Here is a 72,089-nt window from a genome sequence, read left to right as displayed (position 1 = left end):
TCCCTCAAACACCTTTTAACAAGCTATTGCAGCTTATTATCCAGTTTGCCTGCACCAAACCCTCATATCATATTACGAGCACTGCAGGACCTGCGAGGATGTCCTTTTCATCCGCATGTCCTGAAATTCAAGCGCTGCAAAACTTTCATCCTGTACTTACATTTCAAAACAAGACTAATGGCTTTGCAAAATAACTAAGACCGGGCAGGTGTGCCAAAAAAAAAAAAGGATGAAAAGCAGCCTTGTATTTGTCCAGGAGGTCAAAGCAGAAATTATGCTAAATATATTCACAGGTAGTTATAAAGATAGTTAAAGTGCCTACATTCTGACATTTTTCTAAAACAGAGGTAAGGGCTGCACCTTAAACAGAGCCTGGTTGCAATGAAATGAAAAGTTGTAATAAAAAGGATAACTATGACGAGCAATTTTATATAGATACACCGTACAGTGATTTTATATAGAACTTAATGATCCTATATCCTGTAGAGTGTCATTGCAGAAACTTTCTGTCCTAATTATCCATTTCAGCCTGCCTGTTTCACATCTCCGCAGTCCCTCATTATCCCCACATCCACCTCACAGTCTGCTCAGTGTTACATTAGTAAAATAGAGCCTTTGATTTGTCCTCAACAGCGCAGACGTTTGAAAAACAGAAGAGCGAATGAGAGCGAGAAAGTAAAACAAAGAAGGAGAAGAGTAAAGTCCTCTATATTAGCCTGGAAGTGGCCTTGAGTGTTGAATATATTGACCGTGTCACCCTCCAGTTTTGGGGGGAGAAACTAAATTCAAGGCCACACCAGGGATTTGATGCATCACAGACATAATAGAGGATATTTTGGTTTGCTCTCTGAAGTATGAGAAACATTTTTTTCCCTCCCACCCGATGTAGGGAGTGTGAATTGCTGGAAGGCATTTGTAAAACAAAATACTTTACTTGACTGTGGAAACAATGAGTGCCCACACCCCCTGCGGTTGTAATGATGCAGTGAAAACCAATTCAACGGTTCTTAAAACAAAACCGCCCTTATTCAGAGAGCTTGGCGCTCGCCTTATTCAGATGTTATGTTGAGCACATTAACCTGTGTTTCTGAAACCAAGTTGTGCTGCACTGAAATATCCCTGGGCTTCATTTGCACTACATTAATAGTATTGGACTGACTTGCTATGACATTACGTTGGAGTTTTTAAAGCGCTGCCTGTACCTTCCTGGCCATATTTCAGCACAAAATGACAGCAATAAGAATCTGATCATGTTGGGTCACTCTGTTTGAAAGCAGACCCTGCCTCTGTTTCCCTTAATTAAACCCACACAGCGCTCTTTCATCTTTGCATATTCCGCGGCTGGGACATTGATACTCATTATTTCTTAAGTCTAAACACCAAGACTCTGTCAAGAATGCATCCATCACCGGCAGGCTGCTCGGCGTCAGCAGAAATTTTTCGCACTCTGTCAGCAAATTTAGCAATTTGCAATTTTCTTACTAGAGGGTTGTGACGTATTTTTATCTCCGAAGATGACTTTCAAATGCACAGATCATGAGGAAGTTGGCTTGTTAGTCCTTTCTTCTAACCTCGGCTCTAATGACAGTAATTAACAGGGCCACATTAGAGAGCCACCTCAGGAAGCATCTGACTGTTCATTTGCATGGCGTTAATACAGGAGGATGCCGTGCTGTGAAAGGCTTGCCACGAGTGCAGCAGTGCAGCTCTGCCTGTTTGGCAAGCCCTCCTGTTCTTTAACAGCGCCAGGGCCCATTCTCCCATTCATTATGTGCCTAAAGCTTGAGTTATCCTCTCCTTGGTACGGGGATGAATGTTATTAAAGGCATAGCTGTCTGACACAACTCTAATGAAAAATAGGATGTTTCTGAAGGTTATGTTGCCAGCGAGCTCAGAAATGCCTGCTTCATTTTCCCACCCCAGCACAGGGCAAAGTAATTCCCACCTCTTGATAGATATTTTTTCTTAAGTTTTTTTTTGTGGCTCTGCACGCAGGAGCCTCATCATAAAGAGACCTTTATTATCCGTGTTTCTTCCTCTGGTGATGCTCAACAAAGGGCGAGGCTGGACTTTTTGGCAGATCATACAATTGTGAAAAACTACATCTGTGTTTTCTGAAGCGACGGCTGCTACTGTGTGGATTTAATTAAAAGGCATTGCTTGTATATGGTTTTTGCACAGATATTTGTTTTCATTTGCTGTAGCTTAGAGATATCATCGCGATCTCATGTTTTACTTCTTGCACAACATTGCACAAAAGCTCATGATTTACAAGTTACACAATCACACACCAAAAAATAAAGGATCATTACCAAATTAAAGTAAAAGCTCTCTCTTCAGATGACGCAGGCTTGTGACAGTGAGAGATGGCTGCTCAGCAGCAGGGCCACATTGCACTTTTCAGAGCTCCATCAGAGGTGGCAGGTCATGCTGAAGATGACCCGATCCGCCCACACTGACGGATCCCAGCTCTGGCCTTAAGTGTAAATCCTGCTCTCCCCCTCACTCTCTGCCCTGTTTTGGCCTTGCCAGTCCCTAACAGCCCCATCAGAGCCACATGGGAGGCCGCTGACAGACACGCAAGATACCAGGCTACTCCAATTTGCCCCAATATTCAAATAAAAGGCTGCAAAGTCGCCATGTCGACATCTTTGTAAGCTCACGATGCTTGGTCCATTTCCATGAGCAACTGAGGATGTTGCAGAATTATAAACTGCACCTAGCTGCATGGTGTGCTGTTCACTATTGATTTTTTTTTTTAAAACAAACATTTTGAGGGCATTTTAGTGCTACATACGTGCTTGAATTTTAATTTACGCCTTCCCTATAAGTGGATATAGCGACTGTCCTTTCTTAAAGTGGAAATTTACCTCAATGTAAAAATTGTGTGTAAATATCAAAATTCAAAAGAAAAGAAAAGAAAAGCTGCCATCAAATTAAAACATAAACTATGTTTTTTAAGATCCACATTTGCAAGCTGAATTAAACACATTGTCACAGTAAACCACTATATTGAAATAATTTCACAAATTTTGGAAATCTTTAATTTAATCTTGGTTGAAATGGTAAAAAACTCTTATGGAAAAATAAGCTGTTTGAAAAAAGCGAATTAATGGGGAGAAAGCGGGGAAAGCACAACCACAGATATAAAAAATAAACAAAAATATTATTAATAACAATTTCCTATAAAAAGTGCTAATTAAAAAACTCTTTGAACCCTTTTTAAAATAAATTACAGATTTATATTTAGTTGTTTTTTTTTATCCTTAAACTGAGTTTGAGGATAGTGGCTAAAAATAGTCCAATCACATCAGTCCATCATTTTAAACTGGAAAATAAGTGTACACTATTCCCTATACAAAACAACAAAAATCATATGTTACACACAGCTGTGCTTTAAGCCTGGAAACTCACTGTGGCAGTCCTGGCTGAGAGATTTATATCATTAGCATCAGAAAAAGTGTTAGCGTCAAAGAACGGGGAAATTCACCTTCAGGCATAAAGATTTACCAGCAATTATTAATCTTTGAAAAATTATTTTTGACAAGACAGCAGACAGCATGATGTAGTCGCTTCAGTATATGTGTGTATGTAGATCTTTTCATAAAGACTTTTTCTCTATTTTTTAAAATAATGTTAACATGTGTCAGCTTCACTGAAAATGACATTAAAAATCATATTATTTCTTGCTGCCATTTAAGGAAAATACTTTTAACTGCTGTCTTATCTGTTGTGTAACAAGCAACAGACCCTGAACACAGATGTTTCAGGGTCAGCCAGAAAGACCTCTAACAATTGGTTACCACCTCTTACTGTGTGTAAATCACAGCCAAATTCAGTGTTCCTAAAAAACCACAGGTATGCAGGTGTTCCCCTTGCCAAAAGTTTAAAAAAAAAAACAAACAAACCCCAAAACACGAGTCATGAGCTGACATTGGTGTCAGGTCACTTTTCTTTCTGACTTGAGATTTTCGTACGGTGACCCTTGTTGGCCTTTAAATACGATATCCACTGGAGAATGAAGAGAAAGTTCAGTCGTGAAAAATATATTTAGTTTTTTTGTTTTTTGGGGTTTCTAATCCTCTTTCATTAGTTACATACCTGGCTAATTTTGTTGACTTTCAGGTGGCTGATATTATGACTCGATCACCTGTGGAGCATTTAAAAACATGCAACCATGGTCGCTGTTGTCTGGATTCGTGGTTTGTTAGGGATGTTTTTGAAGCGGCGACTCACCGTGTCAGATTATGCCACATATCCATTTGACTTTCATAAGCTGTTTACGCTTCAGAAATTGTGGCAATGGCTTCTCTCTTGTGCAAAGGTTTTTACATATGTTGTGTGTCTCAGAAATGCCGCCCCAGTTATAGCTATCATTCTGAAAAAAAAGAAAAACAACCCCTGAAGGCTACATGAGGCTTGTCATTTTGTGGTTTCTCCAGTTATTTGCATTTTGTTTGGCTTTTGGATAAAACATGTGACGATAATTTCAGTGCAAGGCAAAAATAAAAGTAGCAATGAATTCCTAAGTTGTGCCATAAAACATTTATTTTTAACTTTATTATTGTTAACCTAATGACAGCCCCATTAGTCCTCCTTTCCCATAAAGAACTATGGTCTTGGGTTTATTTCAGTGAATGTATTTATGGCTTATGTCTTACACAAAGCTCACTAATAATGTGTTTAATGTGGACAATATTGCTTACACATGGGCTCTTATTAGTGAGTGGTAGTCTGGTCTCAGGATCAGTGGCAGTATCCTTAAGGGATGGCCTCTCTTAGGAAAGGATGAAACAAGTGCATGTGAAAAAAACCCAGCGTGAGTCCTGTTCAAAGGCACAGACGAGTTCTGACTGGATTAACATTTATTGACCGCTCAAGCTTTCCTTTTTTTTCCACCCACTTTTTTATTTTCCTTTTTTTCTTTTCTTTTCTTTTTTTTTTTTTTGCTCCAGGACAAAGATTCAAACTTAATTGCAGTGGCTGTTCCACCAACTGATCACCAATGTGCCAACAAAAGCCTCCCTAATAGGCGCTTCATTAAGGATTAGAAAGTCTCTATTACAAAACAAATTAAGCATGCTCTGATCTTAACCTATAGGTCGAACGGCATTACAGCAAAGTTTAAGCTGTTAGATGGCTGAAAAACTTATTACGGGTTAGCGCTGAGGTAGCAGTTTGGTATTGATTTTACGATAGCTAGGTATGATGATTTATGGAGTGCTTGTGTCAGTATAACAAGCTGAAGGACACACAATATCATCTCCAACATCATTAAAATTCAGAGGTCTCCAGAGCTAGCTCATCAAGTACTGTTCACCTCCTTGGAATTTCATACGCACACACATGCACGCACACATGCACACACACAGCTATATATATATTTATATATAAAAGATTGGGGGAAAGGTATGTATCTACTCAGAAATTTCAGTTTTTTGCACCTCTTTGACATTGTATGATATTACATTATGATTCTTTTTTTTCTGTTTTAACTATTGTTTACCCCATTTTGGATTTCATTTGCACTGTTACAGCATGCTAATATTCTGGTTTGTGCATAAGCTTGGTTAATGCTTGTATCGATTGTATAGCGTAGCAGTTCAAAAGGTCTACCCTTAACACAATCACTGCCTTGGTCTCTGAGCTGCACTTAACAGATTCTGAGCAGTAAAATCTGTGGTACACTAGAGCCCCCTGTGGGCACATGAAAGTAATACCAGCTGGTTATAATGAGTTCTACTTATTTATATTTGGATGAGGATTTATTGTTGAAAATTTTGCCCAGGGCTAATGATTAATATAATGCGAAACACTTTTTTAAAATTGTTTCCAGCCAGTTGTTACAAATATTCTGCTACAGTTTAACATCAGTCAGGTTTCTTAACACGCGACTTGCTGTCTAACTGAAAACGTGGATGTAAAATGTGGTCCTCTTTGCTTTGTAAGTTAGGGCTCGCTCATACTACTCATGCTGCAAAGACATGTAGCAGAACGTGGTGCTTCTCAAACTTTGCTCGTTTGGTAAATCTTCTCCATAAATAACTATGAAAAGATTACACTGTGTTAATGGTATTCCTCATAATAATTCATTAGAAATGCATTCTCAGCATGAATACCATCTTACAGTTTTTGTGCTAAGAAAGATGCCTGTAGACTCAGTAGCACAGAAATACGTGAAAGTGATCATACAGAACCAAGTAAGTCAGCTGTCATTTCACACCCCTTTTGCTCCCTCGCAAAGAAACCCAACAAGGAGAGATTCAGACTACCATTTAAGGTCGGGCTGTCCGAGGATCGGCCTGTGGGATGAAGGTAAGCTTCTGGGCTTCTGTCTGTCTTTCTCTGTCTCTCAGATTCCTTTGGATCCACCACCCCCCTCCAGGATCCCAGATTCTCTCCATCATCTCCTCCAACCGTGAGGTCTAACCGGCAGGGCAGGGGCGTGTGGGCGGACATGCTGGGTGCTGGCAGCATGCTCCGTCTGCTAGTGAGTAATGCGAGTACAGCAAGGACCCCCTCCACCCCCCCTAAAAAAACACACACACACACACATACACACACCTCACACTTCTAGAAAGAGATGGGCCATAGATGGAGAGGCAGGCACTCCTGCTGTGACTTGGCGCACCCCACTGGACAGCTGGAGACTTAGGGAAAGAAGACGCTGCCAAACATGCCCGACAGAACAGGGGAGTGGTGGAGGTGCAAGGCTGGGCAAGGCCTGAGGTGGCTCCCATACCTGCAGCTGATCACCAGCCCATCATCTGTAATTATCTGCACTTATATACCAGTGAGATAAACAGTAAGACACACGTGCACTCAGACACACAGTCATAACCACATTAAAAAGGTATGATAGGGAAGGGCTAGATTGTTATGCTATGATTATGCTTCATATACTTGTGCAGGTGTAATAGCCATAACGAGCTCCTGTGTTGTTTAGCTGATGAAAATGATATTGTGTGACGAATACGGTTCTCTCAAAATGAGATACTTAGTATTTATTTAAACTAAGGCAACAGCTAGATCTAGTACCGTCTCATTTGGGTCATAAATATTATATATATTAAACAATTTTAAAAATTAGTTTTTTGGTTAATAGCAGCATAGCACCCCCAGATATGTTGTGAAACATGAGTAACATGAGTACTTGATATATTATTGTTATTTTTATTTTCTCAAGAATATAATCCAGAAAAAGGTGCTTGGGTTAATCTGGGTTAATAGAAATGGTTTCATCACATGGTTTCTCCAACAGAGCTGCCTTTGTTTAAGATACTGTCATCGCTTGTGTGCAGCGCATGTAACAGAGTAGCATAGCAGCTCCAGACACGGGGATGCAGAGTCAAGCAATGGCTTCACTTTGAATTGATAATTGTGGAATACATTGGTGGATAATTAATGCACAATTTAGATATAACTCCAACATACTATATTTATATAGTAAAATATGTATAAAGAAAATAATTTGCAGAGCAGGAAATCTTCATGGAACCTGATGTGACAACACATTTTCTCATAAAAAAGACATTTCTAGAGAAACTATAGCGACATTATTGTATGACAATATATGAGGATTCTTTATCGGTACTGCAGATCCATGCACAGTGCTGATACTCTTTATGCTGCAGTCGGGCTGAAGCTGTTTTCCACTCCAGATTTCCAAACTGCGTTAATCCCTCTCTGTGAGGAATATCACCACTTTAATGTTATGAATATTAGACTAAAGCCCCCTGCAGCATGGCTGAAGCCCATTTTCTCCTCCTTCATTCTCAATCTAGTGCTTAATCTTGATTCATCAGTTACTGCAGCTTATTATGGAGCCTTGACAGCATGCTCAGGTTCTTGATAAATGACACCACTCAGGCCAGATTCAAAATGTGAGGCTCAAGTGCCAATTATCTATGCAGACCTGGTTAATAAGGGGATCTCTTGTTAACTATCTGATCTCAGCATGAGCATCATTTGTCATGAGGGCCCATGTTTACCTCTGAGACAGGAGTTCCCGAGACCTCCCCTGCCTAACATATGTAAAACCTGGATCTTTGTTCCTTTAATAACCTTTTATTAACAGCCTGACATCATGATTAAGTTTGGTCCAAACACGTGCACAATGAGGTACACAATTACCCACACCCGCTCGCAGAACTGCAGCAGATCACAGTCAGAGAGAGTAATGAATATTGAGCCGACGTTTGAGCCATTCCACATTGGAAGCCCAATTTGCTCGAGCACCTGGAGCTGTGCCACTGCATGCAGTTTTTTGAGGTGATGATGGATACTCATGGGAGCTTATTTCCATGCGCACATCTTCTCCTGATTTGTAAAGATGATAAGTGCTTTGACCTTAGCTCATCATTACAGCTCATTAAAGCTTTTGTTTGTACCACCTTGGAAGAAGAAGATGGTTTTAAATCAGCTCACAAAGCATTATGGCTCTTGACTGTTAAGAAGTTGGATTTGCTGCGTGTCTCTGTTTTAGTTTTTATTTAGCAACTTCTCGGAGGTCTCAAGGTCTCAGATTAATAAACACTCGCTGTGGTCAGAAGTGCAGAGCAGCCCAGGGAGGCGAGATGCCGCCTGTCCTCTCTGAAACCCAGCATTTCTCGTGGCTATCCTGTCAGCCACATCTTGACGTCTGGCTCACAGGCTCGCTGCTCTGTCTTAGTATGTATTCACTTCCTGGGAAAGTAGCAAATAAAACCTTTTGCAAGGCTGCCTAGCCAAGGGACTTTGTCTTCCATCAAGAAACACCTCTACCTCTTAAGCACAGAAGTTGTAAAATACTTCCAGACAGCACTTGGAACATTCCTTTTAACCTTAGTTGTCGAGCATGAGATACAGAAAAAAAAAACAATATCTTGAAATAAATAATTAATCAGTGTGTTTTCTATTATTGCTTGGATATGGAGTCAGTAGGAAGCCAGGTGGAGCGATCAGATCTTCACAGCATCCCCACTTCCTGTCCCCCACAGAACGCTAGACTGTCTAGGTAGCATCTGCTGAGGAAAATAAAGCCCCTTTTCCTTCTCATGTAGAGAAGATGATTTGCATAATATCCCCCTCTGTAAGGTGAAAACAGAATAATAATTGGTTTGCCCTTTTCTCTCTGTGTGTTGTAAAACAGTTAGGAATTAATTTGAGGATAACTGTGCAATTAATTCTAAATGCTAAAGATGGTGTGGGGGCTTTGATTCAAAGGAGGGGAAAGGATACACAGACTGAGGTCATGAAACAAAGACTTTGTGTTTCTGTTGCTGCCAGAAAGTACTCTAACTGCATTTAAAGAGCGCATAGGGGGTCTTTGAATATTTCATTGACAAACAGGGGCAACATGCACACACACTTATCCCTCCACATTTACTATTCCACTTTAGTCCCTGCTACTATATATATATTCAGCTGTGTAGTTGGATATACTTGTCTTAATGATGAATAATAGTACTGCAGGGGGAAAAAAAAATGTTGCGTGAATACTAGGATTCATGAGGTTGTTTTAACCTTGTTACACAATGCTGTAAATTCCACATGTATCCCCATTATAGCTAATGAGCAGCACTGTAATCAGTACTGTTTTTATAGTGAGGGAACACGTTCTGGCTTCCTCAGACAGATGCCAATAACGGCCCCTGTGTGCACACCCTTGAAGGTCAACATCAAAAAGGGTAGTCTGACATGACAATAGACTTGGTTTGACATTAGAGTTAAGGGGATTTGACACATGCACAGATCTCGCTGAGCTTCCATTTAGGCCAGAAGTGTGATATCAGGACACAGTGTTACTGCTGTAGCAGTGGCCTGGACGTGTCTCCCTTCTGTAGCTTTTTTCTGTACCTATTAGAGGAGTAGCAGCTCCATTCCTGATACTTCCACAGCAGAAAAAAGAACATGCCTCGCCATGAGTCCCAATTACACCTAATGATAGCAAAAGGATGGAGCACATGCAGATTGTGCTGCAGTTCCTTTGTCATGCCAGGCACAAGGTGTGATCATTTATCACACTAGTCATATCCTGCACTCCTCCCTGAGCACAGACAATGGATCCCAGCACATCATCCATGCTGTTATTTGTGTTTAACTGCCAGGAAAAGGAAAATAAAAGCCCAGTTAGAAGGCATTGCAAGAACACGGTTGTATCCTGTAAGCAGTCGTGAGAGTCGGGGAGGAAATGCTGCCATCCTCTAGTCCTCAGAATAGATCTGTGCTGACAAAGGCACACAACCGGCCACCCTCACCCCTCGTGTTTAGATAATTTTGTTTGCAATCAATTTTGGCTTTGAAATGTAAATGAGATGACAGCGAGGTCTGCGTGTTACACGTTGCAGGGTGAGAGTGAGAGCTTAGTGTGAGATTTGAGCGGTGCCGTGTGAGCGTGTGCGCTGCGGCAGCAGAGAGGCGGCTCTGCGCTTGTCAGTGGCTTTCTCCTAATCCTGGCCTGATCTTTGTGTTTGATCCGCAGCGTGGTCCTGAGACAGCATGAGCAGCAGCTATTGCTGTAATTTAAAGTCAATATTGTACTCATGATCCCTCTCCCTGGGCTAACAGAACAGCCTCTCACCGCGATAGAAAAAGTCATCTCTGCTGCTTTAGAGGGAATCCTCAGCTTGAGCAGTTCACTTCTCTGTGATTCTCAAAAGAAACCTCGCATGTGGGTTGTGTTAGTTTGTGGAAAAGACAGAGCTGAGATTATATCTGATGTTTTTCTATTTGCTAGCGTCCTACCACCCCACTGACATTCTTTTTAACACAAACAATGCACTGAACTAAATCTCAAACCTTTCACATTTTAAAGCTTTACCATCTTGCATAATCAAGTGTGTGTTACTCTTTTAGAAGCATCTGTTTGCATGACTCCAAGAATCAGCTAACAAGCCTCCACTAACATCCACAAGCTTTCATGATTCATTCAGAAAGACTCGGAAAGATCCAAGATTAGCAATGGGGGTCTCATCCGCAAATCTTCTCCTTTGTTATTACACCGACCGAGAGCTAAGATATTTATCCTGTGTGAACAACGTGACATATATAAGGATGGCTCAAGGGCCCATTAAATCCATACATGTCATGATTTGCAATGTGTTGCACTAAAACTTTCAGCAAAACGCGTTGCTGACAAACATTTTGATAGAGGCTGCACAGAGCAGTAAATTTAAGAGCCAGGGTCAGTGAACTCTTTATAGATAGAGGTGAAATGTCAGAAATTGATTCCTTTAGTGGCTACAATTTGTTTTGATATAGTGAGCCTTTTGTTATGGAGCTATTGTACCATTAAGCATTTAGTGTCTTTTGGCAGTCTTTGTTAATTTTAGGTGTTGGGAGATTAATAACACTCATGTATGTTCATGTTTCATTGCACTGATTACAATTACCTGAGAGTGTGGCTTTAAACAGACCCCTGAAAATGTGTATGTTCCCATGCTGCAGATCTGGTAGGTGAAGAGTCCACCTGAAATATTTTTTTTCTGTTACTGCATCCTGACAAATACATGTAAACATGAAGTATAATGGAAATAAATTCCTCATAAAATTACAGATGTATTCAGGTATTTTGGGCAAATACTAATCTCTATAAACACGTCTCCACATGAATATGCAGAGTGTGAAGGCAAGGGACAGGATTTTTGGTATTTCAGGTTTGCAGCTTGCTTTTACTTCTACAGGTTATTGCAAGTATTACTTGGTATTGTTGACCTACATTAACATTATAAAACACTGGGCCATAAAATTGAAGACATCAACAACCTAAGTATGATTTATTCAATTAGAGTCCACTTTACTCTGTGCAGGCACTTCTACTCTATGCTCATATACAGATTTACTGAGGCTGTTTTCACTTTTAAGGCACACGCACACAAAGCTAAACTGGAGATAATTAAAAAAATTTAATTCTTCCTCTCAATCAAATCAAAGATAATATTCTTAAAACATCTTTCTCTGAATTATCAGAGAAACTCCACTGCTCTTATACCTTGTAGACCTGAAAACACTATGAAAAAGTCAAAAACAATATAATCCTACACATTGATAAAAGTACTAGATAACATTTCGAGTTATATTCTATACAGCTGATGGCAGATAAATCCTAAAATATGCTAAACGTCCTGTTAGTGCTGTGACATAATTTTGCTTATATGAAAAATACCGTCACAGTCTTAAAGACTGCATAACCACAGGATGCCATATAAATAATGGAACCACCTAACGGGATGTGAATATCAAGCTCTTAATCAACAGTTGTCCTTGTATGTTGTCATGTATGACCTGAACTGTGCAGTGAACTATTGGGCTGTTCATCGGGGCTGTTTTGAAACCTCGAATTTGTGTAATTTATGTTGTTGTGGCATTTTCATTCCGTAATTACATACAGAAGCATCTTGAGTGAACAGTGCTGACACCCTTGGGTGCACCCATTCCTGGAAAATATCCTCGTATTCCCTATCTATTAAGAAACCTTATAGAGCTAATTATGAGTGCTAATGACTCCTGCGAATGGCTGCCCTCGCCAATCGCAACACTCTGTTTTAAGTGTTTGTGATTTTAGGTTTCCTCTGTTAAGCTCGCTACATGCAGTGAAACGAGAGGCTGTTATTTAACCGTATTCAGGGTTGTGAGCTTGTTACAGCAAATTATGCATTATGGCATTTTTAACACATGCTGTTTTATTGCACAGCAGCAGCCCAGCTATAGGATGATCATGGTACATAGATTTTCTTGCATTAGGATTTTAATGCCTTTGTTTTTGATGTTGTATCTTTAAGTACATTTTACATTTCTTTGCACTCCTTCTAGTGAGCCTCTTCATTATTGCTGTCTGTCTGCTTCTTTGTATGCGCCTTTGTATGGGTCTTGTCCACTATGCACAGGAGCAACCTTTAACTTTTTCCCAGCGACAGTTTAATGTAATCCTCAATTTTTTTTCCATCCATCACAAAATTATTTAAGTCAACATGAGGCTAAATCCAGCATAATGTCTATGAAAAGCAGCTGGAGTCAGCGCAGCACTTGGCATAATCCATATCTGTGTATGCAAACATACGCCAGTGGCCCACTTATAACTTAAATGACTAGTTTAGTTAACCTTACTGTTTAAGCGTAACATATTGTTATGACAGCAATAGAGCACTGCATAATTTCTATGGCATTAGCATCAGTCATCGGGCCGCCTGCTATAAATACACCTGACAGCACAACTGTTTCAGAGGTGTTCGTTGCAGGATAGCGCGCAGGACTCCAGAGGTGAGGTACTTTGATATTGCAGCTCATGAAATATTTGCTGACTTCTATCACCTATGGGACTACTGTTCTGATGGAGCCAATGATATGTGCCCCTATTAGTCTCTAAGGATTTTTCCTAGCCCACTTTCACCCGATCTGTGCCAATTAAGTAGCAGAATTATGTATATTAGTTGAAGTCACTTGTACTTCCATGCAAAGGGGTGCATATAGGGAAGGATGACAGAGGGATACTGTTGAATAATTAGAGTGAATTTTCACAGCCCTGGAAACTCAATCATACGCTGCCATATGCTAACTATTTTTAACCTATTCTTTCCTCCTCCCCTACCCTCTTTTTTTCATATATGCTGCTGCAGAAATGAAGAACAAACTTAACTCTCTTTTCATACGGCTGCTGTTACTTTGTCAAAAGTAATTGTTCAAAAGGACTTTATGAAAACAAAGGGCGGAAACAGTCACTTCGAAAAAAGCTGCTTTCTAGCTGAAGTTGAAGGCATAACAGGTGCTTTCTTAAAATAAACTTGTTTTAATCTTTTTTCTCTTCTCATGCCTAATTTTCATTTCCCTTCATCGATGATAAACAAGTAAATGGATCCCAAAAGTTACGCATGAAAAAACCGTAATTGAGCTCCTCAGAGTTTCTCTAAACTCATTAAGTCATGCTTGACTTGCCATCCATACAATGCTCACAGCAATAGCTCCTCAGTCTTCTTTATGTTGCCGGGTGGTTTGTGGAAATATGGAGTGTCACAAGCAGACCTCTCCTCCTCACAGACACTTCCCACAGTCATCAGCATTCTAATGACTCACCACTGCTGTCCCAGGGTGTTTATTTTTAGAGATAGAGAGATTGATGAGATGCTCATATCATCCTTAACCACCAACTAATTAACTAATTAGGACATTCAAATGAAGACTTGCTCTGGATAATGCAGCGTGGCTTTGGCATGGGCAAACAGCACTTGATTCTAACTGCTTGACTCAGCCGAGGAGGGGTTCAGTGTTGTGGTTCACGTTTGCCTCGTTGGTGCCAAATAGTTCAGCCGCATTATTGATGTAGGCGGGTATCGATGAGACAAAATGATGCCGTATCGGGTGACCAAAGCAGCAGCCGTGACACCGACATTATCAACAGAGCATCTTTTATATTCATGTATTCATGCACTAATCAGAGCATGTGTTCCTCCTTACAGTTTCTCACGCAGGTGTTCATGAAGAGGGCTGTGTGTTGATCAATGAGGTGTCATCCAAACCCGACCAAACCGATGCACCACTTTCACTGTCTGAGGCGTACTCGTATTTGTCCAAGATTTCCAATGATTTTCAATCAGGCTCCACTTAGGCTGACTTTGAACTTTGAACTCTTGCTTGCTCAGGACTCTGAAGCTTACCGAGGCAAATATCTCACTGTCTGTATTCTAATGAGTTTTTTACCATTGACTCGTTCACCCTTTCGCCTTGTTCTCACCACGATTAGATCCTCTGTGGTCAGATCTCTATCATTATCCATCTATTCACACTGATTGCTCACCCGCCAGGTGTAATGTGTCAGCATTTTGTGGACTTTAATTGGAAGAAGATATAGATGATGGCTTATAGCTGTTGTAAGTCAGCTCCTTGAAAAGGCTAACATGTAGTGGAGCCATGAGACATCTGATCAGCCCTGTAGTCTCCTGATTATGATTGATATGATGCATCCCATTCTCGGCTCACTTTAAAAAATAGAAACAGAAAAAGCTTTTGACACCAGCGTTTGAGGGTTTAATCCCACATGTCTCCATTTTAAAGGTTAATAATCCTTTTAATTAAAGGATAAGCCTGTATTGAACACAAAATGTAATCACTAAAGGATTACAGAGAGAGATGAATATAGCCGTAGCAATTAGTCCAATAATTAAGGCTTTAGTGCCGGACAGAGACGAGAGAGTGCTGGTGATGTGTCATAAAATTCATAGAGTTGTTAGGGCGCTGTGAATGCGTTTGGTTGCAGCTTTACAGCAGCATGCCTGCATGTGCACTCGGGGTGGTGGTGAAACATGGTGTCCCAGTGGATGGAGCTGCAACAGCTGTTCTTGCCTGAGCCTGGTGTTTCGCACAATATGATCGCTCCATCAGCGAGCCCGCTCTCCTAACTGCCGCATCTGCATTCATCAAACACACTTATCAATAAAGAGGACCGTGCAACAATAAATGATCTCTGAGAGGAAACAAAGTAGCCAGGGTGGAAAAAAATGTCAGGCGCTCACTTTAATCACTGATGTTGTTAATCAATAAAGCAGCTTCATATCTTTTAATTAAAGTTTTATTCCCAGCAAATGTTTGCCGACTCTGCCTGCATGTCTTTTGGGGGGGTTTTTTCTCCTTCATTAATGGAACCAGTTGGGACTGGAGAATGGAGGTGGCAGCTGCTGATGACCAGTCACGATGGGGCACTTGTGTTTGTAATTGCATTTTGTCACCTACAGAGGGTGTTAAGAATCCTTGTTAAAAGCTGGGGGAAAATCTCACAGTAACAATTATTGTAGAGCAAATTACCAGGTAGGCAATATCTAAGCTGTCAGGAAAGGTTAGGAGAAATGAGAGGAAGAAGATGGACTATTCAGACATTCATCATGGCCATAGTTGCCACTTCCAAATTGAAAATTGGACGGAATGCATCCTCCATTTTCTCAAAATCTGAATGAGTTAGTTCTGATTATTGCTGTGATTGACAGAAAGGCCTGGATAAATAAATAGGATGGTAATTCATTTCTGTGCTTGTGTCTTAGATCCTTTCCCAGACATCACCTCTCACTGTTTTGGCATTTACATTAATGATTCAGCCAGGATCAGACAGCCCACACGGACATGTATGTGAGCAGGAACATGATAGATGCACATGAACATGTATTAATGGATCTAATCTGGCCTTGGATGGTTTGGGGAGGATTTCTTCATTGGCACTAGCTGCACTGGTACCATTGCAAGGTGTTGCCATGTGAGATTTCCCCTCTACCATCTGTCTCTTTCAACTCTGTATATTACATTTACACCACATGCTTGGAAATGTAGCTTCCTGGTTTTAATGGGAATGTGAGGGAACCGTAAAATAAATATTCTCCTTCCTCTGGCACGCAGGGTGTTGCCGGAGCCAAGAGCATCGTCTGTGTTCATTTGCAACAGCACTGTCCTTTGAATTCTATTTATGGCGAGCTATAAATTGAATTATTGAAAAGCTATTGTTTGTTGCATGAAATCAGCGAAGCAGTAAAGGGGTTAAAGTCAAAGAGTTATAAAAACAATAAGCAAGGGCGTGAAAAAAATCTACTCCAATCAGGACTGGGTCAATATTTAGACCCTCACCATATCACGGGATTTAATAGGACATGCTCCATGTGTATTTATAGATTGCAGACATCTGCTGAAAATGGGAAAAGGTTTAGGCAGTATTGATTCAGATTTTTTGTGTTGTTTTATTCAGTAGCACATACAGTATGTAGCTTAGTTTTGGGGAGGGGTACGTTTTGGGACATGATCTAGTTTGGTGGAAAAAGTAGGCCTGACTTAGAGGAAAAACTTATAAAAAAAAGAAATCCTGTGGGTACCGAGGACAGGCTGAGTTTTACCTGCTGTACATCAGCCTGAAGTTTAAGATCATTTTTTTTATTCTTGTAGTTTAGGTGCACAATATTGTGGTAGTGCACTGAATCAGCTGTCTGTTTGATCTGTAACTGATCTAATAATCAAGAAAGGCCAATCATTCCATCATTCAGTATTTCCAGCTTGAGGACTGTTATTGAGATGCAACAGGAACATGTAAAGATGCTGATTTTAGGCTTTTTGTACCATGGTCTGAAATTTTATGAGCCAGACAGTTAATTGATTTATCCAGAAAATAATCAGCAGTAGATTAACTAATAAATAAAGACCTCTCAAGCGCCATATTGCTGCTAAAATGATCTCGTAAAGACCTCCTCTTTCAGCTCTTAGCCATTTGCAAGCTGTGGCCATTGTTGATTCAAGGTGAGACCTGATATTATTGCCTTATAGGCTTGTGTTTTTATTGTTGTTATTTTCAAGAATGGGCCCATTTTGTCATTTAATTGAGGCTCATGGGCTCGGCTGTGAAACGGCGCACAGGGGAATAAGACGTCAAGCGGCTGAATTTCCACAGCCATTAACTGTTCCACACTCAATTAGAATGCATAGGATCCTGACATTTCATAACTTATGGGTCTCCAGGCTGATATAACCCCCCGCTATAAAAGAAGCAACATTGTGAAGACACCGAGCCAGATACTTACATCCTCTCTGAGGTTTTAACCAATTGCTTTGTGAATTTTTGCAGTGTAAAAAAAAATCATGGTTGGTTAAGAGCAATGCATGATGTGATTTTAAAAAAAAAGCCTTCCAGGGGCTCCGTGTTGCAGCTGCTGTTTCTGTGTAGGTGTGGCGTAAAGATATTGTGCTGTTTTGCTCAGAAGAAGCCAGATACTGCTGTTTATATGCTACATCATCTCAAACTATCAATTAGATCCAGTTTCATGGCAACATTCCCCTCTTTCCTTATCTATTAAATCACACTGCATACCAGAAATAACAAGAACGGAGGATACACGTATGACACTGTTGTAATGCAGCATAAATATGAAATATGAACGGCAGCAAATTGAGCCACTTAATAAAAACTAGGATTTGTTATGCTATGAGCCATCTCGGGGAAGGTGATCCTGACAATCAGAATTATGATGAAAGAAATGTAGTTTGATTGCTGTTTAATTTTCTTTGGTGATCTCTCGCCGCCGCTATAGCTCAGGTTGAAAACAGACAGGTTCTATTTGCCAGGTAATTAATAACAGTCCGCTGAGGCAAGATTCAGCTATTATTTCTAATATGGTGTGCGATTGTAAAAAGTACCTTTTCCAACGGTACGATTGCATTCATTTATATCTTGTTATATTGTAAATGCTTTTCCAGAGCTCTAATTTATACAAAGTGAAGGCAAATTTTCAGCAGAACCATCAGTAATCGAATTTAAAGGGAGGCTGCAGCTATCTGAAGGGTTACCAATTAATTCAAATTGATTGCCTGTAATAATTTAGTCTATTACAGAGCAGCATTAAGCTTTCATTACATGGGCCGTGACTGTTCCTCCTTTGCGTTTTTCAACTTATTTTTCATCAAACAGGTCTGACCCTTAATAACTCAAATCATGAATACCTTTATGTAATGTAGAGGTGATGAGTTTTAAGAGAGTTACTGCGAACATAAAGTACTGAGCATGGATAGGACGAGAGCAGAGAAATTGAAGCCAGAGGTTGGGCAATAGATCACACTTTCTTTGGGCTCTCCGTTGGTGGCAAACCAATAAAGTTAAAATAGGTGAGGCCCTCTGCCATGAACAACAAAGCACCATCAGCAGTGCCTCCAAGACGGAGCCTTCTATAGGTCACCGCTGCTGTGACTCTCGACAAAATGACAGATTAACGACAACAGGTTGAGCCCCGTACTTTCGGCCGCCCACAATCTCAATTATGTCTGTCTTAATGTACACTGAACAGCCACAATCGCAGGGCCATGGACAGGGTAAACACACTTGCAGGAAGCAGACTAGTGACAGGATAATAAAGTGCCATGATTGATTCAGCTTGCTGTGTGCCACATCGGTTTATTGTGTGGGAGGAGTGGTACCAGATTGTGTGGGGTTCTGTGATGAGCTATCTGTTGTCTGGGGCTCTGAGCTGGGATTCTATGTAAATGTAAAGATCAAGCTCCTTATAGCTGCTGTGTAGTGTTTTGTATTGTTTTCAACTAGTCTTTAAATAGCTGTTGTATATTATCAGTGTTTATGGTAAGAGTCAGATCTAGTATTGGAAAATTAGGAAGAGCCAAGAACTAGTGAATTATAATAAAATAGCTAAAATTCATAAATGCGCTTCCACCAATGTATTAGGATATTTTACTTAGTCATGTTTAGGCTAACCCCCCTCCTTTTTTTTTTTAGATCTCCATAATATCTTTTCATAGTGCAACAATGTAACATGTTTTCAAAAGGGTTTTAAAAATCTGTTACCTAGTTAATATGTGGCCAGGAGCAACTGTTTGGCTGTGCACGTACACTGGAAAAAGAGTTAATGCATATTAATGAGGCCTATAAAAGCAACTAATTGAGCATTCCGGATCTTGCTGAGTTGGGCATCTGTGAGTGACATTGTGCAGCACCAGGACCTACACCAGACTGCCCTTTATTAGCTCTCTGAACTGGGATGTAGGTCAGGCCATTAAAAGCAGGAAGGGCTCTTTCAGTAAATATTGCTGTGACAGCCTCATACTTGACACCACAGTATGTGAGCACTGTGCGGGCGGCGTTTGCAGCAGCCGCACGGTAAATACCTCTAAGTAAGGAGACGTTGTCGAATGAATTGCCGCACCAAAAAGTTGATCCTAGTTTAAAGCAATTTAATTGAGCACAATAAAAAGCAGCCATATGCCTCCCATAAAAATCAACAGCGTTCCGTGTCAGTGCTAAGTAAACACGCCTGGAATTTCAGTTTATGCCGAACATATTATAAGTCTCATATCCACTAATTTTGCTGATGATTGAAACAAAACTCCCATCCACTTATTGTTTAGTCATTTGGAGGTAATATTCACATTAGTTAAAGGGCTGCTTGTCAGTTGCATATCATAAACCCATCATTATTTTAAAATAGAGACTTGTTTTGTTCATGAGGAGTACAAAGCTTTGTCAAAGCATCGCCACACTCAGGTAAAGACACATTTAGCAGTTAAATGCACTTTAAATCAACACCCAGCCATTAAATTTCAGAGTGATGACTGAAATAAACCGAGCTAGACAGAACACTACACTAAATCACCGTCTAAAACTATAAGTAGTAGGGCAGTAATATCTCAATAGGGGGCAGCACACTGTCATTACAGATTGGCCTTTAAATCATATTTAATTGCTCTTTTGTGTAGTAGACTGAAACTGCAGTTTTCCTCGAGCTTGAAATACACCTTTCTTATAATCTACTATACAGTGTGCACCATATAGTGTCTGTCTATCAAATTCATTCTCCATATGCCGTCCTTAACAACCTTCTGTCTGCTCACGTGCATATCTGTGTTGGTTGTTGTAATAAAAACAGACGGCAGCACATCCAGTCATGGACCACACTGTGAGGTCAAGCAGATTCCTCCAACGCCATCGCCTTCGTTTCTTTTCCTGTCATCAGCTTTGGCTGGTTTTTACTAAAGTGTCATAAGCCATTTGATTGTAAATCTTAGTGACCTTGAAGTCACTACAGAAAGCAGAGATCCGTAAACCAATCATCGCACGGCTGCCCCTGTCAGCCACGCTCCTGTTCACGCAGTCGCTGACTGAATTTCCTGATGTTAAACAGAGAGAGGAAAGGGGATTAAAGCTCGGTTCAAGCTGGTGTTTTGTGAAAAACAAAATGTCAGTTTTTAAACTTTATTTAAAATCCAGCCAATATTGGCCAATAGAGTACTTCTGCTAAGGAATAATTTAATAAAATCACCCTGTTCACTGGAATGCTCGTAAGAACAGGGCATGCAGTGGATGCAGGGGTGTTACAGACTTAGCTAAAAAGTCAGGATGAAGACTAATGATACTGCAGCCTTCAGCATTTCCCAGACCACGTCCAACTGCTCTGCTCAGCAGCAGCGCAAACATGAGTGTTATTATGGATTCGCAGAAAAATTGATTTCTGTGAATGTCCTTTAAATCTTTTCGAGATAAAGAATGCTTGCTTCATTTCTGTGGGATGATTTTCAGCTGTATCAGGAAACTGCCTGCATACTCCAGCTCTGGATTATTGGAGCCGCTGCTTGAAGGCTGTCTGTACTCTCGCTGAATATGATTCTCAGAATCTTTCCACACGAGTTAAAGAACTGCCAGTTTCTTAAAATTTTTCACAACCTGCGGCTCTGCAGAGCTGTGACCTGGATTCAGTCGCCACCTGATTTCACACCTGTTCTCCAGTTTGCTTAGGGACTAAAACTGCAAGTGTTATGATAGCGTATGGTCATCAGTGCAGTAATTACCAAGTGTGCCACCCACGAGAAATGGAGCAGTCACATTTTTTAGCTTTGCTGGGCTTGGAAATTTTTTCTCGTGAACATATAATGATTAATAAACTGAGACCACTTTTCCTGCTACATATTGGCTCTTAGCATTCGAAAATGTGAAAGTGGTTTGATAATTATAGACCAAACTGCATGAATACATTTAGCCAGAATAGTTTCTTTCACTCAGGATTTTTTCATTTGTGAAGCAAAACTACAAGCACCAGAGTTACCTAATTTTGTGTTAGTACTAGAAAAAAACTGAAGTTATAGGCACTTATTTCTGTAAGGACTTTGTGTTTATATTTCTTTGAATTCGAATAATATTTTAGCAAAAATGATTGGTTTATGTGCCTAAATTGTTTTGTTGCTATATCAACTCTTGTTTGTTCTGTTCTGATTCTCGGGACAAGCATTTGTATGATGTTGTGAGAGTGCAGTAGGGATGGGATACAATATCACTTGTCGATTCTCTTATCTATTGTTATTGGGTCGTCATTGGCTTTGTTTTGAGAGTCACCACCATTGCTAAGCAGCATTCATGCAAATTAAATGCACGTTGGAGGTGAAATGTTTCTGCATATTTGTTGAGGTATTTCCCTTCTTTGTTTTGTTGGAGTATTGTGGTCGTTATTCAAAAAGTCATTGTTACACAGAACCCTTTTCTTAAAAGCAAAGCAATGAAAAAGTAATTTGTTATACTACTCGTTACATTACTTTAATGTTACTCTGTAAAATGTTCTGAAACACAGTCATAATCATAGTCACCATTTAACAATATAAACTTGAGGCTAGAACCCCAAACCAACACAAATCCCTAATGGGGACACACTTAGCTAAGATTTTTCTCTTATTAGAAAACAAAGTTGACCACACAAAGCAAAGATGAAAACCAGCACAAAAAAGCAATTGCCATAGTAATTCTGCTTTAGAAATGTGAACAGGTAGAAAGGAAGGCTGCAGCCTGACTGCTGATCTGCTTGTCACCTGTTGAAGTTAAGGATCTGGCTGCTGGATTCACTCAGCTTTTACTCTTGGTTCTTGGCTAGCTTAGCGTTAGCATGCTGTCTTGGCAGATGCTTGTAAAGAACCGAAGTTTCGTTAGCACCCATAATGCAGTTGTTTCTGTCCTTGATGCAGTTTTCCACTTCCAGTCTTCTCGTCCTTTTGTGCAATAAAATAAATGTCCATATCCACGCTCTAGACTCCATCACTATTTTCCTCCTCTGACACGCAAACTGTAATCAGCTGATAATACTGCAAGTGCAAGAAATGATTAGCAGGATCGATAGGTAGGCAGACTAATGATTCCAAGGAATTGGACTACTAGGAACCGGTTCTTGATTCCCATCCCTAGAGCGTAGGCTATGTTGGTTGCGGCTTTTACACATATAAACACACAGAGATAAGGAACCAGCCCAAGGAGAGATTTGTAGATAAAAGTCAACCAGTGGGAAAGTCTATGGATGTACAGAGATGACCATTTAGCAACAGCATACAGAGAACAGTGACGAACACAATTTCCACAGCTAGCAATAAAACGTGAAGCACAAGGATAGACAGCATCCAACCTTTATAAGTACTGGCCAGGTGCTTTCATAAAAAGCAGATCACCATAAGCCAATACAGGTTAGAAAAACTGAGAGGTGCATAACTGCACATGCACAGTTGCGCCATGTGACAGGGGTGTACGGTGAGCATAAAAACACGGCTGCATCTGTCACCCACTTTGCAACCCACCAAGCCCCCCAGCTCCTCATTTCATGCTGTATTTGATTTCATTAAAACCTGCCCTGTTCAGTACTCGAGAACCTTGCTGCTAACTATTAATTGGCACAGAAAGAATAAAACAGGCTTATCAGACTGATGTGTTGATGAACACATAGGGCTATATACTTGGTTCCCTTTAATTTACATTTTGGCTACACAAACAAATAAAAATACTGAATTAATTATTCTCAGATAGCTAATTGGTACAATCACAGTCTCAGCATAAAAACCGAAAACATTGAGAAATGTACTATTGTTTTTTTCCATCATTAAAGGTCTGCAGATTGCTTGTTTTAACCCACTTCCAGTTTAAAACAAGCATATATTTGTAAGCTTAAAGCAGACAAGTAAGTAATAAGTTAAGAAACTCTTTGTTAGATTGAACATGTGTTTATGTGATCTAAACCATTCAACAAGTGTTCCCATCCTACAATTTACTGCTTTTTTCTCTCCACAGACAGATTTTAAAAGGTTTACATATGAGTAAAAACACCAGGAGCAGAACACAAGTGAACTGTAGCCCTGCAGGCTGTGTTTCCCTGTTCTTGACAAAGAAAGGAGCCTCAGTAGTTTAGTGCAGGATCCAGCGATAGAGATTAGCATGGAGCCATCAGCAGCGCTGCAGTCCCTCCCTACCTTGCTTCTGCTGTCAGACCGCCTCCTCCCTGCTTGTCAGAAGCTCCGACGAGGAGCTGTAAAAACCTTTTCCCCTCTCCTTAACAACTGCAAAACAACACGCACACACCCCGGCTGAGGTGCCTGCTTTTCTGAGGCCTCTGACAGGACGTGCTGCAGGCACAAATTGTAATTCATAAAGGTTAAGGGGGTCAATGCCTTTTATTACCAGTCTGAGTGCATCCAGCTTGATGGGGCGGGCATGCAAATGGAATGTCTCAGAGTGTTCTATGCAAGAACTCAGACAGCGAGTGCGTGCGTGCCTCTGAATGGGAGGAAGTAAAAGGTGGGTAAAGGGTGTCGGGGGGAGGGGGGTGGGATCGGCTGCTCTCTCCACCCTCCACAGCCATGTAGGACCACACAGCCGCTGCCCGGTTAATTAGACAGTATGACATTGACCTCAGGTAGTTAACGGCCACTTTGATGTGTGCCGTCTTGCAATTAATATATTGTAAATCTTCGTGTTTTATCATACGGTTAGCTCTGACCTATAAGTTGCTGCGCAGCACTTGGACATAAAGTGTGTTCTGTCATTCTACATTGTGCATTAACACAATTCAGTTGCAACGGGGTAAATTGAATCTGTCAGATGGTAATTTTGCCAAGAAAGCTCTCTATTTGTCTTTTGTGCAAGAGCTCTAGTCCAAACCAGACATAGAATCAGAAAAATATATAAAAAGTATTTTAGGAGTGTTGCTATGTCACAATTAATGACTAATTCACTAGGAAATTTATAACAGTGTCACTGTGGAATGGGTTGGTGTCTCTCCTCTTTTGTGCTGTTACCATGACCCCAGCAACAAAGGCTCTGATCACATCAGACCCTATTGCTCCCTCTGCTGGACCTCAATGAGAATGACCTTGTTCTTCGTTATAAAATCTGTACATGTTTCAGGCTGTACTCACCATACAATGGTTCAATAACAAGATAACAAGTTTGTAATTTGAGATATTGCCAATCAGTGTGCAGGTTGGAGACAGCGGCAATGAGAAAAAGACAGGAGGGCAAGTTGGAGGTGTTAGAGTTAAAGATATTAGCATTTACATTGGGATTGACCAACATGGAAAAAAATTAGAAATTAGTATATCAGAGGAAAAGCTCAGGTTGAGCAGTTACGAGACAAAGTTAGAGAGGAGAGGGGGAAATGATGTGCAGAGGAGGGATAGTGGATACTTTGTACAAAGGGTGTTGAAGATGAAGCTGCTAGGCAGGAGAACAAGAGGAAGACCACAGAGAAGGTTTAGAGATGTAATGAAGGAGGACATGCAGAAGGAGATTGGTGTGACAGGTGGATGATGCTGGGGATAGAGTGAGGTGTGGCAGATCCACTGTGGCGACATAGATGCTTGGCTCTGGTCTGTAATGCAAGCTTCCAAACACCTTTCAATTCTGCAATGTAAAGTTCAAATAAACATAGGTCACAGATTCTGATCAAATACAAAGATATAAAGATATAAAATAGAACAGAATGGAACATTTAAGAACAGAATATCATTAAAAAGAAGTGCATACAATAGTATAGAACAGAACAAAATAAAACTGAATACAAAATAAAACTGAATGGGTTAGAATAAACAGGAGTACAATTGTAGATCTGAAGGGAATAGTACATAACAGAATAAAATGAATTATACCAGAACAGAGTCAACACAGTACAATAGAATGGAGTAGCATGCAGCTGTTATGTGTTTCTCAATGCATAAAATCTATCACTGTCTTCCTCTGTGTTTCTGGTACATATATGATCTACTGACTGATCCCACTCAATGGTTATGAGGTCAGAAATCTGTGGTTTCATGTTCATTGTAAAACTGAAAAGATCATATCTGAGGAGCCAGTGGGACTTTCCTTCCTTTAAGCCAGCTTGCAGCAAAGGCATGCTCCCCATGCTCATTACCTTTCCATCACAGACCAGCTGCTGTGGAGTCATTCATCACGATTACAAATCTGCCTGGTGCTGGTAGCCTGCAGCTCCAACATCAGCCTGTGAGGAGCATAGATAGGCCCTAGTCATCAGTCCCCCTGGACAGAGTGTTAAATTCACACCACAACAGGTGATAGAGGTGGACAGCAGCGGGCAGGTTTTGTTATGAGAGAAAAACTAATGCTGAAATGTGGGGTTGAATTCTACCTCTACCTGAAAAATGGTCTCACAGTGTTGGCCGTGTTAAATTCAAATATATTACACGAGAGAAAGAGAAACTAATCATGTATCTGCACTTAAAAAAATATCACTCATTTTCACAGCAGGACTGAGGATGTGTGTGGGTACACATAAATATTTAAGAGTGGATAAATTGATGTTAAGTATCCCTACTCAAAAACTTAACATTGCCACTTAATTATTTGAGTTAATTAGTTACATGATTTTGTTCAGTAATGAAATACATCCTTCTTCTAAACCTGTTTAAAAAATATAGAAAAGTATCAAGTAATGCTTCAGACTCAGTGATTGGTGATAAGAAAGAATTGGAAAAGCAGATAAATGTAATTGTTGTTTTTTTTTTAACTTTAAAAAAATCTGATTTCTTAACATTGAATGTAGTAGAACTGGCCATTTCCAATAGTACAAAACATTTTTAAATGTCCATCTGAACTTTTTTTCTCACATTAAAATTTAAAAAAACGTACTTAAACATTTATTGATAAAGTTTCTTCCCGGCTGATTTTCAATAAAGTTTTTTTGAAACGACCTGCCCAGTCACCATCCGGGCATCTTACGAACACCCCATCGCGCATGCGCACTCTTCCACTGTGGTTCGACCTCTGCAGTCGGTAAGTGTGTAATGGCAGTTTGAATGAGAAACGTATCTTTATAAATCCCTTTTCATCCTCTCTTTAAGCTTCGCATTGCAGTGGGCAAGTGAGGATAACATACAGAACGGATGTGAATGCACTTATGAATGCTGTTATTTTCTCTACTGGGCATTTTTACACCCGTTTGACCTTAATTCTCTCCGATCTTCCCTCCATAGAGAAACCCGGGATTCAACCAGATTTTACCGAACCGGTTAAAACTACCTAAACTAGAAAATGTACGCCTGCGCTAAGTTCGTCTCCACGCCGGCTGTGGTGAGTTTCTCCTCGTCTGTGTGTTTCTTTGAGTCGGACTTCTCTTAATGTCGCTAATAAAGCCGGTGGGCCTCTGGTTGAACTTGACTGCAGCTTTCCTGCAAGGGTATCAGACTAGGCCGGGAGCTTAGCCGGCTAATGCTAAACCAGTCATTCACATTCCTTTTTAATGGCGGCAGAATGGGTGCAATGTTCATGAAATTTACGCATGCGATTTTTAAAATTGTTAATAATAATGCATCTATAATCCTGCGTTAGCCTTTAGCACGTAGCTCCCATTATGGCCGCTAGCTAAGGTCATTTAGGCCTTCTATTAGCAGAACAAGGCGCAGAGTGCACAAGACCTCGCACTTTGCAAACAATACAGAAATGGTTACATTTTCCGTTTGGGCTGCCAGCTTGCACGTACATATATCCTGGAGTGTCTTTATCCAAGGTCATGATACTGGTTTTGGAGGCTAACCAGTTTGAATGACAACACAAATGGGTGTTAGCTAACTTGCACTGGATTTTTATTGTAATATGCCAACATCATTGCTCAACAGTAAACTTTTAATACTACTTGCAGTCATCACTAAGCGCCATAGGTCACACATTGCAATGAATTACACTGTGACATTCAAGGAGTCATCCACCTTCAAACATACCCACAAATGGGGAATAGTTGCCACTGTTGTGCACATCTGTTGTGTGATACTGAGCATACATTCATGTAAATTGTTTATCTGGACTCATTATTCGTGTTTTTGGTGTTGTTGTTGCAGGTCCGTGCTGGTTCCCGGGTTCTTTACCGACCTCTGTCTGCCTCTGTGCTGTCCAGGCCTGATGTCAAATCAGAGGTAAGAAGAAATGCAGGCTTTCTGCAACTTCTACAGCCCTTCTTAACAGTGCAGTGTTGGAAATTATTACCTAAATTACCACTGTCAATTTTGTATAGCACATTTCATAATACGTAAACTCCGTGTGCTTACCATAAAAGATAAAGACCAGCTATGCAAGTCTGCAGTGTCTGAAAGCAACAGATCAAAGTTTTAAAAGAAATAAAATACAAGTTAAAACACACATGCAATAAATAGTTCAACCTTTATGTGTGGATTTCTGCTCTGTAGTTTATCTTTACGTTTAAAACTTGCCAGTAAAATGGCAATTTTTTTGATTAATGGTGTGACAGAACTGCTTAAAATTTCCCTAAATTTCAGACTGTGCCTCCTATATTACTCCTGTCATCTGTTGCCACACTGTTTTAAATGTCAGCTGATGTTTACATTGAGGCGGGCAGCGAAAGGACAGTGTTTACAGTGCCTCTTCTCTTGTTACAGAGCAGTGTTGCTCTGCTGCCTCAGAGCCCCCTGAGCCAGGCCACACTGAGAGGCTTCCAGACCAGCGCTATCAGCAGGGACATTGACACTGCCGCCAAGTTCATTGGTGCTGGAGCCGCCACAGTCGGAGTAGCTGGATCTGGTGCTGGAATTGGGACAGTGTTTGGTAGTCTCATCATTGGCTATGCTAGGTTTGTTTTAATTTTAGTGTCTTTATTCTTCACTATAACGCTAATTGATTCCTTGTGTGTTCTGTAAATGTACTGATATCTTATTTTCTTCCTTTCTTTGCAGGAACCCATCTCTGAAGCAGCAGCTGTTTTCATACGCTATCCTGGGATTCGCCCTGTCTGAAGCTATGGGACTGTTCTGTTTGATGGTGGCTTTCCTTATCCTGTTCGCTATGTAAAACTCTGCTGTCAGACAAAATTTTCATTACAGATGTGACTACATATTTTATTGTGGCTACCAAAATTGTTCCGTGTTGGTGTCATGGGAAATGTACATTTTCAAGTCTTTTAGACACTGTCAAAAAAGCCAAGACATGTATTGTACAAATGTAAGAAATTACGTGATTAAAATACATGTGTTTGACTATTTAACAATGGCAGTAACTTTTATGTCTGGATTATAAATGCTAACACAACAGAAAGCACTTGGCCTTCATGAATGTTATCTTTTCTGTGAAGCAGGTGCTTAGACTTGCCATTACTCAGCCTTGTTTTCATAGACTATAACATGCAAGCTTTTTGGGGTCCACCTTAATGACTTTTTGGTTCAGCTGCACTTAAGTAATATTGTATTCAGACAGCAAGTGAGTGCTTGCTTTTGTAAATGCCACTGAATAAATCTAGCTGATTTTAATTGAGCTAAGTAATGGGTTTTGAATTTTTTGACTTGTGATGAAAGCCCCCGGTTTCAAAAGCTGACAGATTGTAGTCATTACACCTTTATTGTTGGCTGCTTTCACCGGCTGAGCTTAAATTTGAAGAGGTAAAATCAGTCTTAAAAAATGCCAGAGTTGATAATCATTAAGTCACTTATCAAGCAGAAATGCTTAACATTCATTGTTAAGGGTGATCTTTTATATATATATATATATATATATATATATATATATATATATATATATATATATATATATATATATATATATATATATATATATATATATATATATAAGTTCAAAATGGAGTGTATATTGTAAACTAGTGCAGTTAACTAGGGATGGTTTATATCCACCCTTTTTCTCACACATCCAAAACAGGTCATGGGGGACCGGAGCCTTTCACAGATTGCCTAAAATCATGTTTAAAACCTTGAAAGTCTTGAGCATCAGCAGTGACAAAAGGATTCTGGTCAGATAACATATCGGCTCCGTTACTTTTTTAACGCTTAAAAAAAAATCTTGGAAGGTTACAACATTAAAAATAATAGTAATGAAAATAACAAAATGATTAGAGATTGTTTTATGTATAAAAAATAATAAAAGGGATTAAGTTGGAGCCTCCAGAAAACACTGAAAACTAAATCAGAAATTTTCTGGAAGGAGAAACATCAGAAATATGACTTTTGTTGGCAAGGATATTTTATATGCCTTAAAACATGTCTGCTCCGAATTCTTTTCCAAAACTACTTGAAGGTCAATAACAGAACAAGAGCAAAGTGTATGTGGCTCGTCGGTCCGAATGTGACGTTTACGGAAGAGTCATAGCTGTTCTCGCGATGCTTTAGTACGACCGTGGGATTTTGGAAATCGAGGGTTGTGGCTGAGGGGGTAAGTGACCACATAAACTGATAGCGAATGGGTAAAAAGCTGCGGTAAAAGACATAATTACTGGGACCGTGAGGTACTCGTGCTCCGTTACGACGAGACAGCCTCGAAACAAACGCTGACATCTCCTTTGTTTACAGTGATATTTAGCTCCTAATATGGCGACGCTAGTATGTTAACGCAGGGCTCAGGCTATTCCGTGGAAGCGACTGGAAGAGATGAGCGCTACATATGTAGTAACGTAATAGTGAGATGTTCATGTGTGTGATGTCTGTTAAAAATGAGCTGCTATATTTACAGCACAGAAGCTGTCAGATGATGGTAGCCCTGGATGCGTGGCTCAGTCGCTTGTTGTGCCAAAACAAGTGAAGCGATAATCCTCATTATGATGACAACGAGTGTAAACAACCAAAGCAGCCGCCCTGCATCCATAGGCTTTGTCCAAATTTCCAGCTCTGCTTTATAACCACTGCATCCTCCAACCACCCTGTATTTACACATTTATGAGCTACATTTATTCTCACTAATTATTATTTGCTATAGCCCTATTTGTATACCGTCAGCTCTTGAAATGTACATCATTGCATATCTGCAGGTGTGATATTTATTTACACACACACACACACACACACACACACACACACACACACACACACACACATATATATTATTTGTTTGTTTATTTATTTATTTATTTATTGTTATTTCAGGGCGAGGTAACAGGAATTCCTTAATATGAGTGATGATAAACCTTTCCTATGTACTGCTCCTGGGTGTGGACAGGTAAGTTTTTGATCACAGGTGTTTCATAAATCTCACGGTACAGATGAACATGACTGGATCCACATTTCCACGTCCCCCCCAAAAAATATATATATACATTGATATACATAGATATATACATTGCAAACTGGTCACTTTTTCATTGACGTAGTATATAGACCCAAACAGTTTTTTTTAAAAGTGCCATATGAGCACATTATAAACTAAAGCAAAAATGGTTTTAAATAACTAAGTTTAAAACCTATCCCATCATAGCAATACTGGAAACATTAACAATAGGGTACACTTCCCAACACCTACTCATATACATTGATTTGGGGCTCTAAGGAACTTAATCACAATGCCTAGCTGGTAATCAGGTGCTCTGTTTTTTGTTGTGATTTTTTTAAAGTAATTTTGACATACTCTATGTATTATATGATCTAAAACCCACTAAAGTGTAGGTTTTGGTCAAAATTTACACTTAACTAATTCATTTTTGTGCTAAAATACATAAAATTCAGATGAACTGAATTCAAAAAGTATTGAAATTTTCCTAAAAGACTCACAACCTGTCATCTAAAAAAAGATGCTCCACTTGTGAAATGTATGCAAATACCATTGCCAGTGATTTAAATGACAATTTGACCAATAAGCAATGATAATCTGCATTTTTCAAATTTAGTTTTTCTTTGTAATTATTCACTCTTGTCTGCATAGGAAACAAACAAATACTCATTAGAAAAATAAAGTATTTTGGCTCATCAAAGCAAAATTAACGTGCCTAAATAGATCAAAATAAGCTTCTTAATTTATTTACTTACTGCTCATCTAATATCTGGAGATGCTTAATTTGACTTAATGTATATAAATGGGTCTTCAGAGTCCTGAGATCCTTTTCACAGTTCTGAGAGCATGTCTAGTGTGTCACAGGTGTTAGATGTGTATTTGCTGTACTCAGTGAGTTGTCTGATAAGTACATACGTAGATCGTGCTATTAACCTTATGAAGTCCAATGTCCAGTGTTTGTTAGAGTCCATTTTACTTAGTCAGGTCTGCTTTCATAGTAACATTAGAGTTGCTTTGTTGCTGCTCAGTTGCTCGTGGTTTTGGTCAGCAGGATTTGTTTCTGTTGTTTAGTCAATACTCATAAAAATAAACGGGTTGGGCACAATTATATAACAGCTTTCGCAGTTAAAGCTTATAATGAGTTTCGACAGCCACACATTAGAGGCCGTAAAGCTGTCAAGCTAGAATCCAGCCATGACGTAGAAGACTAAATTATTGGTCAGAATTAAAATTTTAAGGTTTAAGTGAGACTTCTTTCAGTCACATCAGTCACACTTGCTGTATTTTTTGAAACCTTGCATAGAGATTCACAAATGAAGACCACTTGGCTGTCCACAAACACAAACATGAGATGACCCTGAAGTTTGGCCCTGCTCGGAATGACACTGTTATCATTGCAGGTGAGTGCTCTGTTAGATGGAATATTCAGAGGTGATGGATGCTTTACATTTCCATCTCTGTGCTCAAGAGTTTCCTCCCTTGCAGACCAAACCCCAACGCCTACTCGCTTCCTGAAGAACTGCGAGGAGGTCGGGCTCTTCAATGAGCTCGCCAGTCCTTTTGACCATGACTTCAAAAAAGCCACTGAAGATGAAATTAAAAAGGTGGTTCTCGCTGTTAAATGTGTAAGCAGATCATCTGAGCCTTGTCTGTGTTCATTCTTGTGATCATTTTGGGCTTGTTGTTGTTCCACAGCTACCCCTGGATTTGTCACCTCTTGCGACACCTATCATCCGCAACAAAATTGAGGAGCCCACAGTGATAGAGACACATCGAGATAGCCCTCTGCCTCATCCTGAGTCTACTACAAATGATGACAAGGTAGGCACTTTAAGCTGCCTCTGGCATTTTTTCTAACCATAGAGCATTTACAACGCTCTAATGAAGGGCGTTCTCTACTCCTGCGATCAGAAATTTGCAAATCCGCTTTGTGAAGCGTTGGGACTTTCTGCTTAATATAATTTAATTTTGAACTCTTAACTTGTCTTATTCTGTTGTTAATACACTAAAACTGAAAAGATTAGCAGTACTACACAAATATTAGTTGGATTCAGACAAATACCTTTTACTTGATTGCTCATATTATTTATTCCTGATGTTGAGGAAAGAGTAACAGCATCTTATTATAGGAAACATTCAAGTAATCTGGTGTCAGTTAAACACTTCATTCAGCTAAGATCTTCTATGATGTTTCCAGGATTTATCTTTGCAGCCAGCCTCACTGCCAACATCCACTATAGTCCATCCTGCATCCCTCCAAGTTCCCAATGTACTCCTAGCAACCTCAGACGCTAATGTTGTAATACAGCAAGCTCTCCCATCGCCAACATCTAGCTCTGTTATTACCCAAGTCCCATCTACTAATAGGCCTATAGTGTAAGTAACCAAATGTGTCCGTTTCTTAAGATCCTAGTTCTATTAAATCATCGTTTCCTTTTCCAAATCATTTTTGTGCAGTTTTGCCATGGTGAGCTCATATTTCATGAGGCATGTGCTTATTTGTTTTGGGATTTATTTGCATTCTGCAGGAACATTTTCTTTTGGCTCTAAGTTCCATCTTTGAAGAACAAAATCAGTGTTGCTCAAATATACAAATATCGATGAAAAATCTGAGACTTAGAGAAAAAAACATGAACGGGGTTTTCACATAATCATCACCGTCACAGCAAGTCTTATGCTTTATTTTCCTCCAGTATCCTCTGATTATTGTCTTTGGCAGAGAGCCAAAATCAAAACCTAGTTAGAATTATTTATTTATTTATTTTTCACAAGGCTAATCGAAGAAAACTTCATTCAGTCGGTCGCAAAATGCTAACTGCACTCACAATTATACTGAGTGGAATGGTTTTCTTCCTGCTGATGTCCCACATGTTAGTCCATGCAACCTCTTTTGTCTCTTGAAAGACTAATTTTTTTTAGTTAATCAGTTTATAAAAACCCACACTGCAGCTTTTCATCCAGCAGATGAAATTGACATAGCAGCACCTTCATTACTTTCATTATTGTGCACATGATTTACTAAGCAGGGCAAATTAGCACAGAAAGTTCTGCAGGTGATCTGCTAACAGTGTTCATGTTGTTCATCTTTGAACACAGATGCAGCTATTTCATTTTAATAATGACCAGTGTGATGTACCAAGAGCAGTGGGAGTCACAGGCACACAGTAGGAGCTGTAGGTTGTGGGCTTTGCACTTTATGAGTTTCTTTCCAGAAACTGCTTAGAAAGTCAGATAAAAGAAAGATGGCTGAAGGAGATTTAATATGTTCTGATACAAGGATGAAGTCTGATTCATTTGCATTCATTTTAGATTTGAGCTCTTTATTGTGTCATCTTTAATTTTGTGAGCTCATCACTTTTTTTGTATTTCCTTTTTAACTGAGCTCCCTTTTTTGTGGAAATTCTAAACTTTCCAAGCTTCGTTTTATTGAACTTATGTCTTTGAGACCATAACAAGGTAATTTCCCAACTTTGGAGATAAATAAAGTCAGAGTCTCAGTCACAGCCTTTGACACTGAACCTTTAAGCTCTCAGTGAAGATGTGCAGGAGAAAGCCAAAACTTTGACACCTGCACCCAAAGCTTTGAGTGACCCACCCCAAGCCAATTTATCCTAAATTAACTCTCCTATACACAACTATCCTTGCTATGTCAGGCACTGAAAAGGGCATGCTTATTTCAGGGTTAAATAGTGTATGCCACAAACCACAATAAGTCATGTTTATATAATTCATTGAAATACTCTCCTCTCAGATTTCTCTCTCTAAAAGGGAAACACCTTTCAGTCACAAACTTAATGCTAAAACAGGATTTTTTCGCTGCCATAGACGGTCAGTGAATCAGGTGCTAAATGCTTGTCGTACTCACAGTAAGGCTTCAAGAGGCCTTTCCCTTTAATAGTAGATATTCTTTAATATTTGAAATCCTGACACAGATGATTTAGTGAAGCCCTGTGTGTTTTCTTGACAGTGAAATCAACTTGTTACCAGAAGTCAATATCTGGGCAATACTGATGTCATTTATTAGGTCATAATATAGCAGTAACACTGGATCTTTTGAAGATATTGTTTGACTCTTTTTCTTACGGGTGCTTTGTCTGTTTTTTTTTGTTTTTTTTTTGTCTTGATTACACCTTAATTTCCATCAGTTTGCCTGAAAATGACATCATGTCGTATATTTGTAGTCGCTCCTGTCTTTAATTTTGTGACATATTCCATTTTGTGTTAATCACAAAGCTTACTGTTTGCCTCACTGTGATTTCCTCTTTCCTCTTTCAGCCCAGTGTCTGGTACCTTCCCCGTGCTCTTACAGCTGCCTAATGGCCAGACCATGCCAGTTGCTATACCTGCATCTATTACAAGCTCAAGTGTACATATTCCAACTACAATTCCTGTAAGTTTTATGCCCAGTAATATTCTGTCAGCATTGTGTTTCATTGTGCTTTTATGCTACTTTCACACATGCACGGGGCAGAACTTTTCCTGATATCGTCTGGCAGAGGTGCTTTTGTGAATGTGAATGTTAGCCAGTCTTTACCCTTAACCTGCCAGCTCTGTGATATAAAGTCTTGTGTTGATGTGAGAAGCACAGGTAATATTTCTGTGAATTCACAGCTAGCAGGTAGTCGTCTAGTACCTGTTACCTGCATGCTCCAGTTAGGCAGCTCCCCCACCGAAACCACACAGAGTATTTCAAGGAGTGAGAATGCAGCTGAAGGAAATTATCTTATGCCGTATGCTGTATTTAAAAAAGTAATTTTTAAATGGTGTTTATCCCGACATTTACTGGAGTTCATGTGTGAAAACACTTTTGTGTAGAAGCTGAATATTTTGGTGTTTATTTGATTAAACGGATCAACGCGCAGCACCCATTATTTACAGGACAAATAGAGGAGTCAGAGCTATTTATTACTGAAATAATCTTGTTGTGAAGTTTATTTAGTAGCAGTTGTGCAGCTTTTGAGCTTCTGCGGCAGATGTAATGTGCCCGGTTGTCAGTCGCCAACTGCTGTTTCCATGGAAAAGAAGGAATTAACTAATGAACGAAAGCATTTGTTTTCACCAAATGAGTCGATTGATTTCATGCTCGACTGATCACCAGTTTACATGTGAAATGTTGTTTTCCATTTAACGTGAAAACACAGGAATTCCACTGTTGCTTTCAAACATTAATGGACAGCAACGCAAGTGATTACAATTCAAATCCCTCTCAGATGACATTGATATTGAGCTATTGTGATACATTAAATTAACCTCTTTTTTTGTTTGTTTGTTTTTGTTTGTTTGTTTGTTTTTTTGCTGTAGTTGGACAGAGGGACTGTTTACAAAGTTGGCACCTCAGATTTGGCAGTCAGTGTAAAGCTGGAGAGGCTGACTGAAATAATGGACTTTAGAGTTCACTTGTGGCAGAGACACAGGATTTGGATGAGGTGCAGCGGGCTTCTGTCCAGCACGTTTTACTCCTGTTTTTTCTTGTACAATCAAAATCAGCGCCCGTAATTTAAAGTGGAAGCCATAGATGATGCCATTCGTTTATTTTGCGAACAGCGCGGCTGCGTGTCATCTAGAAATATGTTGTAAATGAAGGCCTTGTTGGTATTTCTTGAACTCTCCCATGTGGTTGCCTGTCTTATTGTTCACTGTAGTCCTGATTATCTATGTGGAACACTGAGCAGCAGTCGATTATCTCCTGATAGAGGCACAGCAGGGAAAACCTCTGTCTTCCTGGTCTGTGGGGATATGGAAAGCCTTTGACAAGTAAAGGAGGGCAAAAGTAGATGGAGAACATGAGCCACCAGTGGGCCTCCCTTTCACTCGATCAAACCCCCTCCCCCCAGCTCTTCCCATCTCCCTCTGTCTCATTGTCAGCGGCTGTGAGAGGAGGCCCAAGTCTGGCCTTCTGACTCATGTCTCTCCATCCTCTCTTCAGCTTCCCTGTCCATATGCTCTCACGCAGGCAGGCAGAGGTTCATTAGCGTGCACACTGCATCTCCATGTGGCGCTGCCTCCACAAAATAACAGGCCATCCAACCTAATGAGGCTGAGATATGAGGAAACTCTGAGAGCCTGCCATGGCTGTGTGTGTATGTGTGTGTGTGTTTACGTTGTGGGGGGAGCACTGGGTGCCTTTTTACTGCCGAAGACTAATTTTCTCTGTGCTGATTTGTGTCTGTGTGTCTGCTGTCAGCTTGTCAGACCTGTCACCGTAGTGCCTAACGTCCCTGGAATCCCAGGACCTCCCTCGCCACAGCCTCAGCCGGCCCAGTCAGAAGCAAAGCTGGTATTTATTATCTCTTCTTTAATTTACATCAAATGTTGTTTCCACACCGAAGCTGTTATTCCCCATTTGAGAGAGGTGATAACAGCCAAGAGTCTAATGAGTAACAATAAGACAATAAGGTTGCTTTCTTCATAAGTGATGAGCAGAACTGGGTTTGTGGTATCAAAGAAAAGGTGCAGATGATTTATTATTCCATGTGCAGTGTGTCCATTGGCTGATTTACTCAGTATTTTGTTACATAAATAAATGATTAATCAATTATTTGAGAAAATAATTTGCGAATTAATCAGGAACAGAATAAAAACACTTGTGCCTGCCCCGCTAATTTAACATAATCCATCTACAAAAAACCAAAAATGCTTCAGATATCTCTCTGTAGGGAGAACATGGTCGCAGCAGTCTTGTTGTCCTGTATTAACAGTGATAGTTGAGGGGCAGAGATACAAAGTGTTATGTGGGAAATCAGTGGCAATGTGATGAAGCACGGATCACAGAACCTGTAAGTGTTCGCAGCATGCTCCGCCTTTGGAAATTAGCAGCTAAACTGCAGAGAGGAGGTGTGTGTGTTTGTGTGTGTTGGGAGGGTAGGATTGATCCTGACTCGTGAGAAGGAGGAAGAGGAAGGAGTAAAGGGAGGGGCAGGGAGTTGTCGGGGATCATGGGGTATGGAGATGACAAACGCAGAGACAGCGTTGAGCTCAGCACGCCGTCACAAGGGCCAACCAGAGGGGGGCTACCTGCGAGAGCCAGCTGGGGGCATCCTGGCACACGCTCAGCGAGGCACATTAAGTCGGCCTCACCCTGCATGGAACCTTTTGTTCAGCAGAATCCTGCCTGACCTGCATCCCCCCTCTTACTCGCGGCGCCTCCCACCGCACTCAGCTCATCAGCAAACACCTAATGAGCCTGCGTCAAGAAAACAGACCCCCAGCTCAACCTGCCCGCTCCCCGCCCCCACCTAGCTCTCGGGGGGCGCGGAGACGGCACTTTACAAGGACTGATGATGCTGCAAAGACCACAATAATGATAATTAACTTGCTGAATTTAGAAGATTATGCTGTTAATTAGTTGCAAAATAAAGATAAGTAATATAGTAGCAGATGGTTGAATAACACCCATGAGATGGAGGGTTATTACACTGATGAGGTTTCCATGGCAGAGATGAAATATGAATCTGACTGGCTTTTCCCTCTTTCTGTGGGCCATTCCAAGAGAATAATATCTTGTTTCTGCCAGAAGAGCTTCTGGAAGGGTATTACACGATAAACTAATTTGGTAGATAGATTGGTCTGGCAAAGGTAGTTGCTAGAATAATGTGGTCCTCTGTTTTCTCATGTAAATGCATTCCCTCTCACTCTGTTATTGCTTCCAAAGGCTCATTCACTTTCACCTTGTTTGTTTGCGTCTTTGATGCTAGAGGAATTGACCTGTGAATTGCAGGGATTGTTTGTGTGTAACATGGTTAGAGGTAGTGTTAAAAGACTCCTTTATTAATAGTTTTATCCAGATCACGTTTCAACATGTGCAAAATAAATTTAAGAATGCGGGAAATGAAAAGCTTAGGATGCAAGTACATTTTAAGCATAGCTCTAAAGATGTCATAAACATTCTGAAACCCTTTCACAGTAATTTTCCTCTTTACGTTATTCATTTTAATACCCTGTTTCACTATATTATTCCATATTAATTACTGCTTATTTACTACATTGTTTTACCTATTTTACTACTCATACAGTTTGTACATACACTCAATGTATGGGTCCAACATGAAATGGTCCAGTAAATTCATTGATACTGCTGTAGACCTTGGCTTATGTGTTAGCTACCTTTACAGCAAGCAATAGAAATATTGTAGCTACTTCATATCATCAATTGACACTAAGCCCAAATGTTTCCTGACCACATGCTTAGCAAGTTGAGGTCTGTGCTGTAACCTGACACAGTATTCCACTAGTTCAAATATGGCTATTTTTAAGATAAATAACATTTTAATGTTTTTATGTGTTGTATTAGCTTACTGCAGTGTTCTTAGAAAGTATTCAGATCTTTTTTCATGATCCAGTCCTGTTTCCTGAAGTTGATCTTTGAAATGTATCACAGCTCATGTGCAAGCTTTGAAATCATAGAAACTGTCTGTAGACCTGAAATTGTGAAGTATAGATCAGGGAAATTTCTAAAGCCACCGTCACCTGACTAACAACGCCTCTACAGTGACGCACGGTGGAGGCAGCATAGTGCAGCGGGACTGTGGAGGGGGGTTTGTGAGCAGTGCAGACAGACAGACTGGTTAGTTATATTATAGATTATTACAGCTGCAAGCTGAGAAGAAAGGAAACTTGTTCCAGATTACATAAGAAGTGAGACTAGGGTCCAAGTGTCCAACTATAACCCTGTACTATAAAACATCTTAGCATTCAGCCACATTTAAGAACGAGAACCTACCCTGTAAGTCTACAAAGACAAAATATCAGGATGCTTTTGTAAATGAGAGATTTTAGTTTGTTTATTGATATGTTGTAGAATAAAAATGTTGGTCCACATGAGTAACCTTTTATTTTCCCCAGTAAAAGTAAAAGTATACACTCCGTAGTTTTTGTGCTCTGTTGTATATCACACTGTGATAGACAGTGAATTTTTCAGAAATACAACTTTTTAATGGCCACACCTTTTAATGTGCACTTTAGCAGACCATATGGCCTCCTTTTTTACATCACTTGCTTTTTACATAATGTTTTCCTTCTTGTACTAACCAGTGCTCGTTTTTATTAACCTGCTTTGCCAAATTCTGTTTCCAGAAATTGAAAGCCACATTAAGCCAGCAGCTTCCTCAGGTAACCAATGGAGATGGTGGTGAAATCCAAAGCAGCGCTGTAACACACACCGCTGCCCCTGCTTCTCCTGTCCCGACTCCAACCCCAACTCCAGCCCCGACCGCAATCCTTACTCCGGCTCCTCACCTGCCCACAACCGAGGTACCTTCTCCACATTCTCTGCAGCAGCCAGCCACCTCCACCACAGAGACACCTGTAAGTACTTATATCTTCACAGTTTATTGTTTTATTAATATTTCATATAAGAAGCTACTCTTGTGTGTCTTAAATCTTCAGCTATATTTGAATGTAGACTAATGCAAAGAGATCATCCATTTTTGTTGCTTATTAAAGTATTTAATCACGGCTGCCGTGTCCTTTGGTTTTAAAATGTTGCAGAAGTTCATACAGGTAACAGGTACAGTGAGAGTGAGGGTAAATCTTAATATTGTGTGCGATTACCTGTATAAACAATTTATTTTTAATTTAAGCCAGTACATCAGCAAGGCCATTATATCGACTGATATTAGCTGTTTGCAGATAAAATATCAATACAATTATACATCATAAATATCAATGCAAATATTAGCTGTTTGTATTGACATTTCTAATTAGTGCTAAATAAACATTATAAAAGTCATTGTGTAGTGTGTCCACCAGACACAACAATCAGCTGTTCAAACAGAGTTGGGCAGAATATAAACGAATAATCTCCCTTTCCTGTTGTGTTTAATGGCAAAGAGTGATGGCAAAGTGGTCACTCAGTAGCAGGACCACTTCCAATTATACTTTCCATTATTAGTATTGTTGTTGTTGTTGTTGTTGTACAGGCTTCCCCGGTGCCCCCTGCACCAAACCCACCAAGCACAGGGGGTCGGCGGCGCAGAACAACGAGCGAAGACCCCGACGAAAAGAGGCGTAAATTCCTGGAGCGGAACAGGGCCGCAGCTTCTCGCTGTAGGCAGAAGAGGAAGGTGTGGGTCCAGTCTCTCGAGAAGAAGGCTGAGGACCTCACCTCCATGAACGCACGCCTACAGGTGCTTTTTACGTATTTCTTTCATCTGCTGCATGTAAAAAAGAGCCAAAACAAACCACTCCTTTGTCTCTCTTTGTTGTGCGCTCAGATCTATTAGTGTGTCATTTTGTGTATGTACGTGTTCGTACTCTGTGGTGTCTGTTTGTCATTGTACGATGTTAGCGTATGCGTCCGTACACAGACTTTTCCCTTCTGCGGTGATGAAGTCATTAAAGCCGATTAAGAAGAGCTGCCGTGTGACAGCAGCGGTGTGTGAGCCCTTTACATCGATGTGTCCCTGTCAATAAAGATGTATCCTCCAGATGTCAGCCGCACACAAGCGTGTCTTCGCTTCTGTCTCAGCAGTTTACTGAATGGCCTCAAAAATCTCCTAGGGAAAGGTGTCTTTTTGAACCTTCATTTCGCTGGAAGCAATTAGGATCTGATGCTGACAAGTTCGAAACAGTTCATGTATCTGCTGTCTCTGTTGATAAGTGTGAGCCGGGGGTGCGGCACATCGGTGTTCCAGACAATTAAATGAGATGTGGTGTTTATTTGCTCACTGTCTTATTTTTCTATGAAAGCAGAGTAAGATGTGCAGGGTGTAGGAGGGAATACACAGCAGCGCAAAATAAATGGGTTCACGTTGTTAATATCGTCTGGTTCAAAAAGAAGTTATCAGCACTTGTCAGGCGGCGCTACTTAGGATTTTATTTAAATAAAGGCAGATGAAAAGGAAAGGGTAGGTGAGTGAATAAGGTTATGAAATCAAAGAGTTTTATCTGTTAACTGCAAAAAGAAAAACAGAACAACATGTGGCTGAGAAGAAAGGACGCTTCATACGAGGGCATTAATCAGCGGTGCTGCTTTCTTTTTTTTAAACCCATGCTGACATGGCCCAGCTGATCAGCAAAACTGCCTCTAATGATGCACAATTATTTTAACATCATCCTTAACTGGCTTTTTAATGAGGTGTCAGACCAGGCAGCTCACAGAGCTTCCAGCATCACCGAAGGCCCATTTGCTCGATTTCGATTAAATCACAAAGTTCCAGATAAGTTTTTCACTCTCAAAAGTCCATTTTAGTAACCGTTTAAAATACAATGTCATAAAATGACGCAGTTTGGCGTTACTGGAGCTGGAATTTTTGGCACATGTTTGTCTCTGTCGTGAACTAGTGGGCACGTTTGAAAATAGTGCCTGTTTTCTATTGCCTGTAAATAAAATCGGTCATGGTGGAAGCACACTGAATACAGTGTTGGCTGGATGTGATACATACGCTCCTTCCAGCTGTGTTTAAATCTGTCTTACAATAGCTCAACCCTGCCAAAACCAGCTAGACTAAACAGATGGAATCAAATAAATTGGCTGCTTTTAGACTAATAGATTAAGCCACCCATAGTCCTTTAAAGGAGAAGAGCCCGAGCTTAAATCTGCCATTGGGTGTTCTGTGGGCCCCTGGCCGCTCTAAATCCAGTTAAAGTCACCTTCAACGTAATGTGGCTCTCTTTTACGACATGCAGAAATCCTCACCTCCCTCGGGAGCTGTAACGACGCGAGAGCGTAAATCTCAGCAACATCTACAAAGTTGCTCTGACAATCCGAACAGCTCACCTCTGACAAATGCGCTGGTCGCTAGCCAGTGAAGGCTCATAATTATTGTGCAGGAAATACATAAATGAAAAAGTGCATACTTGATTCTGAATTCATTTGTTGTATTGTTACCTTCCCCCTGTGTTCACCGGTTCTCATCTGAGTCTTTAGAAGTTTGACTGGTCGTGTGGGCGAGGTCTTTAAAATTCAACTCTGCATTTCCAGTAATAATTCATTAGCGATAGATTTTTTCATATAGAGAGGGCACACAGCCACATTCAAGTTGCTTTTGGTGTGTCTTCATGCATATGTGAATTTATTATAGTGTATATATGCAGATTTTGGGGTTCATTCTTTTGCAGTAACATTCCCACTGTAGCATATTGTGTAGATTTGCTAAACCTGGAACTCATATTTACCCAATTTAGCTCATTGCTTACAACAGGAATAAAAATAATAATCATAATATTTGCATTTACACAATTACCAGCTAACCTTTTATCTAGTTTGGAAAATCATTTCGTAGGATTTGATCTGTGTGCACCTGTCGTTTATATATCTGGCATGCTGTTTGCTCCGGTGGCCATTTCACTGATCGCTCTTGTGTGTCTCCTCACTCCTCAAGACTGAAGTCACCGACCTGAGGAACGAAGTGGCTCGGCTGAAGCAGCTTCTTCTGGCTCATAAAGATTGCCCTGTAACCGTCATGCAGAAGAAATCTGGCTATCACAGTGAGTAATGCTCCATTATTCTCAGCCCGAGGCTTCTGGAGAAACGTGTCTAAAAATGAGCTCCGGCTAACCACTAGAAGGACGTGTGGCCAAACAAAAAAGAGCTGTTGACATATTGGCTTCCTTTCTTCTGTTAGTTTTTGACAAACTTTGCAAAAGTTTGGATATTTATGGGTGCTGGTGTATGAGACAAATTCTCACTGGCGTTGTTGTCCCATTCCCGTGAAGAGGCCACAGGTGGTATTCGCACTTCCTCCTCATTTGATACCAACATAAACATTTGTTAGATGAAGTTAAATGTCTGCTGAGTGCGTCTGGACAGATGTTCAGGAGAAAAAAAAAGGTGCCAGGAACTGATTTTATAAAGGATGATAAGGATGCTTTTTATGTAAGCATTCATTTATTTGTTGTTTGAACATCTTTAGCTTACAATAATCGTTTTAGTGGATATTTGAATAAGCAAGAAGAGTGTGCCATTTGTAGCCTATTTATTTATTCAAATTGCTGTTGTCAGCCCGGACTGTACAGCATCATCACAAAGTCTCATTTAGAAACATATCACCTATTTTTCTTTGTTTCCCCAGACCGGGGCTCTGTCAGTCTGATTTTTTGGTCATAACTCACCTTCCCTCACAGATGAGCCAGCATGCAGCCAGAGCAAATGGGCTCCAAGTCACTTCTCCACTGCTCTGAACACCTCTGCTGACTTGTATTGACAATGATTGCCACTGAAATGAGTCTATTAAAGCAGCAAGCTTGACAGTGCTGCAGACCATTCTCATTGTGGGGTGGCCACCAAGCTCCACTGTTCATTATGCATCTCTTATTGCTAACCATCCCACAGACGCATGTCATGTGCATTATGGGACTGATGGTTTCCAGGCTAGAGTGGGCTGTCATAGCCAAGTCTCATTTGGTGCAGACATTTTTAGCAGAATCCACAGATAAAGTGGGTCATCTTTCTCACATGGTTGCTGAGGGTGTCACTTTATGGAAAAATAGAACTTTATTCTAATACCACAGTTTATTAATTTGGTTCATGCTAACAGGTGTGTTTGAGTTTCAGAAATCCTAGAAGGAATGCCAACTATTATGAGAGTGAAAGGAAGTAAGGTGAACTCTGATTGAATGGCAGAATACAAAGATTCCCAATAGTTTTTGATATCCACCTTAAAAAAATAACACCCTTGTGTTCATTTAAACTAGTTTTTCATTAGTTGTGGGACAAAGCATCAACACAAAATTACACTCAACAGCCACTGTATTAGCTTGTTAGCGCAACCGTCTCTTCAGCCAATCACACAGCAGCAACTCAGTGCATGTAGACATGGTCAAGATGACCTGCTCAAGTTCAAACTGAGTATCAGAATGTGGGAGAAAGGGGATTTACTTTGCTGATGCAAGACAGGCTGGTTTGAGTATTTTAGAAACTGCCAATCTTACTGGGATTTTCACACACAACCACCTCTAGGGTTTACAGAGAATAATCTGAAGTGAGCGGCAGTTCTCTGGCAAAAATCCTTCGTTGATGCCAAAGCTAAAGCTCTTCTGCATATCTTATAACTAAATTATGCAGAAGAGCATCTCTGATGACTTTGAACCTTGAAGCAGAAGACCACTCCTGTCAGCTCACCAAAATTGAAAAATAGAAGATTGGAAAAATGTCGGCTGGTCTGATGAGTCTCCATTCATTCATAAATTCATATGGTAGGGTCAGAACATGGTGTAGACAAGATGACAGCATAGATCCATACTGCCTTGTATCAAAGGTTTAGGTTGTTGGTGTAATGGTGTAAGGGATGTTTTCTTGGCGCACTGGGCCCCTTAGCACCAAGTAAGGATTGTTTAAACACTACAACCTACCCAAGCATGGTCACTTGGGTGATTAGAGGGTACACAACTTCTGATGACTGCTTCTACCGTGAACCATGTCTCAAAGCTGAGATCATCTGAAAATGGGTTCTATACTACCAAGTTGTACCTAATAAAGTGGTTAGTCTCTATATATCACATAGTGATACTTAATGATACACTGCTAAAGACCTAGATATGTTCATTTGAACAAATTTTCTTCAATATTTGACTGACTAGAGCCGTTACTTTATTTCCTCCTGTGGTAGTTTTAACTGAATGGATGAGCTGAAACACACAAACAGAAGTAAACTAACCTGAATTGAAGAAGTTTTATTTTTGTTATTTTTGTTTCCTTTTTCATGTGTTTGACAGTCACATTTACTAACTTTAACCTGTGATGGTTTTAGCTCTCTCTCGCAGCTGCTTTTGTATTAAAACTGAACTGTTTACTAAGTGCTGCTGAGATATTTTGGTCCATCCATCCACGACTAATAGCGAACATCTCTCCTCGCTTGCTAACTGCCATTCTCACACTTAAAACTGCAGCATTAACAAAGAGGTAATTTTCTTTTAATTTGTGTTTATTTCAGATTACTCCACAGTCCTCCATTTATTCCCCGACACCAACAGAATTACCCCCTGGGGCTTGAGCACCCCAGTTGAGAATCACTGAAATAAACTATTTTGCTAATTAGTAAAGCACGTTATTTAATTGTGAGTGAGTCATGTAAAGCGCTCCGTTTTCTCAGTGTTACATACCCCATAAGGCCACACTGGCCCTCCAGAACCTGTAATACCCTTCATCGTCCTGCCCAAGCGTAGACATGGCAGGTGGGAGGAAATTACCCAGACTGCCCCACAAACAAGCCAGGCCATGCTTTCACTTGGCACACTAAGCTGTCCATCTGTCTACAGTGAACCCCACTTCAGGAACCAAGAGAGCGGAAAGAAGCTCCTGTCGGTCCAGGGAACCAGAATTTTAGAGCATTATGAAATATCGGGCAGCCAGCACTTGCCGTTGTTAGGAGCAATAATGCTCACTTGAACATGAAACAAAAACCACCAAGCTGATTTATTCCGAGGCTGACCTTCTGCGCAGTAAAGCAGCGAGGGAGTTTATGGCTCTTTGACATTCGCTCGCACTAAATCACGCGGTCAAAGTCCAGCCAAGAAGGCAGATGAAACCTCTAATGTGGAGACATTTGTATCGCTCTTTAATTGCGTCTTCCTGCTACGGAATTTCTATTTTACGTTCCCGAGTACGAAACCCAGCCATTAATTACAAAGTGCCATCACAAGTGACTTCATATCATTAGCAATATTAATTATCATTGTGCTCCTTATTCCTTTATGAAACAGAGCATGAGAGTGGAGTCTTTTTTTTCCATCAGGATCCAATTAATTCAATGCAACTGCCTAACAGCTGGTGGCATTTCGACTCCAAGTCTTGCCTACTCTCCAGTGTGAGCATCATTAAAATCAGGTGCTGTAATCATCTGTCGCTGCAGTAGTTGGCAAGGTAACAAAAAACAAATGAGAATGCAGTTAGGGATGGGAAACACAGCCACATGCCCCAGAATGTAATGTACCCTTATGATGTGGGTTTAAATTGACATTGGAGCTTTAATTAAAGGAAGGGGTGCAGAAGTAGCATTATGGGGATTAATGAAACAGTTTGCATACGCTACATGCAAATAGCTGTTTTACATCTGATTAGGCCTGTGTGACACAGCTAGCCCAAGCCTTCTGAAGAGTATCCGGTAAAATAAAAACGGCTGCTCCTCAAACCCCCTTTTTTTCTGTTTTTTTTTTTTTTCTGACGTCGTTGCAGTTACCGACAAAGATGAGAGCTGCGAGGAGATGTCCGTCCCGAGCAGCCCCCAGAGCGAGGCCATTCAGCACAGCTCCGTCAGCACCTCCAACGGGGTCAGCTCCTCCTCCACGACCCCGGCCGTCTCCGCCCCGTCCGGCGCTGCCGCCACCGCGTCAAATCAGAGCACAGAGGAGAGCCAAACGCGGAGGGGCGCCAACCAGTCTCAGCCTTCAGGGAGTTGATCGTCCCAAACTGTGCCCGAGCGTCATCGCCGGAGTGCCGTCGCCTCTACAGTCTCTCTGACGAGCAGAGCAAAGGGATTCTCTGAGCTTCAGTTCGGACCGTACTGTTTTTAATTTATTCCTGATTTCTTTTATGTTTTGTCCATTTTGTAATTTATAGGCAATGCTTTTAAAAATGCAATGTTTTCTCTGGAACCGATGAAGACAAAAGAATAGGCACTTTAGGTGTAAGATGTAAAACACGTGGTTCTTAAGTGTTTGGAGGTTTTTTGTATTTGTGTGACTTATTTATTAATCTTATGGGTTTTTTTTCTTTTTAATTTAAAGGCGATCAGCTTCAGCGGTTGATCAGCGAATCGTTAGCGACCGTACCAAAGCGTGCCGTGGCTCATTTTGCAGTTTGTTTTCTTGTTTCGTCTTCACGACGTTTTGTAAGCACTATCTTTACAATGACGTAGAACTGACACTTTTTATTTAAAAGTAACTTTACTTTGTTCCATTTTGCACATATTTGAGAGATATGACGGGTTTACTTTTAAAGACAGTCCGTACATTAAGTACAGGCAGCTCTGTTTTTGTTTTCCTTTAGAAGTAGATTAAAGTGCTGTCGCATCACACAAACGTAAATGTCTGAATCAGATTTGAACTTTGACTGATTTTCTGTGAGTGAGGTCAGCTGTAGTTGTGCAATTTGAATGTGTGAGCTCGCCTCTGCCTGTAGGGTAGTCTTCTGGAGGTGAGCCGATTAGGAAACGTGTGTTATTTCATTAACATTCCACCTGTAGTCTGATTGTTCCTGAAGCAGTGATTGTAGGATTGCAGTACCTTATTTTCCATTACTCAATCATGGTGATGTTGACTTCATTCAGTGCCATTAATGTTTTTGTATAAATGACTTGAGTACATTTTTAATGCAGATTAGTTTGAGTTGATTGCCGTAATTTCCGATTTTAAGGGTCTCAGTAGAGGAGATCTCCTGCTTTGTATACTGTCTCTGCTTTATAAGTGACTCTTAATGGCTTTAGCGTCTAATGCGGAGCACGTAATGACATTAGGCTGTTTTCATGGTTGCAATTCTAGGTGACATTTTTAGAAAACATTGTAAATAACATCAACGATACGTTGTACGTGATCTTTCTTGGTATTATGTACTTTGTTTTTATAGGATTGTCCGGATTCAGTAGCTGAGCCCTTTTGATTACATTAACTTTGTAAGCAGTTTAAAAACTGACCTTAACAGTCTTATTAGGATATGCATTTTTTCTTCCAATAGGTCGTCATGTAAAACGAAAGCGTTGAGATGTGAACTGGAATCACATCATGTATATTAAACTACTACAAGTCTGTAAGAATTGTGAGCATTTCATTCAAATAATTGTAAGAAGTCAAATTACACCATGAAGTCAGTTTGCCTTTTTCTCTTAGTCTGTACTGGCTTACTACTGTGTAGTTTTACAAGAAGCTAACTCATTGTTTTCCTAAAGTATGATTTTACTGTTATGTGCTATCTGCATGAGATAATAATTCTCTGCGAGAATTTAACTGTTTATTTGATAATGTCTCAGATAAATATAATTAAACGAGTTATTACAACTTGAGTTGTGAAAACTTTGGTTACTTGTTTTACTTTTTGGCTTAATTGCTAAAATTAAAAAAAAAAGGGGTGTGATACTGTGTTGAAAGTGTACTTGTAACGTGAAAGTTCTGTATAAAATTTGAATTGATAAGTTGTTGTAATAAACCTTTTAATATCTCTTTAAAGTCGATCTCTGCTTCTGATTAATTTGCCTGTGACGTCACATGAATTAAGCACAGGTGGGATTAAACTCCGTTAATATGCTTCTTATACGAATCTGTAATTTGGTATGTGACAAACCCAGATATGAAACCACAGTGTAGAGCTGTGATAAGCTCGAACATTTACTGTGGTGTAGACTGCCACCTTGTGGAAGATCTGCAGGTGTATTTGTGATCCAGAGTCTGTGCAAAAAAATATATATATATGTGACTAAACAATACATGCTCAAACATTTTACCACCACCCCTGTAGTTTCTTGTGTTTTTTAAAATCGAATGTTCTTGTTCAGGTCAGGTTAGCAGACGTTTTGCTCTATGAGTAAATGAAAGAACTTCGCAATCACTAAACTTTACAGAATCATGACTTTGAAAACTGTACCCAACTTCAAAATCTCCCTTTCACAGTAATGACAGTTCATTAGGAACACTAACACCCCTATTGTGTGGAGTTTAGCTGATAGTACTTTCACAAGAATCAGTATCTTTGAGCAGAATTTATTGACATCATCAGTGCTGAGCCATAAAACCTCCAGGAAGCAGGATTAGAGTCCAGCTTCAACATCCTTCACTTGCAGCACTTCCACAGCAAGTCCTCCTCCTCCTTCCATTCAAATGTGATTTTTCTTTATTTTTTGGGATATATTTTGCCACAAAGAAAAGGGGCAGGTTGCTCCATACCACACTGATAAAAGTTAATCCGACTAAGAACAAGTGTTCAAGCTGTAAACACTGACAGTTACACGAGTCCATGGCTGTATTTGCCTTTACACCATATTTATATTTATATATATATATATATATATTATCTTCAAGCAACTTAAAGAAGTCCAGACGCTTTTCTTTGCAAGCTCCTTTGACTACGATGACCTGGATGACTGAGAACCTTCACAGACATATTTACACCATATTATGACCCATGGCTGCTTTAAGCAGGATAAGTCCCAAAGCTCAAACCATCTCAAGCTGGTGATGTCCACAGTCATCAAATCTCAGTCCAATGGAGCATCTTTAGGATGTGGTTGTTATGACCCAAGATCTGGTGCCTGCTGAGTGGCTGGCTTGAACTCATTCCTGTTCCCAGATTGGATAATTGGTTGGGCAGCCAACTCCTAACCACCTCAACCACCTGACAAACAGCCAGTGTTTCTGTGTGAAAACCTTAGTCCCACACTTTAAGGTGTGTGTCTGGTGTTATGAGTGCTAGATGAGACCCTTTGTAAATAGTTCACTATATATACTGAACACTGCAGCAGCCTTTCAGGAGTGAGAAACCTTTTCTGTTAAAACCTGTTTTCTCTTATTTTTGGAGTTTAGGTGGCAAATTGTCTTTTGTTTGATTTTTATTTTGGAAAGATTAAGGACCTTTTAGAGATCTTTTGTTTGTTATTTTGACATAGCTCACTGCTGAAGTCGATAAATGGCTGCATAGCATTTGCACTTGCTCATGTTACCCCTAGGCCTGAGATGTAACATGGTGGAACAGAAGATGCGCAGCTGACTAATGTGCAGCAACTCTGTGACGCTATCATGTCAATACGGACCAAGATATCTGAGTGTTAATATCTAACACTAGTTAAAGATGAACTATCAGTCTGATAGTTGTATAGGTATCGAACACCATGAAGTAAATTAACATTGTACTTGTGATGCTTCATTTTCATTTTCTTTCCTTGGTAAAGTATCCGTTTGACTGCTATTGTCATTTTCTTTCACTTATCTTAGGAGGGACAGTAACCGGGGTAAAGCATGGATTGAGACAATATTCATACATATGGCCAATTTAGAATAAGCAATAAACTAAACCAATACATGTCTTTGGAGTGTGGGAAGAACCGAGAGAGAACATGCAAGCTCCATACAGAAATGTCCCAGAGTGGATTCAAACCTAGGACCTTCTTGCGGTGAGGCATTGTGTTAACTACTGCACCGCTGTTCATGTCAACTTTTAATAAAAAACAAACAACTCCCATCAAAAGAAATAACAAATATGCTCATGAGTCCATCTAACATTTCCCAGAACACTTATTACTTGTACAGATACTCGGTACTCCAGAACAGTCCCACACTGAGTTCACTGTAAAATGTATCAGCTTGTTTACACAACAAAATATCCGATCTATATTTATCCCTTGAATATGCTAAACGTTAAATACCATCAATCAACACTTGAGACTAAAAGACACCCAAATAGTCATGGATGAGCTGATGATCTTTGTGGCGATTTTCAGCTCCTCAAAGATTGAGGCCCTAATTCAAAACAACCCAACTGAGATTTTTAAGAAGGATAAAATTCAGAGGAATGAAACATTTTTGCAGGGTTCAGTTAAATTTAAATAGCAATGGCCAAGAATTGTGTGCAGTTTCAGTAGGTAAGAAAAAAGAATAGAATATCTCTTTATTGTAATTTTACACGTACACAAAGTTATGTGTGCAGGAGTAAAATATAAATAGTAAGGCAGCAGGAATAAATAGCAAACACAAGAAATTTATACAATCAAAGCACATTGGCGAACGAAACAAAGTGACTAAAAAGTTAATAAATTGCTTAAACTACATGCAAACACAAAAGTCATTGAACTATTAGAAAGTTACTGTAAAATGCAGTTGAACTAGAGGCTTTAATTACATACCTCACTGCTCCATTACACTGGCTATGATGAGACTTATTAATTCACCAGCACCAGCTCAAAGTGGCCAGCAGGTGGCGTTACATCCAAACGCAATAGAAGAGACTTACTTAAGGTATGTACCACTACCACTAATGGTAAAACATACATAAATTATTGTTAAAGGGAACCGCTGAAGAGCAGCACAGTTTTCTAAATTAAGGGTGATCAACCCCCACATTAAAATAAACACATGTTCATGTTTTTTTAATTAATTCTTTAGAACACGTGGTGAACAACAGACTGTTTGCTTTATATGATAACGGTTTTTTCATGTACAGGAGACTTTTGCAGAATTTTGCTCGCCAACACTGCCTGCACTCTGGCGCTCAGTAACATTGCCTAACTAGGGCAGCCTTGATTAGCTGCTGATCACAGAGGGAGAATTGTAAATTCTACTATGTAGGTCACAGCACTGGCTTATAACACTTTTCCTGGATGCTTCAGTATATTTTTACAAAGCTGGAAGTGTATAATCTTAGAGCACCTCCTGCATATTCGACAGTAAATCAAAGCACTGAAGAAAAGCAGAGCACCACCGTGAACTGTTTCACCACACACAGAATTTTGATTGTTTAATTAAATTCCCCTTGGCAAACAGCTCGGTGTTATTCATTATTCATTCCATAATTATTTTAATGCTAATTTGATGAGGTTTTTTATTAATTAATGCAGAACATTTCAGAGGTATCGCCATTTTCTGGCTGCTGCAGCGGGAAGAAAAGCTTACAGACAGTTAGTCTTACAGCTTTTTGGGTGAATAATCCACAGAATTTCTTGTTTTCCCAGCATCAGATTCCAGGAAATTATTAGCCTAATTGGGAAAGAAAAGCAACAGAAATAAAGACGGCCAACTGGAGTTGAGAGTCCCCCTGTTTTAGGCTCTCGATAAATGAGCAGGATAATAATGTGGTGCTGATCTGCTGATCTCCAGCTGTTCCCATAATTCGACAGGTATTGCGCTTTGGCCCTTAGCAGTCTGCCTCAGCAGACTGGCACTTAATTAGGCAAGGATTAAGGCCAAACTGCCTCATTTACGTGAATTGTATCACAAATACAAACTGGATGGCCCTTTTCCTTCAAGGGGGCATCTGGGCTAGATTTTTAAAAACGCAGAGGAAGCTGAAATGAAGAGGCTCCAGGCCTTTAACTCCAGATTTCTCAACAATGGGGATCACCCCCACCCACCATGCTGAGAGGTGCTGTTTTTGAGCACACGCTTTTTAACCCCTCAAATCCAGGGAGACTGATGCAGGCAGATGAAACGGCTTGATTTACATTTAATTCAGATTATGTAAATACACTGGTTGGGTCCCAAATCAAATATGGGACACAATACAAGCTGCCTGCAGCGCCCAGCAAAGACAGACTCTATTGTCATTTAAATGCATTGAATTAAATATTTCTTCCACACATGGTCTGGATCATTTAATTAAAGTCTTGATCAGATTTAATATGTTATTTCTGCAAATACTGATATCTGCTCATTATTTTCAGTTGGCAACCTCTGCATGTTTTCAGACTGAGTGTGTGTTTGCTTTTGCTCTTGAATGGAGGGCAACTGGGCATGGCATCAGGGTCTGTCACCAGGGATGTTCATCTATGTAACAGCATTATAGGGGTATATCTGCATGGCTATCGCTAAGTGCACAGTGGAGGGAAATCCCCAACAGGCATTTGCATGTGTGTTGAGTGAGCTCGACTCTGCCAATCCCTCCCCTGGGCACCTGGCTCTCCATGGTGCGTCTGCAGGCACCAGAATGCCCCTCCACCATTAGCCTTTACTGGCATTATTATGCATGAAGGTCTATTCACAGTAGTAGGCTTAACACTGTATATGCAGTACTTAGCCTATACTAAATCCTGCCTTGCATATGATTTTGCCTATTTTGTTATGAATATTTAATGTTGGTCAGGTCCACTCTCAGCTGTGTTGGCACAAAGGCTGTGCACGCTGGAAAAACTCACACAGAGCTGAAGGTTGTCTTCTTTAATCAGCATCTAGTCTTTGCTCAAAGTACTATTTCCCTGCCTTAATACTTCAGTGTACATGTACCTGTTTGGTCATGCATTTGAAGTATTTATTTAAAGGGGGGATGTTATGCATTCCCCTATTTTCTGTCAAATATATAGGGTTACAGTGGTAGCAATTCATCATAATGAACAACTAAACTGTCAAAACTTGATGTGAAAAGGGGTGTTAGTGAACTGAAATAAAAGTAAATGTATTAGATCGAAGAACCTGCCTGAGGCTTTGATGAGCATGTTTATTGAGACTCTGGATGTCTATAAGAGTAAGAGTCAAATGCTTTAAAGAAGGCCTTTGTTTTTATTTAATACATGTACTGATTTTTCCTAAATATTGCCTCCAGCACATGTCCTCTATGTCAAAGGACTAAAACTAACACTGACATGAATACAAACTGAACTAAAACTAAACATTTTTAAACAATAAAAACTAAACAGAGAAAAAAACCCTTTAAACTAATTGAAACTCAAAAACAAAAAAGAACTTTAAAAATGAAACTATAAAACTTTAACAACTGACAGTTAATATAAAGTAGCAGAAAATCCAATATTTAAACTCTAATAACATTTACACAGCTTCTCATAAGATAGATTTCCATTAATAGTTTATACGCAGAAAGACTGTAAAGGGACATCTCCAGCTATTAGTGCGGCCATGAAGCCTCAGGTTGAGCGTTTTTGGTGTCGTCATCTTAGTTTTTAAGAACCAGACATACTGAGTGTGGAGCAGCTCTGTATGCGAAACCAAAGGAATTATTTACTGATGTGCAAAGTTAAGCATTTAGTAGGAATTATAATTGCTGACGGCGCCCATAAACTAATCCATTGTGTTTACTGAGGTGATGAAACAAGGGAGGACTGTTTTCCAATAGAGTTCTAAACAATCTTAACTCTTTTGACAAACACAGTTTTCTTCTTCTGGGCATTAAAAGTAATGCAGGTTTTACCCTTTATTGCTTGATTTTGTGAGTAAAGACAGCTGGAGGTCCCACAGATGAATAGTCATTCCTGTTATACAGGTCTGCTTGATGTCCACTGCCCAGGGTACACGCTCACTGTTACTATATAGACACATTTTAAGATAAGATAAGAAGAACTTTATTGTCATTGTAGTTATGCAATGAAATTTGTTTGGTAGTTCACAGAGGCCAGCAGCAATAAAATAAGAAGCAGCATAGTAATAAATAACCGTAGTAAAAGTATAAGATATAAAGTAAAAGGAAGGCACTTAGCACAGTAAATAACAAAGAAAATATAATATAATAGTATTTACAATGTAAATACTCTGCAATTGTGGGTACCTGCATGGACTCTCGCGTTCACTGTCTGATCTGGTGACTGTGGAAGCCATTTGAGCACACACTGTGGTCAAAAAGGGACAGATTTGGTCTTTCAAGCATAGCTTGGTTATATTGAGTTTATCTGAGCTGCTGTTGCCTTCCTATCAGCTCAAAGTAGCTCGAAGCACTCTGGCCATTCTCCTTTGACCCCACGTATCAACAAACCATTTTCACCTAGAAACATGCCGCGCACTGGACATTTTCTCTTTTTAAAATCTTTCTCTGTAAACCCTAGAGATGGTTGTGTGGGAAAATCCCAGCTGGTAAGAGCACATTCAAAGTCACTTACATCACCCCTGGTCACCGTTTCGAATCTCAGTTTGAATATTAGCAGATCATCTTGACCGTGTCTACATACCTAAATGCAATGAGTTGTGATCATGTGATTGGCTTTTTAATGTCTGCTGGCGGCATTTATTGCCCTTAATGATTTTTGGTGGAACCTTTTCACTATTTTTTTTTATTGTGAGTGAATTCAGGCTTGAGATTTTATGTTTCTTATATATACATATAGTTGTTTTGTATTCCCTCCTCCCAAAATGAGCTGCTCTCTAGTTATCTCTGTAGAAAGGTCAAGACCCCTAGTCTGAGAATCACTACACTACAGTGCCTAATGTGTATTGATTTTGGGGTGAAAATAGTTTCCTGGTCACCCTTGTGGCTATGGTTTGACCAGCAGCTCTGGTATGTGTTAGCTACAATGTACTCTAACTACAGAAACATGCCAACCTTGGTTGATTTGTTGTGAGGAAGAAAAACGTTTTTTTTTCAGTCCCACTCTGTAAATATTTGCAATTAATAATTGATCAGTATTGACTGAAACAGAGGCGGACTGTCCTCTGATTTCAGCATGAGGACTAATGATTTTTAAATGATTTCAAAAAGGTGCTGTTTAAGTGCCTCCCTGCAGATGCGTCTGGACTGAAGTGTTGATTGACCTTCTGCTTCAACTTGCTTACGCTTGGGAATCTTCCTCACAGTGTGCTGATCAGAGCAGAGCCGTATTGATTTTTCAGACAGGATCCAAGGACAGTCTTTACCTGGAAAAGTGCCATCAAAAATATAATTGTAGTGATTATCACATTTATATATATTTAGACAGGAAGTTTTTACTGAATGATTTCCTCATTAGGTGCTGACTTCACACTGAAGCTATGCTTTTCTAAAAGACAAATAAAACCAGGATATTCTAGACATTGACTTGCATTAAAGTGTCAACCCCCATGTCTGCCTCCCCTCTCCGTCCCCCAGCCCCCATCCTCCCTCTGCTCCCTGCGCACTGACCAGCATTACTGATTGCTCCTGTATCATTGTAGGCACAGTTGTGTTGATTTATTGGCTCTGCAGCGATCTTGATCCCCCTCATTAGCTTCTTCATTACACCGTCGATCATTTCATGGCGGGCCATATTGGACGCTGAGTTTTATTGAACTGGCTCTCCTGGCACATTGTTGTGGTCGGCGGTTATTGTGATAGATTCCTTTTTTTGTTACATTGGATTGTCAGCTTTTAAACACGTTTCTGCCAAAAATGCATGAAAACAAAATTTCCCACAATCTTTTTCTAACACATACGGGATATTTCCTATGTGAGTCTCCTCCTTGATACACTTTTTGTTTTTTGAAGTCACTTTTCTATTCAGTGCACAAAATGTTAAGATTTGAATAGTTGTAGAAGGAAAAAATTGAGAATATTTGTATTTAGAAGCCATATTGAACTTTTTTCTTGCAAAAACTATTTAAAATTATTACAAAAACTGTTGCTGATTATGGGTTAAGCAATTAACATTGTTGTTACTGTTTCCCACTGCTGTTGGCAGACTGTTTTTAATGCAGTTTCATGTCTTACTGTATGAAACAATGTCATCTCCTGATTGCAGTGTATTTGGTGTCTATTTCTTTAGACTCCTTGCTTGCTTGTGGTTCCACAGATATTTAGGAAAAAAGTAGAATGGGGGGTAGAGCCTTCAGCTTTCAGGCCCCTCTTCTATGGAACTAGCTCCCAGTTTGGATTAAGGAGACAGATCATCTTATCTGCTTTTAAGATTAGGCTCAAAACTTTTCTTTTTGATAAAGCATATAGTTAGGATTAGATCAGATGACCCCGAACCTCCCTTAGTTACGTTGCAATAGGTCTAGGCTGCTTGGGGGCTTCCCCATGATGCACTGTTTCTATTTCACTCACCTTCTTTCACTCACTGTGTGTTTAAACATCGCTCTGAATTTAATCATTGGTTAGTATTAATCTCTGCGTCTCTGTGTCTTTGCCCTGTCTTCCTCCCCTCTCTCCCAGCCAGTCACGGCAGTTGGCCGTCTCTCTCTGAGCCTGGTTCTGCCTCAGGTTTCATCCTGTTGAAAGGGAGTTTTTCCTTCCTCCTGTCGCCAAGCACTTGCTTTTAGGGGGATCATCTGATTGTTGGAGCTTCTCTATATTATTGTTGGGTTTTTATCTTAAAATATATAAATCACTGTTATTGTGATTTGGCGCTATAGAAATAACACACCTTACTGTTACATTTATATAGCTAATGGATGTTGCATTTATATTTACAGTATGTGTCATGTTGTTTGTAAGAATTTTTCACATTGTACTTACAAATCCTTTAAGCTATGCCAGCAGGATAGGTCTGGGCCTGGCAATGCTGATGTGTGTGTGTCACAAGTTTAAGCTTTTTAAGCTTTTCCTTCATCAGATTTATAGACATGGTTATTTGCCATATGCCCATCGCTCTCTGGCACATTTTAAAAAATATATATTTTAAACTGAAATAGTTTAAAACACAGGATAGACTGATGATTTTGGCAAATACTGTACCATCAGGGTCCTTCATGGAGGACTGACATACCCAGCAGCTTCAGCTGTGCTTCCATTAGCATTTATTCTCCTCAAAGTAAGGTGGCAAACACTGTAAGTATTACAACTGCTAAACATGGGTGCACTGGCTTTATCGCGGTTACAGTGTTGGTGCAGATGCAGCCTCATATTTAATCGTAATTAAATATGAGGCTTAATTAAATATTAATTTAGCTAATTGTTTGGGCATCATATGGAGTTAATTCAAAGTGAATGTCATAAAAGACACAGCTCTGAGAAAGATCTGTTAAAGATCGGCTGCTGTTGTTTTCATTGCAGCATCCCACATCCCCCAACAAGCTGTTTTTCTTTTCTGCTTTGCATTTTTCAGTGAAAATACAAATTTATTCTAGATATCAAAAACAAATATTTAGTATGATTTCTAAATATCTGCCTTACAATGCCCTTTAAATCTATGAAGCAGTCATGTGTGAAAATGACCTTGCAGGTAAGTGAGAATTTCCCATTAGGGAAGACAATATGCAAAGCACCTATTTCCTGCTGTCACTCTGCTTTACAGCAACCAGGATGCATTGTGCTGCTTTATTTTTTTTATCCTAATGTATTTCGTGAAGTTGTTAACTCGTTTTCATCAATGGCCACAAGGAGTGAGGTCATCAGGCATCTGTCTTTTCAAACTCTCTCTTTCTCTTTTTTACAGTTGTGCTTCTACAATTTATTCATAGGACGTCGTTTTCAAAAATGAGCCCAGGCAATTTTTGTCACAACATTGTATCTTCCAATTTCAACAGCACTGACTTCAGTCAGTTACACTTTAATGGGATTTCCATAAATCTGCTAAATGGCTTTAAAACAGCTTTGCCCAGATGTGAATTTCAGAAATCCTTATGTGGACTCTGAAAATATGTTCCAGATGCACACAATTTGGCAGCCATTTCCTCCACCAGTAAGGCCTGAGCTTGATGAAGCTAATGGGATTATAGGAGAAGAGGCTGCTAACCCAAGATTCAGCTATCAAATGTTTAAGCTAATGAGGGCATCTCATGAGGGGGAGCTTGATTACTTTGGCTTATCAGATGACACCAGGGACTGCGAGGTCACTGTGTTTAATGGTTGTAATAACGCACATACAGCACTTCTCGTGCTCATAAACCAAACTATCAAGATGAAACGAGGATTGTGTCTGCGTGACAGACCTACAGAGGCAACAGAAATCACTTTGGATTTGTTGTGCAGTGCTGTGAATCCAAACACTGAGCTCTTTGATTTGAGTCAAGATTTCAGGACACTTTTATACTGTCCTGTCACTTTTATACAAAAGCAGTTGTGTTAATTGATAAGCATATCAATTTACCAATATTTTACCTTTTTTTTTCATTTTTAATATTATCTGAAAACATACTGAAAAATCGTGCCCACATCCAAATCCCAATGTAGAGTAGCTAAATAAAGCTTATTAAGCTTATGTCTGTACTTGCTATAATAAGCACATTGCACAGTATGACAGTCATTACAGTAATATATGTTGAATTTTTTTTACATACACACAAGTGTTCAACTGCAATAAATACTTGGCACAAAATTTATTTTAATATGGACACAGCAAGGTTTGCAATGTGAAATCACTTTGCAATAAATTATTTCTAAAGTGAAATCATATATTTGTGACATGATTTAGTCGAATCACAAACAAAGAAAACATGAGGGGTTACAGTGAGAGCCACAGATAAGTTAGGAGAGTAAAAAAAATGAGAGGCTTTGATGGTTTTGGTCATTTTATGCACATGCACTCTGTCAGTATAAAATACTTGTCAGTGCACAGGCCAATGTTGACTTCAGTCTTTTAACATTTCAGCCATTTATAATTGTTATTATTTAAGGTTGAGGTTTACCTGCTGTGGAATTCCAACTTGCATTTAGAAAGATCAAAATCTGTTTTTACTAAGTGTAATTTCAGTGACCTGTTGGAGCGTAGAAGTTAAATGAGCTAAAGTTGTGTAAATGTTCTAAATCAAGTGTATTTTAGCCTCTATATATGTGGGCAGATTTGAAATATGCTGCATTTGTACTGGATCTTTAAAAAAGCCAAAGCTGTCTTATTTAAAAAGTATCGTGCTGAACAAGACTGCAGTCATTGAACAAGACCAAACCAAAGATGTAAAATAATAATATAATCATGAGCAGTGAGAAGCTGAACAATTTCTTGAACATTAAGTTAATTGTTAGGAAATCTAATTGAGTCACTTGTTTTAGTGAACCAAAGCACACAGTATCGGGACTTTGCTCACATAAATTTAAGGCAATTAAAATCATTTCCAAGTATAACCTTTGAAGTTTCAAAAACTGTAGTTCCTCTAATGGCCACTAGAGACTAACTAGAAAAGTGAGTCAGTCACCATAAACTGCCATGTTAAAAATGCCAGCCCCTTTGAGCAGATATAAGCACGTTTTCAGACTAGTACAAAAAACTGTTTTTAATAATCTTCCCATTTGGCACAATTGGTCAGTGGATCACCGTTTTTTATTGTATTGTATTATATTGTATGTGTTCTTGGCCATGCTGAGTGAAAGGTGGGCGTTAAGCTATCTGCTAGGCTTCATGGGTACTAATTCATGTCACTGAAGTGGACCTGCTGACTGTGTTGTTGCTGAGTCCTTTGAGGCATGTTATACGCAAATATTTGGCTTACTTGTTGTTAGATTCATTGTAAGAGTGTAAGAGATGTGCATGTCTGTGCAATGTTGCCAAAGATTAAGAAAACCTTCCACATTCCCCCCTCTCATCTAAATATGGTCCCTTCTGGCCCCAAAATGTTATGATGTAAAAGTTGAGGCTTTATCCTTTTCAAACACAGCAATCCTGTGGGTAATGTTACAGTGGCTACATTTATGCATGTATGTATTTTGTATGTATGCTAACGTTGTCATTTGTTCTTTTTGTGCTACAAAAAAATAGGAAACTATAATTTATGCACAACAAAAAAAAGTTGCCATACTGAAGAATGATTTGATTACTAAGTTAATGTCACTTATCTAGGGTAAAAATTTTGTCTGATCGGTTTTGTAGAAATAATTTTAAAGATTTGGATGTAGGTATGAACATTATTTTCATTGACATAGTGTCACAACATTGTTATGCAAGTCAAAGCGAAGAAGGAGAGACAAAAGAACTGTTCATAAAAATGTATTTTATTCCTAAGAACTGTACCTTGCTTTTTACTTAGTGAACAATAGTTTATGTGAAAACCTCATCTGCAAAACGATGATGCCATGTAAAACAAAGGACGTCCCTTTGTTTTACATGGCATCATCACATGATATCTCTTTAAAACCATAAGACATCTGTCCTTTAATCCTTTGAAGCCTTTCGAGTAACTCTCAGGAATCAGCGTACGTGAATTTAAAGCTCCAGTCGCTTCATTAGTTGCAGTATGAGTCATCCTGATTTTTTTCTAATCCTTTCATTTTTATTTGCTTCACTCAGTTCAGTGTTTATTTGCTTGTGAGGTTTGAATACTCATCGATGTCAGAACACGTGATGTATAAAGAGCATCGAAGCCATTCTTGGCACAACACTTAGACATGTTACTGGCAAGTGGAAAATGTATTTAGTCACAATTTTACACGTTTAAATGTAAAAATATATATGTAGATTTGATATGATTTTGTCTAAAAAAAAAAAAGATGATCGATAGTTCTTTGCTGAATATTATCTTTTCCTCACTCAGATAGTCATTAAGATTACAGTGTTGTGATGATTGTTGCCACTGATTAGCAGACTTGCAGCTGCTTGCTTTCACGCCAGCGAATGAATTAATCAAGTCAACAAAGACAGGCTAATCACTGTTTTAACATTCCCCCATTAAATGAAGTGATGGCTAATTACTGCTTGTGCTTTAAGACAGCCTTTCAGGAATTTTTAAACTGCTTTGAAGTCAGATATCATCTTTGTCTAATATCAAAAAGATCTCTTATTCTAACCTTTCATGGATGATAACTTTCATCCTGTTTACATGCCCAGAGATGCAGAAATACACAGATATTATTCTTTCTATGAGCTGTGAAATTCTGATAAAATAAGATTTGCCAATGGGTTAGTTTACCCAAATTACCATAAAATTTTTCACTTTTTTTAAAACTCGTATGTACAATGTAAATTGTTTAGCTTTAATTATTTCAGGGGAGTTATGCCACTGACTGAGATGTATGTCTTCAAAGAAACTAAATGTCATTGGATCATGTTCTGTTTTTGGCATTTGTAATATATGTATTTGGGGGGGAAAAAAGAAAGTTAAAGCGAGTAAAAGACACTGCCATCTTTCCCCTATTTCTATGTAAAATGAACCCTACCCTGAAAATTCTCAACACTATAGTAAGATTTGTTTAATATCAATATAATGACTTAATATTGCAGGTTCGTGTCAGCAGCTGTTCCTGTAATCATGACACACTCTGGCTGGTCCCTGTGTAAACCTGCAGTTCTGGTAGATGTAAGCCTGACAGATATTGATCGATGCAGACATTTTAATGACACGTTGAGCTTTTTATTACATTTTTGTCACGCTGCAAACAAACCTAATGCTTTTTTATGTTGGGTCAGGTCTTAAATTGTACTTCTCATCTTTTCTCTGGAAAGAGAAGTAATAACAGGGGAATTAGGTTGATGTTAACCACCATCATTCTATCCACATCATAAGCCAGCCCCTGTAAAGATAGCCAGCTCAATGAGCTGTGCATTGTGTGCAGTAGCTGACTGTGTCGTTACATGGTGGAGTTCTTACAGTGCCAGGAAAATGTATATTTATTTTGCATGCAAAACAATATTTTTTAGCACCCTGCATTTGTCATTTGATCCATTTATAATCAATTCTGAGCTTCTTAGAAATGATCTGAATAGCATCAGTGTCAGACTTGTGGAGATGCTTGGCAGAAGGAGCACAAAAAGAGAACCCGATAATCAAAATGAAAAATTGTTTCCACATCGGTGGTTTCCCAACGGGGAAACCATTCGTATGTCAGCTCAGGAGACAAAAAGGGTTTCTGCTTTATGTGGTTTGCTATCTTGACTTGTGCCTGTTGAGATTCAGTGTTTGTTCATGTCATTGTCATTATTGGATACTGTTTATAAGGCCACGAGTTTGAACCTTGACTTTTTCAGCCATCATGGATGGGTTATATGTATATGTACTGTAAAGAAAAAAGTCATTAATAAAAAAAAATATGCGTAACATTTCCTAAAGTCAGCCAACACTGTGAGAGGAATAATGTGTCATTTTTTTTCTCCTAAACGTTAGTTTGTCAAGCTTAAAAGAAACACAAAAAAGAGGAAAGAAAAGAAAAAAAATCAGGATTTAAATGTCAGTTAAAACTTAACTGCAAAAATAAATCTATCAGCTAATACTGATCATATAATTTAACAGTAAACTCAAGAATGGCTACCTAAATGACCTTTTGATGCAAGTGTTCTTGTCAATCTGAAATGTAGGGCTGCATATGAGAAGCTAAGGCTAAACTAAGTTATTTATGGGATATTGCGACAGAAAGTTACTTTTTGATGTAAACTAAAAATGTATATTAGTAGAGCATGTCACAGTACCACAACAGCTGCATTATGTCTACTCAGTAATATTACTGAAACGCTTAAAGATTTTCAGCTTTAGGTGGATCACTGATCTATCAGAAACATTCGATTCATGGCATCAATATATTCTCAGTCAATAGATTGACTCACTCTTAGATTAAGAGTTCTCTAAATGGTTTCATGTAGAGGAGGGTTCAGGTCATTTTAACAGGCGTTCCACAGGGAACCATTCTTGGATCTGTTTTTTTTTTCACCTTGTGTACAAACAATATTATCTCTACCAGCCAAAACTGTAATATGTGTATTTATGCAGATGACACTATTATATATTCCACTGGCTCTTTGTTTAAACTGAACATTGCAAATCTCGTCTGGTTTTGATACATTTCAAAAATCTCTTATCAAGCATGAGCTTGTTTTAAATTTCAGTAAAATTAAGTCTATGATATTCATAAGGTCACCTAAAAGTAGCCTCCATTCTCTTCATAGTCGTAAAACTGAAACTATTGATTTGTTTTAAATACTTAGGATTCTGGCTGGACCTTATACACATTTTTAAGATACCTATCATGAAAATGAAAGTAAAAAATTGGATTTTTGTAATGAAAAAAAAAAAGATAACTGTACAATCCACCTTTTTGTCTGTGCTCGGTTATTGTCACGGCCTGCGGGATCGGCAAGGCACTGATCAGCATCTCTCTCCCCCTCCCCTGTTTTGCTGGGGCGGAACTCATGGCGGGTTCACGCCCTCGGTCCACGCCCTCCCGGATCATGCACACCTGGGCCTCATCAGACCAGCTGGTATATCAGAAGGATCAGCTGTTCAACGCTGGATTGTTGTGAGACTCTAGTCAGTACACGTCGAGCCCTAGTTTCCCACTCTTCCGTCTCAGACAGTTAACATTTGTCTCTCTGTTCTAGATTCCCCGGACCCGTCCCCGTGTTTCCCCGTGTGGAGTGTGTAAGAGGTGACTGGTCACTAGCGGAGAGAGGTTGGCGTGAGCGCGTGTGTGATTCCCTTGTTTTTCCCTGGAGCCCTGGAACCCTGCCTCTCACATCTTGTATATAGCACTGTCCTCGCACTGTCTGTAAATACACTTGGTGAAGATTTTGTGAATAAACCGTCTCTGTTAAAACACAACTCCGGAGTCCTGCGAGTGGATCCTCAGAGCAACCCGTGACAGTTATGGTGACTTCTTTATATGCATGCTTCTATGTTTGCCTTGAAGCCTCTAGAGTCTGTTTATCACAGTGTATTACAATTTCCGATTTTTATACCATATGATTAAATATAAACACAGTACTTACAATGCCAGTTCATAGGGCATTTTAGCAATAGCTGTATCTCTTATTGGTGTTGAACATGGAAAAACTGGATTCATACACTTTGCTGCATAAATCAAAGGCTCTTCAAAAAATACAAAACTATATTCTTTGATATAATTGGAACATTTTAGAAGATTTTAATTCTTTATCTGTATCTGCCTCTTTCTTAATTTATGTACAAAGTGCATAATATTTGCTTATTTATATGAAATCTTTCTTCCATTTTGAGTTTGAGCTTCATCTTTTGATGAATACAGGGGATGGTAAATGAGCTCAAAGAGACAGGCCTCTTCAGGATAATGCATTCCTCTGAAAACATGCAGGCAACCAGCCGACGGCAAGCAAGGCAGCATGTCGACAATGAGCGCAATTGTCCTTGCTTCACTTACGTAGAAAGTGACAATTTCACATCGTCTTGAAATAAATTCAGAGGATGGAAGATGGTTCAGGGCGATCTTTCCAGTTGAAAAAATTCTGTAGCAAACCCTCCCTTTCTCCTGCAGTGTGCGTTACGTATTCTCGCAGCACAGGGGACTCATAAACAAGGTTGGATAACAGTGGCGGTGGCTCAGAGTGGAGCGGTTGGGGTGGTTTGTTTTCAACTTCATCAGTTAAAAACAAAGAGGAGCTCTGTCTAAAACTGGCTCATGCATGTGTTCTTCTGGAGGTTATGTAAACTGAAGGCACTTTTCTGAAATGTTCAAATAAAACAATAATCTCTGTTTAAAGGATCTGTTCTTCTTTGGAAACATATGCTACGTGCTATTTTCTGTCTCTGGCTGAAAGATGCATTTCTCTCTCTCTCTCTCTCTCTCTGATATGCTAACAAGCAGGCAGCAGAGCACAAGCACCAGTCGACCAGATGTCCGCCAGTCGCTCTCTTCTGCGTAATTCTGAATGATTTGATATTCATGGCCTGCTGATTTGAAAACTGCCTCAAGCCAAATGCCTTGTTTTGGATGGATATAAATACATATATCTATCAGTTGGCTTGTTTATGCGGCAATCAATGTCAATCATCTTGCCTTTGCCAGCTGCCATGATACTACAATGTTGCAGCATAAGGAGAATTGCAGTTAGTGTAACTTTTGTACCACTGCTAACAACATTCTTAATAACGGATAATTCCCTGTAACTACAAACTGGATCACACAGTAGCCCATGTTTAGCTTTAAGAAAAAATTCTCAAAGCTGATTCCTCAGCACATAAAGTGACTGGTTGTCTAATTTCTTGATCCTTCCTCCACTCACTTTTGCCATTTTAATATTGTTTTTTGTTTAAATATTTTACAAAATATAGTACTATACTCATTAAAACAGATTATGGCAAAACATCAAGCATCCCAGCTGGTCTAATTTGCATTAAAATCTAAAAATGATCACTAGACAAGTCACATGCTTGTTTAAAATGTTGTTTTTATTTCATGATTTTAGTAGCTTTGTTCATTTTCACATGGATGTGAAAATTGGAAACTGATGAAAAATACAGGGGTTGATTTATTTACTTTAATTTAACAAACTGAGCTGTTTTTTTATATAAGTAAGTTCTTAATTACTTTCTTTATTTCAAGATGAACTGCTCTGATTTCAGTAGTGAGAATCCGTGCTACAGTGAAATAATCACTTTTTATGATCTCAGGCAGATAAGGTAAGCAAGCCCTAGGTGTTTCTGGTTCACACACTTTAGCGTTTTCTGACTAGTAAATATTACGCTACCAGGAAATCTGGTTATACAGCTGTGTAAAAACCAAATTTTCACAGGACTCTGCGCAGTCCTGTACACCCCTGGTGCTTTCAAAGGAATTTAGATGGTATAAATCAACCAGATGTTGCCAATCAAATGTATGAAGACCATTCTAAAGGTCAAATGTGAGACTACAGGTCTGTCAGCTAAAGCTTGGCTGAAACTGGGTCATGCAGCAGGCTAATAATACCAAACACCAGCGTAAATTTACAGGATGGTTCAAGAAGAAAACAATCATTGTGTTGCAGTGGCCCAAAGTCCACAACCTCATTTCAACCTGATTGAAATCTTGTCTCTGGACATTAATAGACTTGTGCATAAATTGTCCAAATTCCTGCTCAATGATATGAAAGACTGATTAAATGATAACAAAAACAATTACTTCAAGTTATTGCTGCCACAGGAGGTTCTACAAGCTACCGAATCACAGAGTGGGCTTATTTTTCCACCGGATTACAGAGAGTCCTGTGGAAATGTTCTTTCTCATATGACTATATCTTCATGAGTGAATAATTATGATGATGAACCTGCATTATAGTATGTCAGCATCACCACAAGCCTGTTAATATGTTGATAATAGCGGAGTGGATAATTATAGTGGGTTTTTTTTAATCTTCTCTACCTTATAACATATCATACAGCATTATGAACTGTCTATGCTGCTACGATTGCAACATGTTTTCCCTGTAATGTAGTATAAAGGATGCTAATCTAATTATTCATACCTCAACACCTCTGAAATATCTATTAACAGTGCCTACTCATGGGACTAGTCTGATCATTTCAGCTGGTAAGACAACCAGTGGTGGATAAAAGAAGTCCACCGGCTCAGAAACGCTGCTCTCATGGGAACCTAACGCTCCAAACAGATGTTGTTCTTCCTCAGAAAGTGAAACCTAATAAGATGCAATATGGTCAACACTCCACAGGTTTGTGTCCTCCAGCCAGAGCAGACAGTGAGCAGATTACTGATCAGAAAGTCAAGACCTGCTGCCAAAAAGTGACTCTGGGCCACCTGTCCCCAAACACTGGAAAACAAGCTACAAGAGCAGCACACACATGGTTTCCAGTGCACACTGTCTGTGAACAGAACTGATAGTTTTCATGGGTGTGAAGCTGGTAAGGAATCACGTTTTTGTATGTTACAGAGCACCTGCTTGTTGACCTTTGGAAAACTTCAAACTTTTATTGGCTCTATTGTTATTTAAAGATACACTTCACTCATCTAGTGTGACAGACATGGTTTGTGTCCATGCCTCTCAACACTTACTAAGAAAATGAATGTTTACAACTGATTTACCACTTAAGTGCTGGATTGAGTTGAGGTAAGGCTCTATACAGGCCAGTCAAACTCCTCTGCACGTCACTTTAAGTTCAGCACAGAGGGACTGTATCTAAATGGACATTAACCATTTCTTTGTAATCAGCTGTTTTTAGAGCCTGCGGCTGAAGGAGCGGTGGCTCTGAGTAAGAAACCAAGAATGTAGCACATTCATAAGGAAAAGACTTGCCAATCACAACCAAACCACACCTTAAAGTATATAGATAGGACTTTATTAATCGTTCAGGTAGGTTCCTCCAGGAAATTCAGTAAAGCTTTATCGTCACGAACAGGGTTCGAACCTGTGCGGGGAAACCCCATTGGATTTCGAGTCCAACGCCTTAACCTCTCGGCCACCGCGACTACAGCACATATGTTTATGATTTATCATAAATCATATTCATACAATATGAATTATCTTTGCAAGCAGTGGAAATGGGAAGGAATTAAGATTTCAGACACCTCTGTGGAGCCTTGACTTTTTACTTACCTGAGTTGTGTTGGATTAAAATCAGCTGATAACTGAAAAATTCTACATTTAAATTAAAGTAACTGGTTTTCTCTGATTTATTACTAAAAGTTTGTGTCTTTGTATTTTTGTGTTTTTACTTGTATATACTGAATTACTAATAGATAACAATATTTTCTCTAAATGCTTGGATTTTTTATTTTACTATTATCAAAACAATACTCAGATTCTTCTATTTGAACAGAATTTTCTTTTTCTAGAAATTTGGACTGAATGTTGAAGCTTTCTAGTGCTGTAGTCGGGGCCTTTCTAAGTACTCTTCACTTCATTCAGCCATAAATGCAAACAATATCAAAATACCTTCACGGCAACTGGCATAACCGGAGGATATACCATGATGTTGGATGTTATTATAAACCCTGATTCGTTTTATATCTCCAGGTTTGCTTTCTGTTCCTGATATAACCAAACCTGAGCGAACTAATCATGCAATCAGGGAACTGCACAGAGTTCTATCCTTCCCCTGTCCAGTGAGGCGGAGGAGTAAAGTACAGTTATATAACTGTGAAAAATATATAGCTGCACCATAGTCTGTGATTATGAGACCAGCATGTCATGTCCTACTTCAGATGTTACACAATGGGCACTCTCACTAAAAGGCATTCAGTTCAGCAGGCATTTAGTACCTTTAGTGTAATACTGTTGAACAATTGTATTTGGGTTTTAAGAACACAATATAAAGGAGAGAATAACATGCACATCATTGGTTACACTTTCTAATACTGAGGTTGACCCACTTTTGCTTTAACTAAATTCTTCATTGCATATCTTCAACTTTGTGAGCTTTGAGACATGATGTGTTATTCTGCTGAAGCAGCCAACAGAAGGTGGTTGCACTCTGGTCACAAAGTGATGGACTTAGTCAACAACATTACTCAAGAGGGCTCTGCCACTTAAACAATGTCATCTTGTTGCTATGGGAGACAAAGTGTGCCAAGAGGATTTAAGAGAGCCTGTGTCATTTGTATCCTCAGTTTCCTGTTCTTACCTGACAGAAGAGGCACCTGATGTGCTCTTCTGCTGCTGTAGGCCGCCTGCTCCAAGTTTTGATGTGTTGTATCTTCAGAGATGCTTTTCTGCAAATTTTTGTTGTAATGAGTGATTATTTGAGTTTCCATTGCCTTCCTATCATCCCGAAACAGTGTGGCCATTCTCCTCTGACCTATGACTCCAACAAGGGAATTTTTCCCTGGACTGCTGCTCACTGGATATTTTCTCTTGGTAACTCTTTATAATATGACCCGCAACTGAGGCCCTTTCTTTTTTTCAGACCATCTTTAAAAGAGATGGTTGTGTGGGGAAAATCCAACCAGATCATCAGATTCATATCAGAATTTAAGCAAGACTTAAATCCGTTTAGGGATAAAAACAGGCAATTACATTTTGTGGCAATTAACTGTGCACAACCAGAAGCCTAAAATAACAGTGAAATGGCAAAAAAGCATTTAGCAACGTGAATCTTACGTATAACACAGTGTTGTAATTTGGTGTAGGAAATTGTTTGTGCAGGAAACAGTAAGCAAACCTGCTACTCTGATTTTACAGCGAAGGGTGTTATCAAGCTTTACATTTTGAAACTAACTTCTTTCTTTTTAAAAAGAAGAAACAAAATTATCCAAAAGCTTTAACTGATGAAATCCTTTGTTGATGGAAAAGTAGATGAAGATGCCTCTTTTTTTAAAGATTTTCCACTGGCACAGGATTTCTCTTTTAAGACACTTGAAAGCTCACCGAATATTTGAGGCATTAACTAACTCATCTAGTACCATCATCATCACTCTGTTGCCAAAATAGCTGAAGCACAATGACTCATTCATCATGCTCTAAACACATACTCACACTGATGTTGCAGGGGCGGTGGGGGCGTCTCTCAGCAGAACCTCACAAAGAGATAAAGGACGATTCAAGCCTTTTAATTATTCTTCGCAATCATTTCTCATTCCTATGTAATAACCAGTCGCTCTCTGTAACAGAAGGTGATTCCTGGGTAGATGAGTTTGAGGTAAGCAAATTGTTTCTCCAGACAGGATTGATGACAGTATTTGCTGATGACTGCCGGTAGCTGTGAGTTTAGATTGGCTGTGGGACACCCACTACTGATAATAAATTAACATAAAGTGCTATGTGTTTAATTTTGTTCTATTGATATTACAGTTTAATATAACTTTCAGTTCAGGTAAACATAGAGCAGAACAGAAGATGTTTTTATTCTGGCGTTAGGTCCCTGTGTGTGGCAGAAGTGTGGTCACTGATTTTCTTCCACGCCACTGAAGCAGAGTGACCGTGACATTCAGCACCGTATCTGACATTTTCAGCCTGCACTTCTGCTCTCAGAGCTCCTGCATCCATCAGGAGTGATTTAGTAAACAGAATTTCCTTTGTAATCTAGAATTTCCTTTAAATCGCGGCAAAAATTGATTCCTATTTAAAAAATAAATAAATAAATTGTAAAATTATAGCCAAGTAGACAATTGCACAGATGCTGTAACCCACTCTATACTGTTGTTTCTGTGCACTTAAAGCTTGCCACATGTATGTTTTGACCTTGCAGTGTGAATAGCAAAATGTGATAGCAGCCTACCATAAATCAGTGTCACAGCACAGACTGTTCCAGCCACATGCAGGTAATCTATTTGCGCCAGTGTAATTTGTTCCGGGTTTCTTGCAGGCCCAGCAAAAAAAAAAAAAGGCATGCATTTGTGCTGCATCTTATGCATATGTGGTATTTCCTGGCAGTGAAGCTTTAGCCATGCACAGTCTTTCGGTACTTCTGATTCACATTGTGAAAATCTTTCTCCACCATGACGCTATTTTATGCATTTACTGTAGATAGCTACACAGTGCTTAAGTAACAAGACTACTGACAATGAATTTCTTTCTTGTTGTGCCACACATTTAATTCTGCAGAAAGTTTTCTGTTCCTAGTTCTGATATTAGTGGCCTGTACTCTAAGATTTTACAGGTAAATCCATAATTTGTTGGGCAAAGGCACAGTTTTGTAGTTTTGCCTCTGTACACAACTGCAGTGGATTTTATATCAAACAGTTAAGATGTAATAGAACTGGAGATTTTCAGCTTTAATTCAAGAGGCTCTACAGAAAAGTTGGATTTACAGTTTAGGAATTGCAAACTAACATAATTGCAAATAGAGGGGTTGTTTTTAAACTCGCATGAGGTATAGAATGAAGTCTAAAATTGGCATACCAAGTGTTATTTTTCCTCCTTGAGATGCTCTGTCAGGGCTTTGCTGCAGCCTCCAGTGGCTAAGTGTGGGTCTCTCTGCATTCAGAGTTGTTTTCAGTAACTGATTGGACTGTGAGGTGCCATTTATTCAGTTTTGGAACATTTGGCTGAATCTGCACAGCCTTGCAAACTTCAGAATTCGTCCTGATACTTCTATCAACGCTCACATTATCAGTTAACTCTAATGACCCGATTGTGCCGGCATGCCCATACCATAACTTTGCCTCTTTGGCAGATAATGTGTTATGCTTCAAATCACAAGCTGTTTCTTTCCTTCCCCATAATTTTTCTCTTTCCATCATTCTGGTATGAAAGTTAATCTTGGTTTCATATGTCTTTTTTTCAGGAGCATGTTGCTGTTTTATATGTTTTCTGGTAAAATCTAATCTTATTTTTATGTTCTTGAGTGTAACCAGTGGTTTTACAGCTTGTTGTAAAACCATTCATAAAGGTGTGTCTGGCTTATAGACTTTGACAGTGATATCTTTGGGCTGAAACACATCAAAATGAAAATTCAACACTTTGAATCGACTTCAGATATTATGTCTTCCTCATTTGTCATGAAATATCACAGGAACAGGCCTGACTAGGTCATGAAACAGCTTGTCAGTCAA

At 39.5% G+C, this 72,089-nt stretch overlaps 3 protein-coding genes and 1 non-coding gene across 4 annotated transcripts in view; 3 read left to right on the top strand and 1 right to left on the bottom strand.

The window, feature by feature from the left end:
- The first annotated feature begins 26,460 nt into the window (after positions 1-26,460).
- On the top strand, positions 26,461-29,014 carry atp5mc3a (ATP synthase membrane subunit c locus 3a). The gene is made up of 5 exons (XM_005723496.1): positions 26,461-26,530; positions 26,731-26,827; positions 27,592-27,666; positions 28,147-28,337; positions 28,441-29,014. The coding sequence occupies exons 2-5, from the start codon at positions 26,789-26,791 to the stop codon at positions 28,553-28,555; spliced, it is 420 nt and encodes a 139-aa protein (XP_005723553.1). The 5' UTR covers positions 26,461-26,530; positions 26,731-26,788; the 3' UTR covers positions 28,556-29,014.
- An 848-nt stretch (positions 29,015-29,862) lies between these two features.
- Positions 29,863-48,822, top strand: atf2 (activating transcription factor 2). The gene is made up of 12 exons (XM_005723497.1): positions 29,863-29,923; positions 30,631-30,703; positions 32,055-32,151; positions 32,237-32,355; positions 32,447-32,572; positions 32,949-33,127; positions 35,027-35,141; positions 36,936-37,028; positions 39,824-40,054; positions 40,669-40,875; positions 43,072-43,177; positions 46,863-48,822. The coding sequence occupies exons 2-12, from the start codon at positions 30,656-30,658 to the stop codon at positions 47,084-47,086; spliced, it is 1,545 nt and encodes a 514-aa protein (XP_005723554.1). The 5' UTR covers positions 29,863-29,923; positions 30,631-30,655; the 3' UTR covers positions 47,087-48,822.
- A 19,162-nt stretch (positions 48,823-67,984) lies between these two features.
- Positions 67,985-68,066, bottom strand: trnas-cga (transfer RNA serine (anticodon CGA)). The gene has a single exon. It is a non-coding gene; the product is annotated as a tRNA-Ser (tRNA).
- Positions 68,067-70,178: 2,112 nt separating this feature from the next.
- Positions 70,179-72,089, top strand: part of chn1 (chimerin 1) — a 12,988-nt gene continuing 11,077 nt past the window's right edge. The window contains exon 1 of the mRNA XM_005723495.2: positions 70,179-70,234. Coding sequence (XP_005723552.1) covers positions 70,224-70,234 — 11 coding nt within the window. The 5' untranslated portion in view covers positions 70,179-70,223. The remainder of the gene's footprint in view (positions 70,235-72,089) is intronic.

The sequence above is a fragment of the Pundamilia nyererei genome, unplaced genomic scaffold, assembly GCF_000239375.1.
Source record: "Pundamilia nyererei isolate P.nyererei 1_Seehausen unplaced genomic scaffold, PunNye1.0 scaffold00009, whole genome shotgun sequence".
In the NCBI taxonomy this organism is placed as follows: Eukaryota; Metazoa; Chordata; class Actinopteri; order Cichliformes; family Cichlidae; genus Pundamilia; species Pundamilia nyererei.
The sequence above is the reverse complement of the archived record's forward strand: the minus strand, read 5'-3'. Positions and strand labels throughout refer to the sequence as shown.

Bases quoted from the DNA above. Each gene is read 5' to 3' on its own strand.
- atp5mc3a (XM_005723496.1), top strand. From the start codon at position 26,789: ATGTACGCCTGCGCTAAGTTCGTCTCCACGCCGGCTGTG. The intron at 26,828-27,591 runs GTGAGTTTCTCC...TTGTTGTTGCAG, and splicing joins TCGTCTCCACGCCGGCTGTG to GTCCGTGCTGGTTCCCGGGT. The intron at 27,667-28,146 runs GTAAGAAGAAAT...CTCTTGTTACAG, and splicing joins GGCCTGATGTCAAATCAGAG to AGCAGTGTTGCTCTGCTGCC.
- atf2 (XM_005723497.1), top strand. From the start codon at position 30,656: ATGAGTGATGATAAACCTTTCCTATGTACTGCTCCTGGGTGTGGACAG. The intron at 32,152-32,236 runs GTGAGTGCTCTG...CCTCCCTTGCAG, and splicing joins TGACACTGTTATCATTGCAG to ACCAAACCCCAACGCCTACT. The intron at 35,142-36,935 runs GTAAGTTTTATG...GTCTGCTGTCAG, and splicing joins ATATTCCAACTACAATTCCT to CTTGTCAGACCTGTCACCGT.